The sequence below is a fragment of the Pithys albifrons genome, chromosome 1, assembly GCF_047495875.1.
Source record: "Pithys albifrons albifrons isolate INPA30051 chromosome 1, PitAlb_v1, whole genome shotgun sequence".
Lineage (NCBI taxonomy): Eukaryota > Metazoa > Chordata > Aves > Passeriformes > Thamnophilidae > Pithys > Pithys albifrons.
Genome location: NC_092458.1, coordinates 18,369,341 through 18,441,429, shown reverse-complemented (window position 1 = coordinate 18,441,429; position 72,089 = coordinate 18,369,341). Strand labels below are relative to the sequence as shown.

General features: G+C 40.7%; 1 protein-coding gene across 1 annotated transcript; it reads left to right on the top strand.

The window, feature by feature from the left end:
* Nucleotides 1–12,329: 12,329 nt before the first annotated feature.
* Nucleotides 12,330–67,490, top strand: TUBGCP3 (tubulin gamma complex component 3). The gene is made up of 22 exons (XM_071569646.1): nt 12,330–12,591; nt 23,226–23,333; nt 25,190–25,257; nt 28,469–28,546; nt 29,163–29,380; nt 35,037–35,209; nt 39,389–39,507; nt 42,668–42,793; nt 46,268–46,336; nt 49,968–50,100; nt 51,395–51,561; nt 53,068–53,178; nt 53,578–53,686; nt 59,109–59,298; nt 60,888–61,023; nt 61,809–61,877; nt 62,720–62,855; nt 64,084–64,172; nt 64,307–64,438; nt 64,822–64,962; nt 65,543–65,659; nt 66,362–67,490. Exons 1-22 carry the CDS (start codon nt 12,516–12,518, stop codon nt 66,518–66,520), a joined length of 2,724 nt encoding a protein of 907 aa, XP_071425747.1. The 5' UTR covers nt 12,330–12,515; the 3' UTR covers nt 66,521–67,490.
* The last annotated feature ends 4,599 nt before the right edge of the window (nt 67,491–72,089 follow it).

Here is a 72,089-nt window from a genome sequence, read left to right as displayed (position 1 = left end):
ACTTGCTGGGAAAAAAGAAAGGGATTTAGCTTGTGGGCCAGTCATGAGAGGATGACATGTATTCCTCCCTTAGATTACCACTAGTAGAAAGGAAAGAAAGTCCTAATGTCTGCTGCAGCACACATTTTTTTTACCAGCTGAGATGATTCAGTGTGAGCCTGCAGAGCTGAACTGCTGCTGCAGCGTCTGCCTGAGCAGAAGCCGAAAAGCTCTGAGAAGATCCCATGCCCTGGTGTGTGGAGTTGGTTTGGTCTCTGGACAGGTCAGAACTGCCTCTAGAGTGTGTACAAATAGCAGCAGTCTCAGACAGCAGGCAGAAACCACGAATATGCGGCGATCCTGGACAGCACGGCAGAACCGAGCAGCCCTCTTCCTCCAAGGGGGAGCAGCAGTATGCACTCAAAAAAGAGTATCATACAGGCCCTTTAGGAAGTACGTGCTCTTGTCTTCGTCGCTGCTGATCTGCAATTATCACTTCAGGCAGCGATGATGTAGCCGCTGACGGCGGCGGGCAAAGCCACCGAGCCGTGTCCCTGCTGTCGGACGGGAGCGCGGCGGGTCCCGCTCGGGGCGCCCGAGGGAGCGCGGCTCGGAACGCGCTGCCTGTTCTCTGCCTTCTGCAGTGACACCTGCCGTCGGCTCCGGGCATGGGGGAGGACTTCAAACGCTGGTTTTCACAATTAGCTCTGATCTTTTTCATGTAGGTCTTTTGAGGACCCAAAAGATCGGCCTGCTGGCCAGGTAACTTCAACCAGGTATTCCAAATAAACCTGCTTTTCATGTTCTTCTGCCATCCTCCCTATAACAACACTAATATTAAGATTATCAATTTACTGTTTCATGCAGACTAGCAGCAGCAGGAGGTTTGTAACACAGCTTACTGATAAGCAGGCAGAGAAAAGGTCTCCATGCACTCACTCAAGCTGGAGCTCTGACTTGTTTTAGTGTTGTTCTGCTTTCCACAGTAACAATATTATATTGAGATAGTGGTGCTTGTTTTACCAAATGTCGTGTCTCAGCATTTGTGTTTTACTTGTCCCATTTCTGCTCTGGTACTCTGGTGTTCTCAGGTTGCAGTTGTTCAGCTGCATCTTCTGAAGATAGCAGACAGAAATATAATCCAGAGAGCTCACCAGAGCCATCCTCCCAACAGTCTATAACTTGTTCTTATCATGCAGCCAAATGATCTCATTTTTTAATTAAATTACATTATAGAAGGCCAACTTGGGTTTAGATATCAGAAATCCAGAGTTTGCTGATTATTTGCTCTTTCCATCATTGCCACCTGGGAGCTGTAGTTTTAAAAATGTTAACTTTCTCCGAACAACTTTGCCCATTTCCAAATAATGATGAATTTATCCTTAAAATGGAATAGGGGATTAAAATGAGAGAAAATTTATGATTACCAGATGCACAAGATATATTAGCTGAGGAAGTACTTATTAACATAGATAGTTCCCTTCTTACATTAATTTTACATGAAAATATGTGGAGTCTGTCATCTGGAATTATAACTACATTGACGTGCAACCACCAGAGTCACTTCTGACAAGTATAAGCCTCCAAGTTTCTGCAACTCCATAATGCAACAAGCCCTGGGCACCCAGTAGCCTCCTCCCTATGCCCTGCTTTCCATGTAGAAGTAGGCAACATGTGGGGCCCACATGGGAGCAAAGCTGCAACCCCAAGTAAACCTGGTCTCCCTGCACCTGTCTACAGTGGTGCTGCACCAAATGCCAGTGGATAAGCATAGGTAAGGCTTTAATACTGTGGTACATCTCAGGAAACATATTTTCTCCTACTTATCAAGTCTTTTAAAGGGTGAACACCAGTGTAACACAGATAATGAGTATGAGCTAGATAAATGCACTGGTGGTGTTGTATTGTCTTTGTTAAGGACTGGCTATAGCTCCCTATAACATGGCCTTACATAGTAACAGCAGATGGAAATTGAGAACCCTGGGCTAGGGTTGGATGCATGACAATACCCCTGCCTCTCATTATGCAGGATAGCCTATAACTACACAGCCATAGACTTTCTTTTTTTTCCCAACAGATTCAGATATTGTGAAGCTCTCCCATAATAAACAGGCAAATACTATTAGGCACCTGGAATCTTAAGTGCCTAAAACTGAATATAGATGTCTCACATTATAATAGACAATTCAGAAAAACTTATGATTTTCAGTTAACACTAATTTTTAAAGTATTAGCTCATGTAACATCTGCTGTTGAAATTCTTTCTCTATTCAATAAAGTAGACTGTGATGTTTCCCATCTTAACTGCTTGATAAACAGTTCTGGTTTCTGTTGCGTTTCTGTTCAACACAGGAAGCAACTGGGAAATGAAATGAACCTGCACAATTTCCTGGACTGGACTCTGCTTATTTGCTTATTTGATCACATATTTAGTTTCTCATAGTGTCCATATAAGGCAGGATGATAATCCTTGCCATGCAGTTCTATAAGAAATCAGAAACAACCAAAGAAAAATATTCATTTCTTCAGATTACCAGCAACTCATTTTGGAGAAAGATACTGTTAAACAAGATTATTAGAGACTTTTACACAAAGATTATGCCACTGTCATTACACTCTCTCCCTCATAAAGCAGAAGTGGTAACTGTAATCATAATCCAGTGAATTCCAATCTTCATGAGAAAAGCTATTATTTCTAAATTATCTGGAATATAGATATCTGAAAGTAGTTCACTATTTTCTCTTATACTGAGGATAAGAGTGTTTTCTGATTTTTAAATTGCATATTGGCTTTAGAAAGATAATGATGACTTCTTTCTTCAGGAGGTTTAAGAAACCTGAAGAATCTGTTTACAACAAATATATGCTGCTGGTGTGCCTTCTAGAGAAGTGCTGAGTATATATCCCTGTCTTTAAATAGAAAACAGTCAAAGGATAATTGCAGCATTTAAAAACACTGAGAACATTCTAAGCAGCAAGGAATGATAGTTCCATGGTTAAAGTATAAGAAAAAGAGAATATCTGGTTTATATTCCTGGACTGGGCAGATTATTTCCTTCAGAACCTTGGGTAAAATGCTTCATCTGTGCCTGTCTACATTTCCATATTTCATTCTGAATAAAATGGGGATTCTAACCTTTTTCTGCCTCAGAGAATACTAAAAATATTTGTGCAGGGACAGACATCCTGAGATGGAAGGTGTTATCTGAGTTATTCTAAATGGAAACACAGGATATGGCTACATAGGCTCTCAGTTAGAAGCTGATCTAATCACCCAGAGGAAACCCAAGAAATAGAGTCAACAAACCTCATTCTCAAAGGCTCCAGTTACTACCTGATTGTATCTCTCATATGTATTTATGTCTGCCTCTGGGAGCCTGGTTCTGCCAGAATATGCTTTTAACTGCCACAGATTTTCAGGAGGGAGGAAGTGTTGAGATTCGTTTCTAATCCACCAGGTATTATATTTAAGAAATCTTTGAACATTATGACACAAAAGAAGCTATGTATGGAAACACTACCATGCCTCCGGACAATGAAACACTCTTGCAGGCAGGAACCAAACGTGAGACCTAAGAACTGGCAGTTCTTTGCCGCTCCAGTACTGCTCCTTTTGTATAGACTCCCTCTATTGCCAGCAGTTCAACAGTGGTAATAATAAACTACTTGGAAATTCTAGAGCTTCCTCAAATCTGAGCATCTGGGAGCATATAATGTAGGTTTAGATTCACAGACATTTACAAGCCAAAAACCCATCAATTTTTTTAACAACTATAGGGGCACATATTCCTACCTCCCTTCATAAATTCAGGCCCTAAAAGTCACTTCATTAGACCAATTTATTGCACCTTTTAACTTAATACAGTAGTATTTTAACCAGGCATAGAAAAATGATTTAATAGTTTAATGGAGGAAACAGATAAAAATGCCATATTCACTAATGTAGGTACAAAGGATATTAATCATCAAGCTACAATGTGGCAGGCAGGAACACTAGAAATTGTCCTTATTTTCTTACAAAGGCTGTGGATTGAAGTTTGTTTATATCTTTCCTTACAAATACATAGTAATATACACAGACTTCTAATACTGTGAATGAAGTCAGTAGTCTTCAAGAATTGTAATGGAAAAAATCTCAGGCTGATATGAAGTGGACTTTAGGAGATGGATGACAAGTTTCATGCATATGAAGAGTTCACTAAAGTGATTTACAATTTTTCTCCCAATACTTGTAGAAAGATGAAACTCAAGATGTATTCTGCAGGTGATATTGTTACCTTGACAATCACTTTTGTCTGTATGTATGGTACACATTGTTACAAAGTGACTAATTGCTATTATCAAAATAAACCTGCAGGAATGAAAATCAAAATGTTTCCTTCTATTTTTAAAACTGTTTATCCTATACATTTAACACAGCTAGAGACAGAGCTAGTATATAATTTTCTTGACTAGTTCATTGGAAAGGAAATATGAGCATCAGGATAAACTTCCCAAATACTGAGAGAAGACCAGAAAAATCAATAAACACTTTAAAAAGCATTACAGAGTGAAATCTTCAGACTGACTCCTTAAAGAGTACAGTGGCATGGAACTGCCTAAATATAGTTAGTTCAAATACAATCACAAGATGACATTTGCTTATCAGTTTATGAATATTTTTGACATTTAAAACAAAAGCATAAGGAGAATTGGTTCCTCCTTTGCCAACTGGTTGCTGTCTCCTCTCCCCTGTGATATAAATAAAACCCCAAACTATGACCTTGAGGCTTTGAGCTCACACAGATGTAAGAGTTGCTCTTGGAATGAGAAATATGCACCTGGGGAAATGAGTAAACAAAGTAAGGTTATTAAAATAAAGTAGTACTTGTAAATCCCCAGTTGTGACCTTGTAGTGAAATTAGATAAAATAGTGACATAAAAAAATTTTAAAAATATTCAAAAACTCCAATTATTCTGTCATTCCTGCTTGCACAGTATTGTGATGCTCTGTAGAGCTTTATTATTGACTTATGCTGTATTGAATGAGTTATGTGATTCTGTGAATGAGTCATGTTTGCCTAGTGATACTACCACATTTATAGAAATAATTTCCTTATAAGTACATTAGTACATCTTTTTTGATTGGTTTGTCACATGCCATTTTTAATTCAGTGTCTTATTTTTCTATTTTCCCCATACACACTTTTATCTAGGGCTGAGAAAGATCAAAAGCCTTTGCTCTAAAATACTGAAGCCAGATATGGTCAAAACTGCTATTGAAAAACTGATGAAACAATTATTTGTAAATATTAACTCTATAGAGCTGCTTCCAAAATTACTGCTTTGCTTTTTAAAACTAAATAGTTGTCACTCAGTGTCTTTAAGTTTCAAAAATATTTTGACAGTATTTTAGGAAGTTTTGATAAAATAGACATGTTCTTGCAAAACATTTTCCTGGAGTCACTTTCTGGCAGATGATTTGATGTGATTTATTTACTGAAGCTCTATATATGTAACATTCTGATAGTTTTGATCCAGGCCTTTCCCTAGTAACCAGGTGTAACTAGGGAAAGGCCCATCTCCAAGGTATTCCCCACCTGTTTCTTCCCTCCCACGTGACAAGGGAGGATATCAGTGAGGGAGTTAGGAAGCGGCCGGTCTTTTTCCTTCTGGTGAGGGTTGGGAGCAGGGAGTTTGCTGCTTTAGGTCCCTTGTCGGAGCCATGCAGGAGATCAGAGAGAGAACGTAAGAAAGAGAGAGTGTGAGAAAGAGCTGACCTTCTTTTGAGAGTCGTTGGGAGGACTGTATTGTACTGGTTTGCTTGGGGGGTGGGTGGGGGTGTCTAATTATCCCTATTTCTTCTGTTTTGCCTCTTTGTTGTCCCCTTTCCTTTTCCCCTGGAAGTTTTCCTATGTTGGGTGCAGACTGTGTATATATAATTGTAAGCATTTAGAAATATACATATATATACGCCGATTTAAATCAGCTTCTTTCAAGTTTTTTTTCCCCCCTTTTCTTTCCCCCTGCTTTGAGGAGCAGAGGGATAAGGAAGAGCAGCTCAGGGGCTAGGAAGCCAAAACAAAACAAGACAAACATGACTGTGAAGCAAAGGACAGCATCGGGAGCTAAGAAAATGACAGGCAGTTTTACTGAGCTTGTTGGAATGCCTCTTTGCTGGCTGCAGCTTTACTGTTCTTTAGAAATAGCTGACTGATTCCCTGGCCTTGAACACACACCACACACAGCAGTGGCGAGGGTACAAAAGGCAAGTTATTGGTGAACACAGACTTTATATAGAGTGTAAAAGGGAAGGTTCTGGAACTGGGATGGGATTGGATGAAAGCAGGGGCGGAGTGTGTAACCAGGGAAACCAAGCAGCCAATGGGGGAACAGCAGCCAGAGAACCAATGGGGGAACAGAGTTCTGGGCAAAGGTGGGAAAAGGGTCTGAGGGGAAAAAGACAATATGGAGGACAAATCCAGGGAAAAGACTATAAGGATACCATTTTGGAAATAACATGGTGGGGTAACATCAAAACCTTTTAACAAAAACTCGTACAGTAAAACTGCAATAAACACAACTAAACTTGAATAACAACAGTCCGTGGTTGGTGCTGAGAGTCCAGTTTGGGCTGATCCACTGTGTCGTCATCCTCATAAATTCACCTTTTGTAATGGCCTTTCCAGTCTGCATATGTGGACTGTTCTCCCACAGAAATATGTATAATGCTGTCCACTCCTGCGTGATCAAGAGCATGTAATACTGAGTGGGCTTCCCTGTGTGTGTGTCTGTGTATCTTCATGTTGGAAAGGAATCCTGTTCATGACTAAGAAGGACTGGACAGATAAAAATGAAGTTTACCATACAGCCAAGGCACCACCAGAAGACAACTGTTCCAAGACACAAAACATCAATACTTCTTACAGTTTATAAAATTCATTTAGATAGCTAGTACTATTTATCTAGACTGCTCCTCTACTCAGCCCTAGTGAGGCCACATTTGGAGTGCTGTGTCCAGTTCTGCACTCCTTAGGACAAAAGGGACATAGAGCTCCTGGTGCTCGTCCAGTGGAGGATGACAAAGGTTATTAGGGGATTGGAGCATCTCTCTTTTGAGGAAAGGCTGAGGGAGCTGGTCCTGTTCAGCCTTGAGAAGAGATGACTGAGAGGAGACCTCATAAATGTTTATAAGTATCTGGAGGGAGGATGCCAAGAGGATGGATCCAGGCTCTTGGTGGTGCCAACCAATAGGACAAGAGGCAATGGACAGAACTTGGAATACAGGAAGTTTCACTGGAAAATGGGGAAGAACTTCTTTACTGTGCAGGTGGAGTGAGGAGATTGCCCAGATTGGTTGTAGAGTCTCCCTCACTGCAGATATCCAAGAACCATCTGTACACAGTTCTGTGCAATGTGCTCTATGATGACCCTGCTGGAGCATGGCCCACTGTGGTCCCTTCCAACCTTACTCATTCTGTGATTCTGTGTTCTAAAATTGTTATCTTGTTGTAAATATTGAAAAAATCCCAAATAAAAAATTAAAATGTCCTTATTTTTGCCCTTATATAGTTTAAATCATAGTTTCTGGCATTCCTTAAGTCTTGGGAAACACGGATTCCTTTTTTGATATACATACCAATTCAGTAGACTTTCTGTAGGTGTATGGCATTGTGGAGTGCACTTCAAGCTCCTTAGTCAATAGAAGAACAGCTGAAGTGAAGAGTTCTGAAAATGGAGAGGTGTTAGTAATATTGAAAGTTACAAGTAGGCTGAAATGCAGAGCTAACACTCTTCATCGGAGCCCCACTTGTGCACAGGGACAACATCTATCTGAAACCAAGTCACAGAACATCATCATGAAACATATGGCCTTTCAAAAATTCTATCTGTGGTCACCTTTAACAACCTTTGAGTGCCACAAACTCAGCATAGCAGGGCTCTAGACATTATGGAGTTGCCTATGTGGAAAATACATGCTTAGGTACAGAAGCCAAATGGCGCTGAAGCCAGAAGAGATCCAGCTGCTGTAGCTCCAGGGCTGCCGTATGCTAAGTAAGGCACAAACAGTATCCTTCACTGTCTCCAGCCACTATAATTCTTGACATTGTTATATGACACCTAAAAGAAGACTGTCCAGCACAGTGAAATGCTAGAGGTGTTAGCATGATTCTCTACTGATTTTCATATGCTTCACAAACAGCTAGAGCTATCTATTGTCTGTGCCCTGTGGACATATCAACAAAAGGAGTTCAGAAAACCAGAGCAATTAACCCTCAGGTTTTTTTGTAAGGGTAAGAATATTTTCTTAGTATTACTGCTAAGATTTAAGCAGCTTAAGACCAAAAGGGACTATGATGCCCTCCAGACTGACCTTGTGCAGAACATAAACACAACTCAGTAGCTCCTGTGTCAGTTCATATCTGGTCACTAGGCCTGTAACAGAAGCCTGATTTAAAATGTTTCAGATAGGGAGAAAGTGCCATGCTTTTAAACATCTCTCTCTGAAGATTGAATATCCTTATCAAATTAAAACTGTAATTTTTTTCTAGCCTTTTTTTGGCAAGCTTCAGCTTCCATCTCCTGATGGATCTCATTGCATATTCTTCTGTTACAATGCTATTTACTATCAGAAATATGATCTTTATGTAGCAGCTCTGAACACAAGTCTCTTTAACCTCCTATGGATGAACCAATTTCTTTGTAAGACGTCATACTTTTAAAAGCACACATTTAACTAAGCTAACTGATGAGCTTCCTGTACTATGCAAAATCTGAGCAGCAACTAATGTTTTTTATTGTCCCATGCTGAGAGACAAAGCAGCAAGGTGAACTAAGCTTAGAGCTACACAGTAGAGAAAATAGTTTATATTTTTTCTTTCTCATTTTTCAATGAGATTTTTTTAAGCTGATTTAAGTGGTCATAGCTGTACTGGGATTGGTAAAACCACAGTAAGCTGCATGTGCTAGCAACCTGCCTTACCAGAATTAGCATTTCTAAACAGGATTGCAGGAGTAAGTCTTTCCATTAAGAAAAAAGTAAAGAGATCTGTGAGCAGTAAAATTAATGACACCTAGTTTCCTCTATTTCCCAGTTATTTGCACACCTCTTTTCTGACTGCTTTCCAGGTGCTTTCTGCATTATTTCCAGAGTTCTCTGCCCCTTACACCCTCAGTTTTTGCATCATCCATCAATCAGGTGGGGCAAGTAGTAGCTGGTACTGTAGGCAGCTCAGAGCCAATGTATACACCTACCTGTCCAGGGTGTGCATACTGATGACTGGCTAATATTAAACACAATGGGGAGAACTAAGTTCTCTCTATACTTTTTTTTCAAGAGGGCACTGACTTGGGCCTTAGTACTTACAGACACTGAATTTTGGAAAATATTTATTAATATCCTTAAGAACTCTATCCTTGTGCTAAATTTGTTTAAAATGGGTGAACAGATCCAACAGTTACAAGGAGACACTGACAGAGTAACTGCATTAGGAATGAAGTTACTTAGGAAAAAGATACTATAAATGAAAGACTACATTGCCAGTACTGTACCAGAATGGTTGGCTATTGCAGTGCTTCAGAAGTATAACAGGATGTGGCTGTGCTGAAGTTGGCAAGCTTAGATTTGTACTTGTACTTCTGCTTGCAGGAGGCACAAATGAGCACATTTCAATGGCATGTTCTCATTGTGCTGCTCCATCACATGTTCCAATTTCAGAATGGTGACACAATTGCCATAGTTAAAATTACTAGTGTGATCAAAAAGGCTCTGTAATAACACTTAAAAGCAGTAATAGGATATTTGCGAGGGACTGGATTCCCTTGGAATGTAAAGGTTCTGTAAAGGAACACCACTTCCAGATATCACTGCCAATGTTTTTGTTTTTTTTTTTTCATGTGAGCAACCATATTTGCTACTTGATAGATTGACATCTTCCATTATGAAATCTAAATCTGAAGTGACTGTCAGCAGTGGTGAGTCACCAGCTCTTCGCAGAGCAACTGTGTTTGATTTGGGTGGAAAATGGAACAGACATCCTAGTGCTCAGTAAAAAAAAAATAGTCACACACCATCTTTTAAGTCTTTCTTTCAGAATTATTGGAGCTGCAGTTTACAATCCCCCTTATTGACATGGGATGAAGTTCTGGTATCTTTGCAAGTTTTGGGTCCTCTCTTACTTTTCAAAAGAATCTAAAGAATGTATGACTAAGATTTGAAGAGTTATAATGTGAATAACGAGACTATGATGGTTCTACTACAGTACTCCAAGTAATAAACCCCCATATGTCCTCAATGTATTTCAGTTCTTGGCTTGCCACTGTGATTTGTTGCTAGCAATGAGCTGTTGTTTACATCTCTAACGTTCCCATCATGAAAGGCCACGTGTATGTGCCCACAGAAGGCATACACACAAACTCGTGGCTGCATAGAGATGATGAAGCCAACGGGGGCTGCCAGAAAGCCACGTGTTGCACAGCAGGAATTAACTGTTCACAGTCAGTGATGGATCAAACCCACCTGGCTGCTGCTACTGCAGCATTTCAAATCACGTCTTATGGGACAGAGCAGAGATGAGTTATAAAGGGCTCCAGCAGCGCAGAAGAATAATTATTCACTAATTATGTATTTTGGGCCAGACCCAGCAAGAATTTAGTGGAGAGGGAAGACAGACATCTTGGAACCTTAGTGTCTGTGTTAGGGAGTGACACGCCTGAGGAGCAGGTCAGAGGGAGCAGGGATGTGTGGCTCAAGGATCTCCACACCTTTTTCCAGATCTGCACTGATCCGTACCTGCTTTTGTGTGGAAAAGCCACTAACGTGCCTCAAGTCCCTGAGGCAGCAAATCATAGAATCAGTTGGGTTGGATTGACCTCTGAGATCAAGTCCAACCCTTAATCCAACCCCACTTTGATTACCAGATCATGGCACCAAGCGCCATGTCCAGTCTCACCTTAAAAACCTCCAGGGTCGGAGAATCCACCACCTCCCTGGGCAGCCCACTCTAATGCCTGACCACTCTCTCTGTAAAGAACTTCTTCCTGATATCCAACCTAAACCTCCCCTGGCAGAGCTTAAGCCCGTGCCCTCGTCCTACTGTTGGTTGTCTGAGAATCACAGGAAGTGCAGCCACTTCAGGGCTGGTTCTGCTCTGAGCGGGAATCAGTGAGCCTGATCTCCTCCCAAGTAATTTATGATGTTCAGTTAGTTCTGCAGAGTTTAGGGGAAACAACCTTAGATACTTAAGGAACCTTTAAATTTAGTAGGGAAATTCATAGCAATGCTGCATAAGAAGAAGCTGAAAACAAACATCTATCTTTAACCTTTTCTATAGTTAGCCTGCTGTGAATGTGAACTACAAGGTACTGACATAACTGGGTGCAATTTAATGGGAAATAATAGAAAGGCGTTGAGGTTTGACCATCTGATGGTTGTTCTGCCTGTAGGCTCTCTGAGTTTGTACTTCCGAATTTCCGTTGTAGCTCTCTGTGTTCCTTCTCAGCACTTGTGTGTTCTGTTTGTGAGGAAGAGCTGGCTTCAGGAGGAGATGAAGGGTTCTGTTTATATTATCTAATGTCTGCATGATGGAAGTGCACTTAGCGCTAATGTGGGATTGCTCTGCATCCGTGTCTGCACTGTGCAATGCCAGGCCTGAAGCCCTCTGTAAATCCTCCATCAGGGATCATTTCCTCTTCTGCCCGTGATGGCCTTAGAAGGCCTCAAGCTCTCCACTTGTTAAAGATTTATGCTGAAGTGACTTTATGCTTTGATGGAATGTGACATCAGAGTTGGAGGGACAGGTGAGCGGGCGTTTGCCAGGGCCAGGGAGGTGCCGCAGCCCGGGAAGGTCCCGTTTCCCACGGAGGTGCCACAGCCCGGGAGGGTCCCGTTTCCCACGGAGGTGCCACAGCCCGGGAAAGTCCCGCTTCCCACGGAGGTGCCACAGCCCGGGAAGGTCCCGTTTCCCACGGAGGTGCCACAGCCCGGGAAAGTCCCGCTTCCCACGGAGGTGCCACAGCCCGGGAAGGTCCCGTTTCCCAGGGCCGTGGAGGCACCACAGCCCGAGAAGCTCCCGTTTCCAGGGCCGAGGAGGTGCCCCATCCTGGGAAGGTCCCGTTTCCCAGGGCCGGGAGATGCCGCAGCCCGGGCCGTTCCCGTTCCCGCGCTCCCGGGCCGGGCCGTTCCCGTTCCCGTGCACCCGGGTCGTTCCCGTTCCCGCGCTCCCGGGCCGTTCCCGTTCCCGCGCTCCCGGGCCGTTCCCGCGCTCCCGTTCCCGCGCTCCCGTTCCCGCGCTCTCGGGCCGTTCCCGCCGGGGCCGCGCGGGGCGGCGCCTGTGCCGTTGCGGCGGCGCGGGGCGCGCGGGGCATTGTGGGCGCTGCGGCGGCCGCTGCGGGTCTCGGCGGCCCCGTTAAAATGGCGCCGTAGGCGGCGGCGGGAGCGGGAGGTGCCGCCGGGTCCCTGTGCTGCCGAGCGGCCGGCGCGTCCTCCCTGCCCTCCCTCTGCCCGCCCGCCGGCCCTGCCGCCCGCTCCCCCGCCACCTCCTGCCTCCCGCGCGGCCATGGCGACTCCGGACCAAAAGTCCCCCAACGTTCTGCTGCAGAACCTCTGCTGCCGCATCCTGGGCAAGAGCGAAGGTAACGGCGCCCCCGCCATCGCCGCCGGCAGCGCTGGGAGCCCGCGGGGCTGCCCCGGGGCTGCCGGGCCCTGTCCCGGCCCGGGGCCGGCAGTCCGGGCCGAGCGGGGCCGTCGGGCGCGGCCGCGGCCCCCGACCCGGAGCCCTGGGGCGGGAGACGGGTTGTGGCGGCCTCGTGTCCTCCTTCCCCCGGGCGCCTGTCCGGCTGTCGGGGAACGGGGCGGGTGCGGGCAGCGGTGCGGGGCCGGGGCCGGGGCGGGGTGCGGGGAGCGGGGCCAAACAGGGCTCGTGGGCGCCTTGGGGAGCATCCCCTGTGGGAGTGCAGGCACTGGCGCGCCGCGTCCTCCACAGGTCCTCTCTGTGTTGATGCCGCTGTGGTCCTCCAGCGAGGGAATGAATCTCTTGCCTGTTTGCATAAGTTTCTCCCTTGCAGTCAAGGCAAAGACTGTTTTTAGTAAGCAGTCCGAGGGTGGAAAGAGGTGCATCTGCTAAGTCTCCTTTTTTAAGCTGATGTGTTTATAAGCATTGCTCACTAGACATTTAAAAGCTTTTATTATGTGTTTTCTTGTCTGAGAGATGACTGTCTCCCTCATTAGCAGTAGTTGTCAAGTCTTTCTTTTCTCTGTCCATGCCACTCTCTTCTGACAAGACCTTTAGCTATTTCCTTGAAAGTAACTCTTAATTTTGAGCATTGATCTCTTATAAAGAATTGGGTTACAAAATGTGGCCTATATGTGAACTACTGATATTGTAGAAATCTAGAGAGTGAGGAGCAAGGTGCAAATATACTTGTCTGTCTCAAACTTTGTTTCTGTCTGTTGGAGACAACCCATGGTGATCTCACACCCCATCCCTGTCTTTGAGCTGGAAAGATACAGGTTTAATGGATGAACTATTTGATGGATAAGGGACCAGTCGGATGGCCACATCCAAAGGGTTGTAGTCAATGTCCTGATGTCAAAACAAAGATCGGTAGAAAGTGGTGTCCCTCAGAGCTATTGGGACTGATGCTCATCAACATCTTTATCAATACTACAGACAGGGGGATCGAGATTTGCAGGGAGCAGCGCAGCTGATGTGCCAAAGGGAAGGGATGCCATGCGGAGGGACCTTGACAGGCTTGAGGAGTGGGCCCATGTGAACCTTCCTGCCATCCCATCCCATCACATCTCGGATGCTCAGCAGGGTCAGCCCTGGTTAGTACCGGGTGCTGTGACAGTCCCGAGGACTTCACTGTCACTGTCCAAGCTCACTCGGCTGTGGCAAATGGACCTCAGGACTGAAACAGTGGGGCCAGTTCTGTGCACGCTGTGCCTCACCTAAAAAATCCACTGTGCAGGCTGGAAGGGCACACCCACATGGGGAGAGCCCTGCCCAAATCTGCGTTCAGGAAGTCTGGCCATACAGGAGGATCTCTAGTACTGAAACCTCACCCTTTTAACAATGGAGTTCTCGTGCAGCAGTTACCTGTAGTACATGTGTTAGCTCAGCTACTGATTTCAAGTGCATAGAGGCTGATAAAAGGTCTGTGAAAGTCTGTCATGAAAGATGTTTATGGTGCTTGTACCCTCCTCAGTTCCTATGTCCAAGGATTAAAGAAAGACAAGAAAGAAATTTTGTTAGTACCTCCCATCCTCTGTGTTGAGGAAGGTGCATAGATCGTGGTAAGGAACCCACCAGACAAGTTGCTTGACATCTTGCTGTTTTTCAGGCTTGTAACTCTTAACTTGCTTTCAGAATAGGGTAAGTTTGAAACAAGGGATTTGTGTTTGTTGGTGGTTTATGTGCAGCTTCTCCTCTCCATGTGTACTGATAAAGTGAGGGTGCTTGTGTATAGATGTTCTCTTTTTTGAAGCACAATCTGCAAGTATTACCTGTTTAGTCGTTGGTAAATAATTTATGGCACTCAATTACTTCTACAGAATTCAGAGAAAGAAACCTTAGATACTAAAGGACCTTTAAATTTAGTAGGGAAATTTATAGCAAAACTGTGTAACAAGAAGTCAAAAACGTCTGTCTTTAACCTTTTCTGTAGTTAGCCTGCTGTGAATGTGAACTACAGAATACTGATGTAACTGGGTGCAATTTAATAGGTAATAATAGAAAGGAGTTGAGGTTTGACCTTCTGATGGTTGTTCTGCCTGTAGGTACCCTGAGTTTGTACTTCCGAATTTTTGTTGTACCCGTGTGTGTGTTGTTACTTTTGTGAGGAAGAGCTGGCTTCAGGAGGAGCTGGAGGGTTCTGTCTATGTTACCCAGTGTCTGCATGATGAAAGTGCACTTTGTGCTAATGTGGGATTGCTCTGCATCCGTGTCTGCACTGTGCAATGCCAGGCCTGAAACCCTCTGTAAATCCTCCATCAGAGATTTTTCCTCTTCTGCCCATGATGACCTTAGAAGGCCTCCACCTTCTCCACTTGTTAAAGTGAATTTGTGCTGTGATGGAATGTGTCTTCAGAGACTCTGTGGTGGAGCTTTCCTTTCTCTGTCCCTTTTGAAGCCACCCACCCAGTAGTTGCCTTGCTTTGCTTCCAGGACCTGTCAGCTGCACAGGCCTAGTTGCTGAAGTGTTTTTTGGTTTTGTTTTGAACAAACACCTCCACCTCTGAGAAATTCATTACAAGGTCTGCTGAGTTACCTGGGAGAACTCTATACTGGTTTTAAAAAAAATCTACCTCAAGTTTTGATGTTTTTTGTTTTTGTTTGTTTGTTTTCAAAGAACTTCGCTCCTGTGCTTTAGCCAGTTCTCAAGGAAGGGCTGAAAGCTTTCCGTGGCACCATGTGTGCCTGCAGGCACCCACTGCACTTAGTTGAGGGTCTCTGCCCCTGGATCTCGAGCTGTTCCTGACCTCTCTTTTCATGTCCTCTCAGTATCAAGAATTAGTGTACTGGGTTTGTATTATGAATCTCCTGTATTAGTCCAGGCCATCCACCTCAGTTTTACAATTAAATCTGATCTTGCAGAGAGCTTGAGAGCTCTGCAGTAATTTCTATGATTTTTTCCCTGCTCTGTTTGTAGACTCCAGCAGTTTTACAGGGTTGCATGCCTCTCTTTGGACAGTGATTTTAATCCTTCTGACAAGAACTTCTTGTTCTTTGCTGTCTTTCACAAACCTCCTGGTAATCTTGGAGACTGTAGGCAAAGTTGTTGCTGTAAGAACCCTTAGTGCCTCCATGGCAACAAACGGTAATACTGTAAATATTCAAGCGAGATCTGATTGGTCCTGAATCCTGAAAAGATTTTTGTGTGTATAAATCCTATTTGAGATGTGCATATTCTACAATGTAGTGTTTTAGTCTTCAGAGAGCAGTTTGATACCTGAAGTCCCTACTCTGGCCTTAATTTCTTCTCTATGATGGCAATTGTAGTTTCGTTATTGCTGTTTGGAGTTTTTTAAACTCTGAACTGTTGGAATGGATGTTAATATTTTATGGCTGGGGCAAAGCATCGAGTTAATTCACAAGGTGATGTGGAGTGCATTTTATCTGTGCTAATAACAGAGCAAATGCAGGCTGATAAAATAGGCAAAAAATCACAGTGAGGGAAAGTTCTAAGAAGATTGTGCTACCAAGTTGCTGTTAGTCCAGTGGAACATTCCTCACGTAAATCTGTTTACTGATAATGCAACCAGAGCCAGCAATATTAACATAATTAAAGAATAGTTATTTTTTCTGTGCTGTGCTTCAAAATTTATGGACAACTTTTAAGTAAGGAAAGACATGGCAGTGTGTGTAGCTGGGACTTAACTTTGTACCTTTGTTGTTTGGTTGGGGTTTTTTCCTTTCTGGGAAAGGAGTCTGGAGAGTATAAAAAATTAATTAACAATTGTGCTGGTTTAAAGGTGAACCAGCAGGGGAAATGAACTCACCACGAGAGAGATTATAAGTCAGAGCTAAAATTTATTGATAATATTACAATAAATACACTGACACAAAGGGAAATTGCTTTCAACTCACAAAAACCCAGCAGTATAACCCAGTGTCCTGGGGCACAAACCCAAGGGGGTTTGTTTGCCCTTGTGCTGAGGCCCCTGTGGTTCCCCCAAGTCCAGAGCAAAAGGAAATGAAAAACCTGTTGGTTCAGGCGAGGGCTGTGGTCTGGGCGAGAGCGGTGATCTCCTCCTGTTGAGATCCTGCTGCTTCTCTGGATCCAACGAGAAGTTCTTGAGGTCTTCTTACCCACCACTTATGTACCCTCAGGGAGCACCCAGTCCCTCCCCCTGGGCGGGGACTCACACAATGGGTGATTAACTCTGGGAGCCAGGGGGTGTTGAACCGTTGATGGCCCATTAGCAGCTCCGCCCCCCTCAGGCTGGGTATGAAGGTGGTAATGACTCCCTGGGCAGCTGCTGCTAATGGTCCATTGTCCTTGGGGAATGAATAGAGGGGGTAGAATACACAGCTTTGATCACCCCACACAGTGTTAACTGGTCCCTCCTGCTAAACTAGGACAATAAACTTTAAATGCTTCAACTAAAAATGTGCATAAAAGAGAGTTTTAAGATAGCTGACTAAATCTGAAGACATGCCAGATTGAGATTTTTTTTTCAGAAATACATCATAGAATCATAGAAAGGCTTTGCTTGGAAGCTTCCTTAAAGGTCATCTGGTCCAGCTCCCCTGCTATGGGCTGGGACCTTCCACTAGTCCAGGTTGCTCAAAACCCCATCCCATTCTGGCCTTAAAAATATCCAGGGATGGGACATCCACCACTTCTCAGTTTAAGGTGTTGCACTGTCTCACCACCCTCACAGAAAAGAATTTCTTCCTAGCATCTCATCTAAATGTCTCCTTTTATAGTTTAGAATCATTCCCCCTTGTCCTATTACTGTTTGCCCATGTAAAAAGTTTCTCCATCTCTTTTTCTATAAACTCCCTTTAAATACTAAAAAGTCTCTATGTGATGCCTTCTCCAGCTGAACAGCCTCAGCTCTCTGTTTGTCTTCCTAGGAGAGGTCCTCCCTTCCTCTGATCATCCTCATGGCTCTCCCCTCTGTGGCTCTAGCAGGTCAGTGTCATTCTTGTGCTGGGCACCTCAGAGCTGGATGAGTATTCCCGGTGGGGTCTCACAAGAGTGGGGTAGAGAGGCAGAATCACTTCCCTCAACCTGCTGCCCACGCTGCTTTGGAACCACCCCAGGATGCATATGGGCCTTCTGGGCTGCAAGTACACATTGCCGGTTCATGTCTAGTATTTTGCCACCAGAACTTCCAGGTCCTTCTCTGCAGGGCTGCTCTCAATGAGTTCTGCCAATCTGTGCTCATGTCTGGGATTGCCTCAACCCACAACAAACCCCTGCAGCACTACAGGCTGGGCACAGAGTGGCTGGAGAGCAGCCAGGCAGAAAGGGACCTTGGGGTACTAATTGACAGGAAGCTCAGCATGAGCCAACAGTGTGCCCAGGTGGCCAACAAGGCCAATGGGATCCTGGCCTGTATCAAAAATAGCATGGCCAGCAGGACCAGGGAAGTGATCCTTCCCCTGTACTCTGCATTGGTGAGGCCACACCTTGAGTACTGTGTTCAGTTCTGGGCCTCTCAGTTCAGAAAGGATATTGAGGTGCTGGAGCGAGTCCAGAGAAGAGCAACAAGGCTGGTGAAGGGACTGGAGCATAAGCCCTGTGGGGAGAGGCTGAGGGAGCTGGGGTTGTTTAGCCTGGAGAAGAGGAGGCTCAGAGGTGACCTCATCACTGTCTATAACTACCTGAAGGGAAGTTCTAGCCAGGTGGGGGCTGGTCTCTTCTCCCAGGCACTCAGCAATAGGACAAGGGGGCACGGGCTCAAGCTCTGCCAGGGGAAATTTAAGTTGGAGATCAGAAAGAAATTATTTTCAGAGAGAGTAATCAGACGCTGGAATGGCCTGCCCAGAGAGGTGGTGGATTCACCATCCCTGGAGGGTTTTAACCTGAGATTGGCCGTGGCACTGAGTGCCATGATCTGGTAAAGGGACTGGAGGTCTTTTCCAACCCAGTTGATTCTATGTTTCTAACTGAGCTGGTCTTCAAGTTGCACTTTTCAATCCCAGTGTTTTCTAAGGAACAATCAGTTCTGCTTACATTGTGTGTAGATTCTTGTCAAGAACAAAATAGTAACACTAATGGCATTTGAGATAAGTATTTTAGTTTATCAGTATAGGACATGGTAAGTGCAATTGCTTTTTTTCTCAGGTGATACTTCATAGTGATGTAGAACTTCTGATGTAGCTAAAACAGAGAAGATACAGCTACATTGCTGTCTTGACAAACACTGCGTGTGCTCATGATGTATGTGAAGAGGTGAAGAGTTTTACAGCTTTTCTTCCAAGCTTAGTTTTGCAACAATAACACTTTAGGCATTTAGTAAGCACTTTGTTACAGAAAAGGAATTTGTTGTTTTGTTTTTGTTTTTTTCTTCAGCCTTTGTTTATAGCAACACCTGCATCCAAGTAGTTTACAGTAATAGTTTTTAGCTCGTCAGTGCCACCCCTGCAGCACTGAATGTGGTTTAGAGTGTAATTGTTTTACAATAATTTTGCATCTGCATTTAAGCAAAACCATTGCATGAGAGACAGCTAATTGGAAAAAGAGACAGTGGAGAGAGTTGGCTAGTCTTTGAAAGAAAGTAAGTGATTGTTGTTTGGCTTAGAAATTATGTTTACAGACACATTAAAATAACCAAATGTCATCTTTTCAGGAAGCAGGGTTTCTCACAAACATGTTATGTTAATGTTTGGAAAACAGTTTCACTTATTACTTAAGTTTTTCAGGACTTCAGCCTCACCCCCTTCAGGAAACCTCAACTGATCTATGGGAGACCTTCTTTAAAGAAATATGAGTGTGAAGTGAATTTCAGTTCACTTCCTAAAATTATAGGTAATGTTAGAAGCTTCTTTATAGCAAAAGTCTTGCTGAGTTTCATAATTTCCTCTGAAATACTGGCTTCTTGTAACTATATCAGCTGATTTTTCTGTTCATGTCTTGAACTTTTCTTTTAGGTTTTATCTTTTGTCCCATTTCTCCTTGATTTCTTTAAAACCAAATTCTTTCTGTGTCTTTCTTCTGTATCTTTTTTCAGGTGCTACACTTGTACTGCAACTTTAACATGCTGTTATGTGCCTTTTGAAATAGTTCAGTTCTGATACTGCATTGTGCTTAGGGAAGTTGGAATGGCTGTGTGCAGTATAGGCCCTTGAAGGATTGATAGGTTCCTTGGCTCAAAGGAGAGTGTTTTCTAAAAAAAACTATCTTGTGATTCACAAGTGCTAGTTCTCTCTTCAGCTGTGTGGCTGCTGCTCAGTATTTTTAATTGCATGGGATACAGTCTGAGGAGAAGTGGCTGTCTCTGCATTCACTGCTCTGATCTGACCTCAGGAAAACAAGTCAGATCAATGTTGTCTTCCCTCCTTGACCCCACAAACATTTGCATCAGTTTCATGCATCGGATAAACTGAGCTCCCTGTTACGTGACAGAGTCATACCATAGTAATTTTTTGATGAAGGATGTTCAAGTCAAGAGATGGCTGTGTATTTTAAGTCCATCTGATGTTAAAATGATTATTCTTTGAGAAGCAACTAAATGTGCCCATAAGCTACAAGCTGTGTGGATTTTTATTGTCCTGACGCATATTTGTATTGAGTTATGTTTCATCGCTTTAGGTACTGAAGTTAGTTTTTAGATTCACAAGAAATAATCTACTGAGGAAATGCCACAGCAGGGAATTTAGTTTGTAAAAGAGAAGCTGGACTTGATATGAATAAATCAAGAAAATCTGAATTAAATATAATAGGAAACCAGTCTTGCTGTGAAACTGTTGAATGGCCAGTGCAAATCTGTGTGTGTAAAGAGCAGATAACTTTGTTCTATGTTATTAGTAGTATAACAAGTTTAAAATCAGAATTTGCTGGAATTATTGTCTTTTAACTAGAGATGTTTCTCAGATGCCTTTTTAGGGCAGTATGGAAAAGACTATACTAAGTTTCAGTGCTTTAACTAGTCTTCCTATGGCTGGTATTGAAATAGAACATTGGTATAGAAGATTATGAATCTTTCTTAAAACTTCTCCCTTAAAGGAAAAACTTCCCCCTTGCCTATCTGCTGCTAGGTTGAGGGATTAATGGAATTTATATTGCTTGGGATAACTTAAGTGCCAGGATATGACTTTAACTGACCATGCAGAATACTTTTTGAAATCCTGACTTCTGTAATGACACACATTAAACTTAAGAATTACACAGAAATACTTCCTCGTACTTAACTCTTCACACCTGGTTTATCAGTAGCTGGAGTATTAAATTTTTATATTTGTATTTTCAAGTCCTTATTGCAGTTGGGAGGTTGCTTAGTCTAACAGTAGATCTGTTTCTGGGAGGCATTTAAGTCATGGAGATTTGTGACCCTGTGGTAGTCTGGATGTTGGCATTTTCTTCTCTGACAGCAGAACAATTCTCTTGCTCCTTCTGTGGACTAAAATTGTCAAATACTGCTAAATATTAATTTTTTTTTCTGAACAGACTGTTTTCCTGGTTGTGTGAGGTACTGCTTTGTGTGAGCTGGGTGATGTTTGCTGTTCTACAGTTGTATTCTAGTAGAGTAGGACCAGTGGGTGACGTGCTACAAGACAATAAAAAACAGACATTCAAAATGAATGTAGGGCATTCAAAAACAATCAAGCACATTGTGATTTCAGATTTCTTCTTTCCATAAGTTTCTGGAGATTTTCATGTGTTTAATCAATGATTGATTCCTTGTATCTCCCAAGTGACTTTTTATTTCCAATTGTAAATATTAGTTAATTTAAGAGATGGTAAATGCTTAAAATGTTTCTACTTCTAGTGGTCCATTACCTTATTTCATTTTTCTGTGCCTTTTGTGCATACTTGTCTTGGCCAGCATCCTTGCTTTTTCCTTGGCTGAACCATTGCTGCCTTACTCTGTGATTTTTGTCTGAAAGCCGCCTGCTTAGCTGACTGTGTAACACATGAAGATCTGATGCATCTGCACACAGAATTGTTATTTACAGAACAGACAATATGCAGAATTGCTTACATCTTTTTTTCTGAAATAAAAGGATTCAAGTAGCTGACAAACTCACTTGTACATTTTCTTATGTACCTTTCCCCCTCATGTTATTACAGTTGCTTCTGTATAAGGAGCAGACACGTATCTGGCATCTTGTGAGGGTACTGGGCATGTCTGTAGGGTTATTGTTTGTTTGCTTTTGCAGGTCAGTAAGTGGGAACATGACTATGCTGTAAAGGCAGTAATATAACACTGCTGGCCCTATCTTTGCATTACCAGGCTCTTAATATTCCTGGAAAGAAACATACTTGCACTTAAACTGTACTGTTAAGCAACAGTATTAAAAATAGAATAGTTGCGTGAGGAAGGAGCAGTGGAGGGTGGTCACTACCTTGTGATCTCTGCATTAGCGTCCACATCATGCACTGGGATGTGATGCTCATATCTCTGAGCTGGCTTTGAACCTGAGGGTAAAACAGTGCAAACTGTTTTATAACCAAAACCAAACCTAAAAACAAGATGCAAACTTGTAGAAGTGTTGTTATGGGTATCTCAGTGAAGGTCACAGGTAGGATAATCCAGATTGCCGTTTGGGGGGAGACTGTGTGTGGTGAACCTGGGTGTATTGCTCCTGTCTGTGAGCTGAATTGTGGGACTCTGTGCCAAGTCCCACAGCATTTCTGTCTGTGGGGATGGGCAGAGCCAGCTCAAATGTGCAAATTAATAACTCTAAGTGTCTCTTCCATCAGTACAGAATGGGTGTCTTGGTTTCGTCCTGGCTCCCCAGCCCGAGCCACCCTTCCTTCTCCCCCACTCCTCAAAGCAGGGAAAAGGAAAGGGGGGCAAAAAAAGCCAACTTGAAAGGAACTGGGCCAAGTCAGGACAGAGAGGGGAAGAGAGGGAGATGGATGGATAGAGATATATTCTCTAAATGTTTACAATTAAATTTATACAATTTGCACCCACAATAGGGAAAGGGAAAACAGGGGCGACAAAGAGGCAAAACAAAAAGCAATGGGTACAAAAAAACCACCCCCACCCACCTGCCAAGTAAACCAGTACAACACAATGCCACGAACTACTCTAAGAAGAAAGCCACCCCCTTCTCTCACGTGGGGGTCTCACTCACATCCTTTCCCCAATCTTCTGCACAGCTCTGATAAGGGACTGAGCAGCAGAGAACTCCTTGCACTCCACCCTCACTGGAAACCGAAGAGAGTCTAAGCTTCCTATCTCCTGTCTTATATCCCTCTTTGTCCCGTGGGAGAGGAAAGAATGGGTGAGGAATACCTAGGAGACAAGCCCCTCCTTAGTTACATCTGGTTACTAGGAAAAAGCCTGGATCAAACTATCACAACAGGAAAGGCTTATTCACAATTTCAATGCAGTTATTTTTTGGGCTGTGTGCTTAAAGTACAGCATTGATACTATACCAAGCTGTGTAAACTGGGTTTCACTGCCCTCTGCTTAGAAGTGTGTCTAAGAATTGCAGCATAACATTATTATCAGATCTAAGCCAGGTACATTTGTGCTGGATTCAGAAAACAGCAATGTAATTTCATGTCTGAACTTTTTATTAATTTGTTTTAATAGAGCCTTAGCATTCTGCTTAACTGAGAGTTCTCATTTTTCCTTCCAGCCGATGCAGCCCAACAGTTTCAGTATGCAGTGAGAGTTATTGGCAGCAACTTTGCTCCCACTGTTGAGCGTGATGAGTTTCTTGTAGCGGAGAAAATCAAGAAAGAACGTAAGTGCATATTTGTTTCTTTCTTACAAATAGCAAGTTCTTCATCAAGTTATTTGATGGGTTTATTTCTCTGAAAATGGAAAAGCCCTGCTTCACAGATAGTCACCTAATCTGTTATTAATGCTTACCTCCTGAAAACATTGTTTAGCACATTTCATTAATTCCCTAGTGAATATTCCTGAGTGGTTATTTGTATTTACAGCTTAGATTTTTCTGAATGTTTAGGTTAGACTGTCCTTACTGCAACTTTGTATCTTGCCCACTATGAAAGTAAAGCACATTAATATTGCACTACTTTCACTTTGTTAGTGCTCAGAATTTATACATTAATAGTTCTTTTTAGAAAACTGATATTATTGAGATGTAGACTTCAGAAATATGACACATTGGCACAATTAAGTTCATGAACCCCTGTGTGAAGTTTGCTGAATGAGCATCCTGAGAATGGAGAGAATTGTTTGTGACTTACCTGATACTTCTTGCCTTCAGTTTCTCTACCAATTTTCTGCAACCACCTTCTCAAAAGCAAAATAGTAGACTGTGACTTCCTAAGTTATATTGCAGTTCCATTCTGTTGTGCTCTGTGCTGCTCCGAGTGAAGTGTCACACTGTGTGAATCCAAAGGGGCTGTGATGCCACCTTCTTGAAAAGACAAATGCTGCTTCCAGCAGATTGTCTGCTGTACAGTAGCATGTCCAGAAACAATTACTTGAAGTGTGCTAATTAAATTAAAGCTTCATATTTGAGCTTTGAAGATTGAATTAGGGTAACTGACGTCAGTGATTATAATTTTTTTAAGGTCCATGTGATTTTTGCTAATGCAGAGCCTCTGTGGCTTGCTGGTTGGCAAGTAAGGCCATCAGAATTCCTCTAGCTACAACTCCAAAAGACTGGAATCTACAGTATACACTTGTCTGCATGATAAGTTTCTACATGAATTGGTTGATTCTAGACACCATAGCACATATTCTTTGGACTTATTGTCAGGAATTTTGAAAAGGGCTGTATCTCCCATTTTCCTTCTCCCCAATTTCGCCTTGTAGGCCTGATGTCAGTGATCATGTAAGGAGCAACTGGATGTGTCCTTCTAACTTGACATTTATTTTGGAGATACCATACATAAAATGGCTTAGTTGGCAAAGTGTACATAGCAGTGACTTTTGATGCTAATTAACATTTATAACATTTAACAACTATTTTTCTTATCACTACACTTTCTTCACATGTTTGTGTTTTATCTCCTTGTTTTTCTTAACATGGCTCTTTCTGATGTAACAGCTTTTTGGAAGAAATCTTAGTTTGAAGATGTTCTTCCTCTGAGAAATTAACTGTTGTGTAACCGGCATTGATTGAGACCTGTTATTTTTTTATACTATAAAGGTTGTGTGATCTTGGAATTCTGCTTGACTTGAAGCGAGTAGCATTACTACTTTTGTTTCTTGCTTTTATTACCTAAAATAGACATAATTACACTAAGTTTTGTGAGCCATTACATGTAGTTTTTACAGCATTCTTTAACACTTATTTGCCTTTGGTTATGTCCCTCAAGTCCCTAAACCTACTGTATGTCAGACTAGACTTTAAAAGGGCACTGATTTAGATGGTGTGTATGTTGATTGCCCTAAGAAAAAGAGGTACTTATATGGAACCACTTCTGATGCAAGAGTTTTCAGGGGTGGAATGCAGATAACATGAAAACAGGCAAAATGTTTGAGTAAATAGGATGAAAGTTCAACATCACTAAGCTTTCTTGGGTACACTTGCTAATTTACCACAAATGTATAATGTTAGACATAACTATAATTAATTCTTCCAAATTTTTAATCTGTATTTCTTTTTTTTTATTATTTTAATAGTTGTGCGACAAAGAAGAGAAGCAGATGCTGCTTTATTTTCAGAACTCTACAGAAAACTTGGTTCACAGGTAGTGTAAGAAATGTGTAAAGAGTAGAAAAACTGAAGGCACACATACACATCCTTCTGATATTGTTTTGGAGAGTGCTAAGGTTATGAACAATATTTTTTCTGAGAGGATGGTTAAATGCTGGAACAGCTTACCCAGGAAAGGTGCAGCACTGCCATCCTTGGGAGAGAGTGAAAACCTGAGTGGACGCAGTTGCAGGCGGAGCTGCTGGAGACAATCCTGCTTGGAGCAGAGGGATTGGACTAGGCAATACCCACTAATGCCTTTCAACCCTAATTATTCTGCAGTTTTTATGAAAAAGTTTACAAGTTCCTTCTTTTTGGAATTTGACTGTAAATCAGAAGAGAATAAGGAATACATTTTTAATATTTGAATCCAGTTATATGAAGGGGCACTTCATATGAAGAAAGAAACTCTCTAAAAATAGAAGTGTCCATTTTATATGTAAAACTGCTGAATTTTCTCAAAGTTAGTTTTACAGAAATCCCTCTCAGTATACAGATTTTAATACTCTAGGATACTCATGCCTCTGAATTTTTAAGTGCTCCAAGTCTGTAATGTTGAAGGTTAAGGGGTTGTTGACTTTGATGTCTGTAGCATTGATGTTAATCAAAGAATACTTAGTTGATATTCTGACAAAAGATGCTGGTGTACAGAAAACCTGAGTTTTAACAGGGTAACACTAAGATTTTAAGATTGCAATAAAGTTATTCTGCGGAGAATATGCCTAGTTAGAACTTGTTTCTGCCCCTCTCCTTTTCCATGGTTAACTTATCCAATAGTTTGTTAGTACTTGGAGCTAGTACTGAGTGACTCTTCATTTTCTTTGTGTCCTGAGTGAATTTGTGTATTATTAGCATTACTTTTTACAGCAAATCAAGTGTCACTGCCTCAGCCATTGGTTTCAGCCTCTCCTTGCATGCTACACTGTATGGTCTTGCTCTTTAAATACAGATTTTCTGTGACATGTTTCTGTGGCTTCCATACTGGGTTGCCAGTTGGCAAGCGAAAGTGCTGCAGAGCATGACTGTAATCTTTGATACGAAATGCCTGCCTATGTTATGTGTTTGGGTTATTCTTTCAAATGTGTAATGCAAGGGGGGCAGTCCCGTGGTGTAAAGGAGAGCACTCTGGGCTCTGAATCCCAAGGACCTGACTTCGAGTCTCAGTGGGGACCGTCCCCTGGCAGTTCAATGCCTCCCTGCCATCCCATCCCATCAGATCTCGGATGCTCAGCAGGGTCAGCCCCGGTTAGTACCGAGTGCTGTGACAGTCCTGAGGACTTCACTGTCACTGTCCAAGCTCGCTCGGCCATGGCAAATGGACCTGAGGACTTAAATGGTGGGGCCAGTTCTGCACATGCTGTGCCTCACCTAAAAAATCCACTGTGCAGGCTGGAAGGGCACACCCACGTGGGGAGAGCCCTTCCCAAATCTTCCTTCTCAAAGTCTGGCCATACATACGTAATGCAAGGTATCTTTATGTTTTACTGCCTCCTCAAACACTGGAGGTTCTTTTAACCTTCTTTTTTTTCCTGTTGTAGCACCTTGTGTACATGAAACACTATCATAGCTTCTTTAAAATTCACTATACCAATTATTATTAAACCTGCTGTTTATTACTGATGGTGAACAATCATTTCTTTTCCCCATGAGCTTAGGGAAAGAGGTAAAAAAGATACATATTTTCTGAATCAATGAGGCTTTTTCTTCCTCCAGCAAATCTCTTGAAAACAGCTAGGAGGAAAAAAAGGCATGTGTGCATCTGTTTTAACTTTGTTTCCTCCCTTACTCTTAAGAGAAAAGGAGGTCAGTGCTTATTTTTGTGGCAGCTTGGCAGCTGAGAATACCATGCTTCTTGAAGCACTTGGACTTACTCTGCCCTGGCCAGTACAAGAAGCAGTAATGTTGCTGCACCTTCTTGGTCAGTTGTTAATTAGTTACTTTATTAGTTTTGTACAACAGATGCAATCCCTCTACTTTTTGCTTGTTGTTCAACTCAAACCAGAATATAATAGACTTCTGCTTTACATAGTAGTATAGAAGGTCTCCTTTTGCTCTTCTATAACAATATAGAGCTTTGATTTGGTTAGTGGACTCTGTCCTGAAGAATGGAATGCTCTTTGTCCAAAATTCTTATAACATGTAACATATGCACACTAAATGTGTAATTTGCAAGAGGTAGAAAAAATAGAAAATGGTGAAAATGAAAGCATGTTTAAAAAAGAAAATTTCAAACTGACCTTGAAAGTGCTTTTTGCAAGAGTAATAGCACTGAATTACATTGCTTCATAGAGAATGGAGTCTTTGTTGAATCTTGATATGACTAAAGTTTCCTTTATATTCAACATTGCTGAATACTCAGATTGTAGCCTGATCAGTGTTGTAAGCAAACTTTAAATTTCTTTGATTTACTCCACTGTTTAATGTCCACCATAAGGTTCTATGTCCCTGGTAAATTCAGGTGCACGCGTCAGTGTCACAGAACTATGCAGTAACATATCTAGAAACATGGATATTTTGAATAAAACTCTTTAGTATTTTCCTTCCCTCTAAAGTGGTAGCTTGGGCTTCAGTCTAAGCTTTCTGCTGAGATCTAAAGCTGATGACAGTGTTAGTCTAACAGTCTCTTTGTGTCTGTTTGCTAAAGACTGTATTATATATTTGTCAAGTGTCATGTTCACAGTGTCTGTATCTAAGGCTGTAAAAATTTTAGTAGCTCTCTTAAATGGCATTTAAAGTAATAGAAATGGAAAATCTTGCTTTTGAAGCCTCCTTGTAAAGGAGAGTGAAGGGGGAAAGTGGAGAAAAGACATTTCTCTGCTTAAAATTTTACCAAGAGTTTTGCTTCTTCACATTTAGGTAAAATTAACATCCAAACCTGAAATATTTTAAATGGCAAGATTATGTGGGAATGCTGGTAAAAGTTCATCTCTGTATAAACCTCATTCTTAGTGACTATGAATTGTAAATTGAGCTTATTTGCTGATCTCTGAGCAGGTCAAAGTTCATGATTTGAACACAGTGGAGAAAATTAATAAAATTGGCAATACAGAGGCTGCACTGCACATTTCCAGTTTATTCTAGAAAGTGTTAGTCTGATTTGTCTGGAAGATGTATTTGTATGCATATATATTAGGCTGCATAACTAAAAGGAAATCTATAGTTGTTGAGAGTTGAACTAATTTTTGTTTGCCTTCATTTTTTTAAAGGGCATTTTGAAAAACAAATGGTCAATACTCTACCTCCTGCTTAGCCTTAGTGAAGATCCACGTAAACAGTCTAACAAGGTAAGTGAGGAGACCTCTGTTACTTCTGAGAAACAGTAAATGTGTGTCACTTATTTTAGATGCCATTAAGAATCATTATCCAGACTTAATCAACACCTCAGGCTGTGTTTGTGGCAATTGTGAGGCTGAAAGAAAGAACACACTTTACTTAAGTATCTGAATATTTAGTGTCATTTTCTTACACTATGTACATGTAAAAATCTGAACTGTCCAACATTTGTAGCTGAAGTTGTGATTGTATTAGATGGGTGGTTTTTATGTTTGCTTTCTGCTTGGTGCTGTAATATCTGCTCATGTGCTAATGAGTTTTAAATGGAGCAGAGAAAGCAAAATTCCTCCTTCAGCTGCAGCTCTGCTTGCACCGAAGTGCTTTTTGCAGCTATTGCTCATGACAGTTTGCAGTCAAAAAGAAGCTATATTGCTAAAAGTACCTTTGCTCACCATAAAGGATGTTTTTGTTGTTATAATTGCAACAGCAATTTTTGCTTTACATAAACATAGTCTTCAGGTTTTTCTTGTTTTGATATTACACACCTGTTAACTAAAGACATGACTTAAAGCAACTCCCACATTTTATTTTTTTTAATTCCTCCCTTTGAAATCCTTTCCTTTTCAGGTATCAAGTTATGCCACGCTTTTTGCTCAAGCATTGCCACGGGATGCTCACTCAACCCCTTATTACTATGCCAGGCCTCAGACCCTTCCACTGAATTACCAAGACCGCAGTGCTCAGTCTGCGCAGAGTTCCTGCAGCATGGGGAGCAGTGGGATCAGCAGCATCAGCCTGTATGCCCTAAATGGGCCAACACCAACTCCACAATCACTCGTTCCAGGGTAAATTTTACCTTACTGATAGGTTTGGAGAAGACTTGAGATGATCTGCTGCTTTTTTTGCCTTGTTTCTTTTTTTTTTCCTTTTTGCCACTCTCCCTGTTCATATGCCTTTGGAAATTCCACTGTAGGTGCAGAGAAACTGAGTTCCTTAACTGAACAGTTCTGAATATCAGGTGCTGGCATATGACATATGAAGCCATGATTGGCTGCCCCAGTGTATCCATTGTTTATCACCATCTTCTTGTCTCTGTTTTCCTTCCCATCCCCAAGAAACACAAAATCACAATTGATGCCTTTTCAGAAAGGACCACAGCTGCTTTTTAGTAGAGTATATTTGACATGAGTTACTGAATTCATAGTATGGAAATAATAACTAGTGCTGACAGAACTGGATTTTACTGCTATTAATAGGCTTTACAATACAAATACTTCTTGGACTGTGTCAGTACTAGGTTTATATTGTGTATCTCGAATACATGGGTATGTGATGCCTTTAAAACTAGGAGCAACAGGAAGGGCTGTGCCTCACAATCAAGTGAGGAATTGGCAGACCAAGTTGGTAAGCAAAGGATGCAGGGTGATGTGGGCAAGAGAGACCTTGAAACCAACAGAGCAGGAAAGAAGGGACTCCATCCAACTGTGCAGAGAAATGAGGAATGTGAAGAGGAAGCCTTCTATGGGAAGGCTGTAACATCAGCTAACATATGCAGTGGAGGGAACAGACAGGAGGACTTGAATTCACTGGGGCTGTGATCTCATTGGAATCACAAAACCATGGTGGGATAGTTCATAACACTGGAGTGTTACAGGGCCCTTTACAGGCTCATTGGAAAGGACAGGCCAAGGGGGCAAGAAAAACAAATTGCAGTTTACATGAGGGAGCAGCAAGAATGTAGGGAGCTTTGCCTACAGACACATGAGCTGCTGACTGAGACTTCATGAGAAGTAAAAGGCAGAGCAACATGGGTGATGCTGTGGTGGACATCGGCTGTAGACTGCCATCAGGAAGCAGATGAGATATTTGGATGACTGGAAGAAGTGTTACATTTGCAGGCCCTGGTATTCATGGAGAGCTTTAATCACAGCCATAACTGAGGCAATAGAATAGTTCTGTTTGAAGGGATCTACAACGATCATTTAACTGCCTGACTTGAGAGCTGGTTGATATTCAAGGATTACCTCCTTCAAGTTCAAGAATGAAATGGACAAGTGGAATTCAAGCAAAAGTGGCAGGAGACCTGCATGGTTGATCAAGTTGCATCTGACAAAACTCAGACATGAAAAAAGTGTACAAAAGATGGAATCAGGGCCAGGTGCAAAGGACCATCCATGGGCAGAGAGACTAAGTGTGCAGTGAAAGCGTAAACTGACTTGAATTTAATCTATCAAGGGATATGAAGGGCAACAGAAAATATTTCTACAACTACAGAAACAGTAAAGGAAGGCTAGAGAAAACATGGCCCTCCTGTTCGAGGGGCATGGACTGTGGTGACAGAAGATGTGAAAAAGACTGAAGTATTCAGTGCTTCCTTTGCCTTGGTTTCTGCTGGTAAGACCAGTGCAGGACCTTGAGACCCTTGGGAAAGTCATTGTGACTCTGCAATGCATGTCCAGACCCATGAAGGACTAAAAAGGGGGCCTAGGAGCACAGACTTAAGAAAAGGAAGACATACTCGACCAATCTTACAGCTTTCTATGATGAGATGATTTACTTGGTGGACAAAGGGAGAGCAATGATTGTTCTTTATTTCAACTTTTACTAAGACTTTTGATACTGTCTACCTATAATATCCTTGTTGACAGACTTAATAAAATGTGGACTAGATAGAGTGACAGTGGACTGAAAACTGTCTGACCTGCTTGACTCAAAAGGATTACCATCAGTGGCACAAAGTCCAGGTGGGGCCTGGTCACTAATGGTGTAGCCCAGATGCTGCATCCTTCATCCCACGTGATAGCACAGAGTGAATCCTCACAACTTGGTGGATGATACAAAGCTGGGAGGAGTAGTTGATAAAGGATGTCATTAAACATATTCAGAGGATGCTCAGTAGGCTCCTGAAACAGGCTGACAGGAGCCCACTGAAGTTTGTCAAAGTCCTGCACCTGGGGAGGAATAATTCCATGCACCAGTATGTACTGGGGGCTGACAAGTTGAAAAGCAGCTTTACAGAAAAGATCCTGGGGTTCCTGGTAGACACCAAGTTGAACATGAGTGTGCAATGTGTGGTGAAGAAGGCCAAGAGCCTCCTGGTCTGTGTTGGGAAGGGCAGTCAGCAAGAAGGGTGAGGGAAGTAAAACATCCTCACTGCTTGGTACTAGTGAGACACATCTGCAAATGCAGTCATGGTACAAAAAAAGACACAGGCAGTCTGGAAAGAGTGTGAAGGAAGCCCAAAAGCAGTTAAGGGATTGGAGTGTCTCACATGTTAGGGGAGGCTGTGAGAGCTGGGACTGTTCAGCCTGGAGAAGAAAAGGCTCAAAGGATCTTACCTATGTGACTATGACTGGGGGAGTAGAGCCAGACTCTTTCAGGTAGTGTCCAGGAAAAGAACAAGAGGTAACTGGCAAAATTTACAAGTCTGTGAATCACAGTTAAACATAAGGAAAAAAAACTTTTGCATAAGGTGAGGTATGTGTTTGAGGGCAGGGAGGATACTGTGAAACACTGAAATGGGTTGCCCAGTGAGGTTGTGCCATCTCCATGCTTAAAAATACTGAAAACATGACTTGGACAATGCAGCAGGTAACCCTCTCTAGCTGATCCTGCTTTGATCAGGGGAGTTGGAAGAGGTGATCTCCAGAGGTCCCTTTCAACCTCAACCATTATATAATCCTGATATAACACAGAAAGTTATGTCAGTGAGTTTCTTTCATATATTTGCTTGCTTAAAAATACCAGAAGAACCCTACCCTGTTTCTTGCATATTCTTCGCCTGACCTATTCAGACTATTGTTTTCACAGGAATTTCACTGTACTCTTTAGTCTTGTCATCTGTGAGCTTCATTCCTCCGAACTTCTCTTTATACCTGTTTTACTTTTTTCTAGAGTACATTCTTCTGAACAGCCTAAATTCAGTGTTCTACTCTATTTGGCGCGTTATAAATGCTAAGCAAAATAGAGCTCAGTCTTCGACAGTAAGACCAGTTATCCTCAGGGCAACTGGCCCCCTGAGCTGGTAGACAAGGACAGGGAGCAGAATGGAGCCCCTGTAATCCAGGAGGAAGCAGTTAGTGACCTGCTGAGCCACTTAGATACTCACAAGTCTGTGGGACCAGATGGGATCCACCCTAGGGTGTTGAGGGAGCTGTCAGAAGAGCTTGCTAAGCCACTCTCCATCATTTATCATCAGTCCTGGATAACCAGAGAGGTCCCAGATGACTGGAGGTTGGCCAATGTAATGCCCATCCACAAGAAGGACTGGAAGGAGGATCTGGGGAACTACAGGCCTGTCAGCCTGACCTCAGTGCCCAGCAAGGTTTTAGAGCAGATCATCTTGAGTGTGATCCCATGGTACATACAGACAACCAAGGGATCAGACTCAGCTAGCACAGGTCTAGGAAGGGCAGGTCCTGCCTGACCAACCTGATCTCTTTTTATGACCACGTGACCTGCCTGGTGGATGAGGGAGAAGCTGTGAATGTAGTATACCTGGACTTCAGCAAAGTCTCCCATGGCATAGTCCTGGAAAAGCTGGCAGCCCATGGCTTCGACAGGAGCACTCCCTGCTGGGTTAAGAACTGGCTGATGGCCAGGGCCAGAGAGTGCTGGTGGATGGTGCTGCATCCAGTTGGTGTCCAGTCACTAGCAGTGTCCCCCAGGAATCACTGTTAGTCCCCGTCTTGTTTAATATCTATTATCTGGATGAGGGGACTGATTCTACCATTAGCAAATTTGCAGACAACATCAAGTTGGGTGGGAGTGTCGATCTGCTGGCTGGTAGGAAGGCTCTGCAGAGATACCTGGACAGGATGGATCAATGGGCTGAGATCAAGAGTGTGAAGTTCAACAAGGGCAAGTGCTGGGTCCTGCACTTTAGTGATGCCAACCCCCTGCAGCGCTACAGGCTCGGGGCAGAGTGGCTGGAAAGCTGCTCAGTGGAAAAGGACCTGGGGATGCTGGTTAACAGTGGTGGAACATGAGCCAGCAGTGTGTCCAGGTGACCAAGAAGGCCACTGGCATTCTGGCTTGTATCAGGAATGGTGTGGCCAGCAGAACTAGGGAAGTGATTCTTTCCCTGTGCTTGGCACTGGTGAGGACACACCCCAAGTACTGTGTCCCGTTCTGGGCCCCTCATTTCAGGAACAACATTGAGATGCTGGAGCATGTCCAGAGAAGGGCAGCGAAGCTGGTAAAGGGTCTGGAGTACAAGTCCTATGAGAAGCAGCTGAAGGAGCTGACGTTGTTTAGCTTGGAGTAAAGGAAACTCAGGTGGGACCTTGTTGCTCTCTACAAGTACCTGAAAGGAGACTGCGATGAGATGGGGATCAGTCTCTTTTTCCCTGGCAGCTAGTGACAAGATGAGAGGTCATAGTCTTAAGCTGCACCATGGGAGGTTTAGGTTGGACATTAGGAAGAACTACTTCACAGGAAGAGTGATTATTGAAATAAGCTGCCTGGGGATGTGGTGGAATCACTCTTCCTGGAGGTGTTGAAGGAAAGACTGGGCATGGCACTGAGTGCCATGGTCTCGTTGACATTGGTAGTGTTAAATCATAGGTTGGACTCGATCTCAGAAGTCTTTTCCAGCCTCATTGATTCTGAGATTCTGAGTTGCTCTGTCTGGCAGGCTGTGTTCTTGTTGACCATCTCATTGAGTTAACGATGCGGTGATTGAAAGAGAAAAGGCATTTCCTGACTTCTTGCACATGGACATTTGTATTGCAATCCTTTTCCATCTCTCCATGTGACTGCTTTCACAGCTTTGTGGAATTAATGTTTTGGATTTTTTAAAAGTATATGTATATTTCAAAATGTTTACATTCCGTTGGAGGAGGAGGAGGAGGAACGGTCAGCAAAAATTCCATGCAGATATTTGCAACTTTATTTTTCATCATGATGCAGAAATATTCAGAAAGCTAACTTCTAGTCTTAACGTTTTTTATGTTTAAGACTTTGTGAGAAATTACAAGTTTGGTAGGAAGGAAAATCAGAGCTTGTCTGGATACTCCCTCCTTGATCACATCTTCAGACACTTGATAGAAACTATCTGAAAGGAGAGTGAACTTTATCCTCTTTTCTATTTTCCTTTAGTTCTTTGACATGTAATTACAGTTTCAGGTAATAACAAAACTTAAATATTTAAGGGTTTTAGTATGACTGTTGTTTTTTATACTTAGAGTAACTTTTAATCTATTTCAGCATAATTACACTTTTCAAAAAAGTCAGTTTTTAATATGAAATCATATTTGTCAGATTTGTAGCCCCCTTTTCTAGAGGGCTTTTTTTTTAAGTATAGGCTTATAGGAAGCTATAAATTGTCTCTATGTTCTGTACCCTTTCTTGAGGTCCATTTATTAAAAAAACCCCAACTGACATATCCATGGAAAACAAACTCAAACTTGGGGACATTTTTCAAAATTTGCGTCACTCCATGCCATGTAATGGGTATGGAATAAAAGTTTTTAAAGATATTTCTTCCTTTTATCCTTTTAGACAATCCTATCAAGCCCCAGGTGTTGGAGATTGTCTCCGTCAGCAACTGGGATCACGTCTCGCATGGACTTTAACTGCAAATCAGCCTTCTTTACAAAGCACTACCTCAAAAGGCTTTTCAAATGCTGTGTCTCGTGGTGTGCCAAGATCTAGACGGGAAGGGGATACAAGTGGTGAGCAAAGATGTATTTGTTAAAGATCATTGTTTTACAGTTGTTATTTATATCCTCCATTATTTTTTTTAAATGCTTTTGGAATAGTTTTTATAGCATGTTGATTTTTGGAGGAGTGTTTTTCTAGAATGCATTTGATAGAAGGGTAGAAGGAAATGTGAGAGATAATATTTTAATTTACTAACAGCTAAAGCTAACATTGAAAACTTCGTGTTTTTTACATTGCTTTAGTGTAACCTAGGGCGGTCCCAGGGTGTAAAGGAGAGCACTCTGGACTCTGAATCCCAAGGACCTGAGTTCGAGTCTCAGTGGGACCATCCCCTGGCAGTTCAATGCCTCCCTGCCATCCCATCCCGCCACATCTCGGATGCTCAGCAGGGTCAGCCCCAGTTAGTACCGGGTGCTGTGACAGTCCCAAGGACTTCACTGTCACTGTCCAAGCTCGCTCGGTCGTGGCAAATGGACCTCAGGACTTAAACGGTGGGGCCAGTTCTGTGCACGCTGTGCCTCACCTAAAAAATCCACTGTGCAGGCTGGAAGGGCACACCCACGTGGGGAGAGCCCTGCCCAAATCTTCATTTGCAAAGTCTGGCCATACATGCATACATACATAGAAGGAAATGTGCAACACTAGTATAGTTGGCCACAGTCTCTCTGGCTGATTCTTAATTTCTTTTTGCAGTGGTTGGCTTTATAATGTATTCTGCCCTCTTAAAATTAAGACTGACTTTGTTCCAGTGTTTGTCAGCCATGTGATGGTGACTTGTGAGCAATGATCATTCTGTTGATGATCAGAAGATGATACTGCTTTTAGCATCAGAAAGAGAGCTCAATGAATAGAATTTGTTGAAATAGACTCATCCATTTCTACTTTAAATTAGCACACTGTTTACAGTGGTTGTATTTGGAGCAAGTGACATAAAATAACCAATAGATAAATGTAGAATCACAGAATGGTTTGAGTTGGACCGGACCTTAAAGATCATCTTGTTCCAACCCTCCTGCTGCAGGCAAGGATATCTTCCACTAGACCAGGTTGCTCAGAGTCCTGTCCAACCTGGCCTTGAACACTTCTTGAGATGGGACATCCACATCTTTTTTGGACAACCTGTTCCAGGGCTTCAACAACCTCAGAGTAAAAATATTCTTCCTAAATTCCTAATATTGCTAATTTGTTTCCTTGAGTAAGTGGCTGTAAACTTGAAGCTAGTGCCTAGAGGATCTATTCTGAATTTACACAAGTGTAACTAAAGAGGAATTGGTTAAGAAGTGAAAGTTTCAACCCACATCTACTGTAAAAGTGGCAAATTTTTCTGAATGAGAGAGCTAATGGCAGATGTCATCATGCAGTGCTGTTGCTCTCTGGCAAAGAAGGATAAGAAATGCAGTTTTTTGTTTGCAGTTTGGTTTTTTGTTTTGATTGTTTGGTTTGTTGTTTTGTTTAATAACTCCTAAACAAATAATTGGGGATATTTAGAAGCTAAAATATAGCCTGTCTGCCAGGCTATGCATCTTTGAGTAGCAGTGTACAAAGCAGGAGCTTATAGACCAAATGAGTTGTACTGGTAGTATCTGAGGGCAGCATTTCATGGTTAGAATCTAATTAACAAGTCTGTTGATGTTCAAGAGGACATGTGTATATATATATATAATGTAAGTATGTTATTTGTAGTTGATATAATACAGACAAAATTATATAAAATCTAGCACTGCCTCTTAATTTGTTATACTGATTGGTATAAAAGGCAATACTTCTTCCGTTGAGTCAGCCAGCAGCTGTGATGCTTTGGTTCTTGTGTGGGAGGGGTGTAAGGGCTGTCAGTTGTCTTAAATGAAGTCACTTGCTGATGTTGAAATAGAAGTAAGACTGTGTTCTGAATATGCAAGGCTAATGCCAAGAAGATACATTTGTATGAATACAAAATTCTTCTATAATCAAATTTTTTTCTGTCTTCTAAAGTTGCTTGTTTTTATTTGGATTTTTCTTATTGTTACACCTACACAGAGTGTAGTCTGACACATTGTATAGCTAATATTAATACATCTTATTTTGTTTACCAATTAAAGGAACATGCACTTCGATCTTTCACCATTTCACTGACAGTTTCTAAAAGGGGCAAGCTACTCTTATGCACATCTTAAGGTTATGAAGGGAGCTTTAAACAGTGTCTTGAGATGAAGGCTAATTTTGCCAAAATAAGAATATAATTTATTTGTTATTATTCTGGGAAAGAGGATTGTTGGGGAGGCAAGCTGATGGGAGTAAGAGTGCTGTCAAAATTGGGAGAAACATGTTCTAGCATCTCAATTTCTGGATAATGTTAAAATTGGTTTAGTCTTGATATCTTAAATGAAGTTACAGAAGCAAATGGTGCTGTTTTTCCCAGAAAAAGTGGGGATAGTTTCAGTGGCCTGCACAGCACTTTTTTGGATTTTCTGTTTCCTTTAAATAAATAAATATCGTAAATCTCAAACATAGTCTAACCTCTAAGTAGAGATAAGAACCAGGAGCAAGCTGTATGCTACAATAACAGACACTTTACCAAATCAAATGTGTATCTATCTTCAGAAACAGTATTTACACATTACTGTTTGGCAGCTCCTTAGCTGCTATGCAGGTGACAGTCTGGTTTTGCTCACTGAGCAGTGGCATGTATGATTGAAAGCCAATATTAAACAAGCAGCTCTTTCTTGTGGGTTAACTGTTGTTTTCCTAGGTGAATATAAAGAGATTATTCTGTCAGTCCCTACTTAACAACTTTAGCTGTTTGTTCGAAGAAAGATAAAGTTGTTACGATGCCTCAGAACTTGCACCGGTGGTTGGATCAGAAAAAAGGTTTCACAGCTGACTCTGTTGGTTAAAATATACCATGCCCTGTGTCATATAAGCTGATTGCTGAGAGAATCACAGGTAGCATTAGAGGCAGGTGTCATGTGAAAGGGAGGAGGGACAGAAATGCAAAGATTTCTAATCTTAACTGTATTAATATAAAGTTAATAGCTATATGCACCCTTGGGGATAATCAAAACTTTATGAGCCCAGCACTGCCTGCCGAACTAGGACAGAACACAGGCTGGAAAGATTTTTGACTCCCTATGAGGACCTCACTTAAGCCAGGGAGAAATTTTTAGCAATAAGCACCTCCACAAAAATTAGATCCTTATGAAACCAACACTGCCTAACCACACAGCTAGCACACAGGTTGGAAGGACTTCTCACCTCTGCTATTAAGGCAACACATATTAGCAAAAAAAAGAAAAGAACTTTCCTCACGATAGCTCCCGAAATAACATTTATTAATACAGGTACATGACAATGACTATATGGGTTACTTAGTCGGTGATAACATTTAGCTGCAGGATTGTACAAAATACCCCCAAAGACACTGGCACAACACACATTTTACAGACCACCCCAGCAATATGCCACTCCATGACAAACTTAACTAACAGAGGATTACTAAACAGGAACACAACAGTTCAACACCACCTGTAAACACACTCAATAACCCAAAAGAAAAGCAGCAGGAAAAATACAGCCGCTTTCCATTAACACGTATACACCCAGTGAGCTATAACAAATTATAACTAGTAAGGCATAAGAAAATAAAGTAAGAATTTAGTTGCTTACCCCTGCACTGTTGATGAAATGGGGAAGACAGGGTAGCTTGTAGATTGCCCTCACAGAGGTGGAAGTTTTTCTCCCCAAGTTGCAGTTAAACTGCAACTTCTTTTTATATTTTTTTTTCTTCAGATGGTTGTGTGACTTAATCTTTTTGGGGGTGATGCAGATGCCTGAGGGGGGTGGGCTCTTTGATTCTGCAGAGGCAGGGTGGGGCAAAGAAAGGCCATGTTAACTTAATAACATTCCATTCTTTGGTAAGACCCACCACTTGCCAGTTTGCCTCGCTTTTGTCTTCTGTGGGGAGCACCCCTCCAGGGGGCTGAGGTGTTTCCCTCATCCCATCAGGGCTTATCAACCCATCACCCCACAGCAGGTACAGGGAATTTTTGGCTTTCCCCTCAGATTGTTAAGAGGACCTAAAACATTTCTTTACAGGTTGTAAACATAGGCTTTATAATTTCTTTTTATTTTGGTAATGCTTTTTGAAGTTGTAATCAAAACTTACTTGTCTCAACAAATCTAAATACTGTTTTGTTTTTGTTTTTTCTTTCTAGGCTCTGTTGAAATAACTGAAGCAAATCTTGTAAGAGATGTTTTATATGTCTTCCAGGGAATAGATGGCAAAAACATCAAAATGTGCAATTCTGAAAATTGCTATAAAGTGGAGGGGAAGGTATTGTATTGTATGTTGGCTTGTATTTCATGTATGAGCAGAGAGGTATATAGAGGAAAAATAGCTATGAAAACATATAAAAAAGTTAAAATATAATTACAGGTCTTTATTCCCTCCCCCAGCTTTTATTTTATTTATTTTTTTAATACAACAAAGTGGTTTCAGTAGAAGTAGATTGAGTATTAGGTTCCAAAAAGAAACTGTAGCATTTCATAAGATGTGAATGGGTTCCCAACTCTTAATCCAGTAGAAAGACTCCTATGTTATGGCTTAATTTGAGGAGTTTTGTAATCATTTCCCCTCTCGAGTATATCAAATATAAAGCAGATACAAGTGTTGCCTACATTATTATTGGATTAAATTTTAACAGCCTGAGATGTGGAATTGATGCAAGTCACTTGATATTATGGTCTTGAATAGAATTTGTAAGTGATCATCTAGATGAGTTTGTGTGGATTATCCGGTGATAGAACAGAAAATGCTGATGTGAATTTGAATGTAAGTGTCAAATAGGGAACAAAAGAACAGGAATGGTACCTGAGAGAGAGATCTTGCTTTGAGGTGGTGAGATGTTCAGCATATCTGCAAAAAAACCCCAAGGTTGAGATTGGATCAGCCAGAGCAAAGAACAGAAGTATGGCACTAATTTCCTTAGCATGTTCTCATTCAGTGTTCAGCCAGTACTGCTTCAGAGCTCAGTTTCTGCTTGCTAATTGGCTTTCATGTTCACATGGAAAGACAATGCTTCTGATTTTTACTTTATTAAGAGCATACTACTATGACAATATTACATATCCTAAAATGGTGGGGAAATTATTTTTGGGCCATTTCATGTCCCAAGAGCACAGTGGACAGGTCTTAATGTTGGTTGTGACAGCACTGATTTCCTTTGTTCCTCCATAATAGCAAAAACTGAAATGTACAACTGTTCTCTGTTACTTTACAGTGTCTTTTAGGGCTGCTTAGTGGAGGGTAAATGAAAAACTTAACTCTTGTTAAATCAGTTAAATCTTATCTCTAAACAGATTCTTAATAAACAGATTTTTTGTACCTGCAGATGCTGAAAGTTTGTAATTCCCCAACACCTGCTCTCAGTTACTTATAGTCCATATATAATTTAGATTATATATGGCAAAGAAAAGGCAGCATAAGAGATTTTTCTAGAGGAATGTAGAAGAAAATGAGTGGTTGCAGAATCAGCACTATAGGTTTCTTTGGCTTTCTGTGTAGCTTTCATATCAAATAGACGAGTTTGAGGTAGGAAGCTCTTTTAGTTTGAATTTGTAATTCTGTTAATACAGGGAGTTAAATTACTTACCACGAGCCACCTGAATAGTGCTTTTGCCTGAGAACCTTGCCTTAAGTTATTTTTGAGAAGTCAGTTGTCTTCCATGCCTCCTTATTGGCATTTTTACTGAGCTACTGAATGCAGTGAAGATGAAATTATTTGACTCACTAGAGCTACAGCTGCAACTTTTTTTGTCAAACAAGGGGGACCAAGATGATACCTCCTCCAGCTGTATTTATTGACTGCATGTGAGGCAAAATAGTAGTCAAAGCACGTAGTCCTCCCTCAGCTGCACAAAGAAAATCTCATTGTACACAGTCTGATTTTCCAGAAAGAAACACACTTTCCAAGCTGCTACTCTTGCGTGAATGTTTTCTGATGTCAGTGTTAATATTAGATCTGATGATGACATTCATCAGTGGATAAGCTATCAGCCTCTGATTTGATCTAGGAGATACAAATAACAACACTGAGTCAATTTTGCTTGTTCCTCATTTAATTTCAGCGGATGTGTGTCGTACTCAGTGCTTGTCAAGTCCTCTGTAGTTGAAGAATTCTAAATAGTTCTTATGTCATCTCTTTGGTTTTAGCTGTGGGCAGTTTCTAACTGTGTCCAATTATGCTTGTTTGGGCTGGAATTAACCCTGCAGAAGTTGTTCAAAAAGTTAAAACTGTGCCTCTGTAGCTAAACAAGACGGCCAGGAACTAAACTCTGGTCTTACAACCAAATGCTGATGCCTTGTGCAAGCCCACACTGGTGTGGCTAACACACTCTGACACTGATTGTTGTCATGGAGAATGCCTGTACTGCGAACTAAAACATTTAATGGATGAGATCGATTTCTAGTTCTTTGGCAATCTGTTTAGCTTGTTAGAGCACTTCCTTGCTTTGGTTTGAACTGTTCCAGCTGGCTCTCCAAATTATTAAAATGTCTGTAGAGGTGGGGTGGGCCCAGCTGCTGTGGGCAAAAAAATCTCTGCCTCTTGGCCCATTTTATCAGTCTGATTGTTTGGGCTTTTTTATTTGAAGAGATTTTGAAAACTTGATGATCGTGTTGTTGGGTAATGTGATAAGTAAGTTATGGTAGAAAAAAAATCTTAAGTAAAAACAGTGTTATTATCTTTTGGTAGTTTCAAAGGAAGAAATGTGCTGATGTAGATGAAAATAGTAGTAGTTAAATAGGGTGTTGGGACTAAGGTAGCCTTGCAGGGTGAGTGAGATACCAGAAGAAATACAGGCACAGACTGGAAGAGCTCAGAGGGATGTATGATTAAATAGCTTATAAAAGCTGTTACTGGTGGATCTAACTGAAACCTTGGAATTTGGATTCTGCAAGCTTGTGTTCCTCATAGCTAGCCTGGCCTAGTAGTACCTGATATTTTATTTTCTATTAAAGGTTTTTTTCATGTGTAGGAGTAACTAATTATTTTCTCAGTGTTTCTTCATTAGTTTATGATTGGCTCTTCTAGCACTCTAGTATTTTCAGTCTTGCTGATTACCAGGATAAGATGAAGTCTGATTCTGTGACATCAAATTGCAGATTTCTTCCTTTCTTCTGCAGACTTTGTTGTTACTGCCATAATTGGCTAATGTTAAAAAAGAGTTGATGAATACTGTTACATTAAGATTTCCAAAAGGAAATATCTTGGAAGTAGCCAGTAGTTGCTGTTGTTTTTTCAGTGCATGTGTGAAAAATTTAATGCTAATTTTGCGATTGTCTGGGGTTTTTTGGCACTTTCTGTTATAGAATGTAGAAGTTTTGTTTCTTGAACTGGCTTGTTTTATGAGGCAGAGGGACTTTTGTGATGAAACCAGTATTGACATGGTAAATTTGACTTAATTGCAAGTTACTGTTTCTCTTGACTTTATAGGTGAGCTTGTCCAAGTCTCTCAGAGATACTACAAGCAGACTTGCAGAGCTGGGATGGCTACATAATAAAATAAGAAAATATACAGACCAGAGGAGTTTGGATCGTGCGTTTGGACTTGTGGGACAGGTAGGTGAGCTAAAACCCAAATTTAGCTACAACATACTGGTTTTGTTTCCCTAAGAAACTACTGAGTAAATGCAGTACTAGGATAATGCATAAACTTTGGAGCTTGGATCATTCATCATTTGATTTACTCCTTTCAAGGACTGCTGCTTTTGATATAGGTCTTAGTCTGAAGGCAAGCAAAAGGCACTTGCTCTTGCTGGTCTTAAGGATTTTCCCCTGTCATTTGTAGCTGGGAAGTCTCATGCGTAGATTCTTTTTCTTAATCTCCTTTGTTTAAAAGAAAATCATGGGGTTTTTTTAATTATTCCTGCATGTTGATAAACAATAACATTGCTTAAATGGGGTGGTGGCATCCCCTGAGTACATTAATCACCAATTCAGTTGGTAGTGACCTATGCAGGAGACATTCTTGTCAGCTATTGTTGATGTTCATATGTTTGGACTGCACTAACTTACATAAAATGCAAGTACCCCATTATCTTCTGCCCTTGCTTTTGAATACAGCGCCAAGAGAATATTAATTTTTGTTTTTATAGGTTTCATCATCATGATTTCTAGTCTACAGTAACTTCACTGCTGCTGTAATAGCCAAAACCACATTTACTGCTAAGGCATTCCCGTTTCCTCTCACTTGCTCCCTCTATAAAACTGGATATTATCCCTTCTGAGTCGACAGAATTGTTATCCTTGCCTCTAGCCATAACATCCTACCTAATCTGCCAAGAAATTGATGTGCTTCTCCCTTCAATCTAATTTTTCTTAAGAGGTCAGTAGAGACACTGTAGTACTTCCTACTTTTCTGATGTTTTATTCTGTTGCATTCTGTCTCTTATTCTAAGTAAGCCTTTTAGTCACATATAAATAATTATTTTTCTAGTGATCCAGTTCTGATTTCCATGTCTTACATTGTAGTGTTACTGTATATGCATTTTCTTCAGACTCTCCCCGTTATATCTAAGTGAAGTTTCTTATTCTTTATTTAGTAGTTTCTGGCTTTTACTGTCTCTGGCTTTAATCTTCAAGTTTACAGCAAGGGGAGAACTTTAATTCTTCAATGAATTCCAGTGTGCAGTATCTCTGTTTCCATGTGCAGGTTTCAGATCTGCAGAAGGCTGTGCAGTTGGTTACCTGACTCTGCATAGCTCTAATGCTGTTAATTTTGCTTGAGACAAGCACTTACATCACTTACATTTATTTCTAGGGCATAAGCATATAAATAAAAAGATGTGTTCTGCTCCTGCTGTCAGTATCTGGGCACAATTCTTCATGGCTGTTACAGCTGAGAACTTCAGATGCTGCACACTGTGCATTAAGGAATTTAGCACAAGAATTTATACTGTATTATAAAGCATCTTTTGCCAACATTTTAAAAGAATGCTTTTGTAAACCACGTCTAGGATAAGATGTCTGTCACCTCTTATGATGATTCTGGTGGCTGTTCTATCTCTACTCCTAATACTTGTCAATACCTGACATTTTGTGTAATAATAACAATGTATTACACTTTATATTTTCTACCTTTGCTGCTTAATATGTAAATTATACTTCGTCCTCAGAAAGCAAAAAGAATAATCAACAATAACTTGTCTTGTATTTTGACATTTTGCCCACCTAGGTCCAATTGAAGTAGCGGGCGTTTAAATTTTTTTCTTACAAACAATCGTTGTTTCCTTCCTGAATTCTCTTTTGCTGCAGACCAAATTAGAATTCTAGGATAATGTCCAGTTTTTCTGTAACAGTTTGGAAAACAAAAATCTGTAGTCTGTGATGCAGGAATTGGCACTGGATGTCAATTTTAACTTCTAAAGCTACTTTCAAAAAATTGGTGGCCAGTAGATCCTAAATCCTTTTGGCTACTGAGTCACTAAAGTCAGTGATTATGTTCTTCCTTTTTGATCAGGTGTGTAGTGCCTTTTGAGTGTTTCCTTGCAGACTCTGTTCTACCCTCTATCTTGGCAAGTGCTACTTTAATAGGTTCAAAAATGTACTGAAGAAGCAAGTGAGAAGAAATGAATGTAAGGGGTTTTCTTTCTGCCCTTCAGTATCCTCTGGAATAGAATTAATGTCAAATTTCTTTGTAATTTGTAACATTGAGTTGCAGAAAAGAACCTCCTTTTCTTATAAAGGATACAATGGCAAGATTAATGACTTTTTTTTTCCTAGGCTTCTTAGCTGCTTAGCAGGAAAGAAGATTTATTTTCTCCTTGTGCTTGTAGAAATGATTTCTCCCTTTTACATACTCTAGTGAATAAATATTTCACTTCAAGCTCTTGGGTTCTTTCTGTGAAGTTTTCCTTATTTTTTCCAAATTATTTTGACTGCGATTTTAAAAGATGTTTAAGGGAAAGTCCTGGGAAATTTCCCAGTTAAAAAAAAAAAAAACAAACCACATTAAAATAGATTATCAAAGTTGTCAGCTGAGAATTGGGTAGAAATCAGTTCTGAAGAATTTTTGTGTCAACACAAGAAAGCAAACATATAAAAAAATTAAGCACACTTGTGGGGATTTTTAAATCCAAAGTTTTCAACTTAGTCCAAAATTAACAAGCCATATTTTAAATTCTGTTGTGGAAAATGCATTGCAGGAATTTTTTTAGTCTGCATGTGAGGTTAAGGCCATTGCAAAAACAAAGCAAAACCCCACAACTCCAAATGTGGGAAATTCTTTATTACTAAGCAAGTATTTTTTCCACAGATTTTTAAAAATCTACTGTTACTTATTTTTAAACAAACTGAAGTAGCTGTGCCTAGAATTGTTTTACGAAGAAGAAGCTTTGCTTAGTTCAGGTCTGAATTAGCTTCTACACATTTTACAGATTTCTTAGGATGCTTTGAGTTCCATTTCAAGTGATAACATACACAACTGTGAGTTGATATAAAGGCCAAAAATTTACCTGATCCAGCAGCACTTCCTGGAAGTATTCTTTTTGAGCATTGTGTTTTCTTGTTCATGTCTATAGTCTATACTGTAAACAGAATGATGGTTGCCCAACTTCTGTGTTCTGTTATTAGAGGCCTTCCTGAAATTGAAACTCTGTTACTTTTCTACATGTTGTGTTTTAGATGGTTATTAAAAAAGAGCTTCAGCTGTGTCATGTTATAATTTGCACATCCCTGTGCTGAGTATTAATGCTGTTTTTGAGATGCTGTATCTCTTTTAAGACTATACTTGTCATAGTTTAATGTACTGATAGAGTTAAACCAGGAAGAAACAAGGGCACTTGACAATGTGTGTCTGTTTCTGGAAAAGGACCGTGCCTCTCTTAGGGCAGGACTTACACCTTGGCCTGTTCCCCTAAGAGTTGGCTTTGATGTTGAAACTTATAGCTGAGTCCCTTCAGGAAATTTCTGACAACTTGGAAGTGCGGTGACAGAATTGAAACTATTCTGGATGGAACCAGAAAGACTTTTTTTAAATTCTGATTATTTTTCAGGTTTTTTCTTTATTGTTTCCCCCTCCTCTTTCTTTTACAGAGTTTTTGTGCAGCCTTACATCAGGAACTTAAAGAATACTATCGACTTCTATCTGTTTTACATTCTCAGGTAGGTTAAGTGGTTCTTTTTAACTTTCCTGTTTTGCTTTACATTATCTAAATATCTCCTGAAGGGTATACCTACATATTCCATTAGAGCGTGAAGGATGTGGAGCAGTTTGTGTTTACAGCGGCCACCGTTCTCTAACTTGTACATTGCTTACTATTTGGATGTATGTACCCTTGAATATTTGTCTCTTAGAAGTTCACTGGTATTTGATGCATTACATAAGCAAGGAATATAATGTGAATTACTGTGCCTCTGTCCTGTTTTGTATCAATTTTGAGAGTTTCATCTTGCATAATATCTTAATCATTCACATCCCAAAAAGTGATGCATTTGGGGGGTGGAGGGGGGAGATAATTCAAGCAGTGCATGGTTCAGCAGCTGGTAATAACAATTACAACTTTTTCTTATGTCTGGGGAAGTTTGTGCACTTTGCTTGTCCCTTCGGTTAGTTTGCAAGAGTAAAAGCTTCTGTTTTACAGATGTTTGAGTGGTTTACTATTTTTCTGTAACATAGACCAAACCAGTATGGATGATCTTGCAGTTTTTCCACAAATGGTTATAGTATGTCCACCTTGATGATGGCTTTAAAATAAAATCCTCTTTTTTGGTTCTGCTTGCTTCTTTTTTTTTCTTTTTTTTTTTTTCTGTAGGGCCCTCAAGGAGTTCGTTACTTGTAATGGAAAAAAATTTATTCTAAGAACAGATCTAAAGTTAAATTGCCTTTAAAAATTCTAAAAATCTGTATGGTTTAAGTCATAGGCTTTTGTAAATGTTTTCAAGGCATCTCTGCTGCATAACTCACTTGCAATTCTTTAACTTTTAATTTTTGGAATGCCTGTTAGACATACATTTTGCTTATTTTTTCTGATTGTTATCCAGTTATTCTTTTTGTAATTATTTCTTGCTGTGTCCAAAATGAGTTTGGTCTTCGTGTTTACTGGAATTTTGATTTATTCTAACTTTAAAAACTTCTTGACCATGGATATATTTCTGAATTCTTTGAAATGCAGCTTCCTCTACCCTTCCTGCCCCCCTAAACCGTTTGAAAGCAGAGATGAGTATGGTGGGAGGGGAAGCCTGTGAGGAGAAAATGAAAGGAAGGTTCTGGGATTGCTTATTTTCAAACTGTGTTTGCCTTTGTGGTCGGTTGACCCTGGCCAGCAGCCAAGCACCCACCCAGCTTCTCACTCACCCCTGCCTGTTCAGGAATGGGGAGAAAATTAGGAGCAAGACAAAAGGACAAGTCAATCAAGTTAGTGACAGTTTAGAAAGGAAGCAAAAACTGTACGTGCAAGGAAAGCAAAGTAAGGAATTCATTCACTGCTTCCCATCAGCCGGCAGATGTCCAGCTGTTTCCTGGCAAGCAGAGCATCAGGATATTTAACACTTGCTTGGGAAGACAAACTCCATTACCATAAATGTTCCTACTTCCTCCTCCTTTCCCTGAGCTCTGCTCCCTGAGAAAGCTTGGAAATGGTTTCCAGGGTTAGTCACTCTGTCTGTCCCAGGGAACCGAGTGAGTCTCACTGCTGTGTAGTTCCATGGCTCCTCCTTCTTGAAGAATGAATTTGCTTTCTCCCACTTGTCAGAAACCTTCTCTAATTACTGTCTTTCAAAGCTAATTGAGAATGCCCTTGCAGAGACATTGTCCAGCTCCCTTACCAGCACTCACAAATGCATCCCATCAGGTCTTCTTAGACTTTCACAAATCCAGTTTTGTCAGTGTTCCCTAACCTGATCCTCCTCTACTCAGTTTCTCTCGTTCCAGACTTCCCTTCTGCTCTCAGGTAACATCTAGTCTTCCCAACAGCAAATATTACCAAAATAACAAGGCAAAACCAGCATTAAGTACCTCAGCATTTTCCATTTTTCCTGTCTCTGCTTTCCAGCACCATTCAGTAGCTGGACACAAACTTTTTTGCAGTCTTACTGCTATTCTTGTTTTTGGTCTTCATGTTCTTTGCTGGATTCAACTTCAGTGTTAGAGTCCATGCATGTATGGAGTGTGTTGATGAAGTGCGTTCTTGTAGGGAACAGTCACTACAGTGTCTCATGTACAGTTCTGGTGCTGGAGCACACTGGAGTTTCTGGGGAATCTGGGTCTCTCAGCACCCAACTTAAGGGATTCCCAGAGTCATGTTGTGTTTGAATTTTCAAGAAGCTCCTGGCAACATTCCTTCCCAAGGGCTGTGAAAGAAAGCAAAGAGATCCAGCAGTGGAGGAGAAATTGTTTTGTGACTTGAAGGCTGGAAAGGCTTGGAGGTCACACTGCAGGATGGGGAATAAAAACCCCTGTACATTTCAATTAGTTGAAAACATGTAGAAAATTGTGACTTGAAATTAAGTGTATGCTGCATTCTTTGATTCAGGAGATCATACAGGCTACCAGTTTAGGAGTCGTTAGCTGCAATTCCAGTTCAGACATAGAACAAGAGTCTTGTCAAAGGGTTTTGTACTGTCTTTCTCTCTGTAACTTTTTATTATGTCTTCAGAGCTTCCCCCAAACATGTTTCTGCTCCTGAAAGAGTAATCCTGAATGTATTGTGTACTTTTCCATAGGCTTTTGAAGTCTTTTTCCTTGCAGACTGTTATCACATTGTCAGCACATTTAAAAGTGTGATTCCATGATGAAGATGTACCGTCCCTTCCTTGAAGTGAAGGGATGGGTTTTGCTCATGTATGTCTCTTAGCATTGCCAGTTTCCAAAGAAAAAACCCAAATATGGGCCCAAGAGCATCCAGGATCTAATATATTTAACTGGCTTTAAGGCTGAGCTTGATACGGACGACACTGTCTTGAGTTTCACTGATATATTGTGTTGGAACAAACCAAAAAAAAGTGCAAGATCTGAAAATACAGAGTAGTTTGGTTATCGTATACAGGAAACAGCATCTTTTCTAAGAGTTTCTCTGCGTGGACTGCTCTAGGAACTTCCTTTTGTATTCTTAGTTTGTGTTCTTTTCTTGCTTGTCCCAGCTCTACAGGTAGGAGATCTGCATTTGCACCTCAGATGCAAATATTTGGCTTTTATTTTCCAGGGTGTTACAAGATTCATGGTAGTCATATTGTGACAGATTTTTCTTACTGTAGCTTTTAATTTTTTTTTTCCAGTGGCAGGAATTTCTTAATCTGACTATATGACTAACTTGAGTTCTGATGGCTTCTGGAGGGAGACATTGAACAGAATTTATCCCATGTTGAACTAAAATAAGCTGGGTGTGCAGTAATAAAATGTTCACCTCCCACACCCTGCCTTTCCTTTAAATGTTTTTCTTTACTCTTTTCTGAGCATCTCTGACCAGTATTTGCTGTCTTTCAGGATCTCTGCTCTCTTTTCCTTTCCACTTCTCTCTTTTTGTGCCTATCTATCACCTTACTTTCTTTAACTTTTTTACCTTTTTTGCTTTGTCTGCCTTACTACACTTCTGCTTGTTGCTGTTCTTTCACCTGCACTTGAGTCTCTGTAGATTGGCTCTTGGGTTTTGCCTCAGTGATCTAATGAGAGTACACGTAACACTGGGTATTTCAAGTGTATTAGTAAAAATCTGATGTCTAAACAAAAACTATGAAATATCAGTTCTGCTTCAGTTTTGCTAATTTTATTCCTTGACATGTCTGTTTCTAATTTCAGTTGCAATTGGAAGATGATCAGGGTGTGAATCTGGGACTTGAGAGCAGTTTAACACTTCGCCGCCTTCTAGTCTGGACATACGATCCTAAAATAAGGTTAAAGACCCTGGCAGCACTTGTTGATCACTGTCAAGGTCTGTTTAATATTAATATTTCTGGGGAAGTTATGTAACTCTGTGTAGCTGTGCATGCCAGAGGTGGATATCAATAATATTACTGCTTGTTTAGGCTTTTTTAGAAAATTTTGAGTAGCTAATCCAGAGATTCACTCTGTTGGTTTAAGCAAAACATGGCAAATTCTAGTGCTGTTTTGATACTTCTTGCTTTTTTCAAACTAGAATGTGCTCTAGAAGTTCTTCAGATTTTAAGCATGCACTTTTCATGCTGTTTTCAATTACTCAATTTAATCATCTTTCAGAGAATGTCACACTTAAAGAATCCTACTAATACATAATGAAATTGTTGGCTTAGTCTCTTTACTCTGTATGAGTATGATGCAATTCCTTTCCATATCATGGCATATAGAAGTCATTTGCAACTTGTCTGCAGATTCATGTGAAGCAACAAAACTTCACAAATCTGCAAATTTGTAAAGTGTGTGACTGTGTTGGCAATCCACAGGAAAATGCTGAGGAGTCATGTTGGAGTTGACCAAAACTGGCCAGTAACTGACCCATTGTCTGTGGTTCTCCCTGAGGGCACTTCTAGTTTGTCAGATTGTGGCCCCTTAGGAAGAGCATCTTATCCAAAAAAAGCCTACACCATCTGCTTTACCTTGATTATTGGAACTTGTAACAAATTTGACAAAAAGAGGACTTTACTTCTTAAGACATTCACAAAAACTTGGAATTCTGTAGTCACTGCTGCAAGGAACCTTGAAGCCATGCAGCATAACAGCAGAGCAAATACTTGTTCTGTTTTTTAACTTTTTTTTTGACAACCTTTCAATTGCAAGGAAACAGGAAATATTACCTAATGGAACTAGGGTGGGAACTATAACCAAGAAGCAGGAAAAATGTGTTTGTGTGCATGTGTGCACACAACATCTGAGAGCATCAAGTGCAGGAGAGGAGGAAAACATACGGAGGCTCCTTTAATGCTTTTCTGGTGGGGACAATGGAGTGAAAAGAAGTGTAGCATCAACCTTCATGTGTTATCTGATGCCTTGAAATTTGCATTCCCCCAAGCTACCTTAATGTAGACAGAGAACTCTGCTTAATGCTTTAGTAAGATTAATAATTCATGCCTTAAAACCTAGGAGAATTCCCTGTTAACATTAAAAAATATACTTTTGGTACATTTTAGAATTGCTGTTCAGCATGCTCTGAGTGACACATGACTAGCTAAAATCAACGGCTGCTGAATTTAAATGGGGTGCATATGGTTTTCCTTCATGCATTTCTGTGCCTCTTCCCTACGATCTTACAGGGAGAAAAGGTGGTGAACTGGCCTCAGCAGTTCATGCCTACACTAAAACAGGAGACCCCTACATGAGGTCTCTGGTTCAGCACATTCTTGGCCTCGTATCCCATCCTGTACTGAATTTCCTTTATCGCTGGATTTATGACGGAGAGCTGGAGGATACATACCACGAGGTAATGTATGTGCTGTGGTAAATATTTTATGTCTTTTTGCTTTGGAGGTATCTGCAGGAAGTTTAGATGAGAATTTGAAAAGTAGACCTGTGATGAAAATGTGTAACATATGAATAAACCATGCATACAATAACAAAATATCACTATCTTTGTGAATTCAGTCACTTTTGGTACCTGCAAGGATGCAGCATGTTGTCTTCAATGAGTCATTGCCTGGGTCTTGTCTAGTAAAGTTAGAATGGTGGACTGACAATAGGTGCTTGCTTCTGAAGAGAAACAAATCTTTTTTTGTAACTTTTCTCTTAGTGTAGCAGTAGCAATCTATGCAGAGTTCTTTTTAGAATGCAAGTCCTTATATTTGGAATGGAGTTCAGATATTTGACTATTTACTGTAATCCTTAGCTTGATAAATAACTTCAGTCTGTCAGAGTGGGTAGATGAGGTTTATGGTTCCAGAGTTGCTGTAGAAACTCTGCAGTTATTTGTTGTGACTTCTGTAACAGCAAGTTCCAGTAATTGTAATTTTTCTTCTTAAAAATGTTTTAATGCTTAAGGTTTCCCAACACTTTTCTGTCTCAAATCAGACAAATATCAGCCACAGCTAATTTTTGAGGTCAGCATTAGGAGACTTATATAAAATGTCTATGAATTTTTGACTAGTGGTGTAGTAGTTCCCAGCTGCTCCTCAGACATGTGAGGTGTTAAAATTTTTGGGGTTTTTGTTTAGCTTTCAACTTTCTATTAAAAAATTTACATGTACAGTGTAAGAGTGTTCTTAATACTGAAGATCCCCATTGGATGTGTTGTACTGAAAACTGCAATTTTCGTACCATAGGCACAGTTTTGGAACAAAGGCAATTGGCCACTTTTGGTAGAAATGGTATTTAGAGGCAGTGGAAAAAGTTCTTGTCAATAAAAAGGATATCTTGTTGGACAGGATGAGGACAGAATCCATTGAAAAGCCACTTTAACAAAACTAACAAAGCAGGTTTCATTTCTCACAAATCAGAGTATTCTCTTGTGTGGAGTTGAGAGACTAGCATTTGATCACCAGTTCAATTGGAAGATTTTTGGGGATTTTCCTTTCCCCTGCAGTTCTGCACCTGCTAAAATAGGAGGGATAAAAACAGAACCAGCAAAGTAAAAGCATATTATATTTTGAACTTCATCTCCTAACTATATAACTAATGGCTGGAAAAACTGCTATACACTTCTGTATTTCATAGTGGATGTTTTGCAGATTGACTACCTAAGGGTAAAGTGTACTAAGTTTCATATCATATAGAGAAGATTAAACTGTGTGAGCTGTGCTCTAACTTGTTCTTCAGAGTTGATATTGGTCAACATGCAGTTTGCATATTCATTGCCAGGACATCCCTGCATGTTACCAATGCAAGCAAAAAACCCAACCTTAAATATTTTTACAGTTTTCTGAATACAGAAGTTAAATTCAGGGGTAGAGAGTTTCCATTAATATTTTGGTTTTAATATTTTTTCAATCTTCAGTTTTTTGTAGCTTCAGATCCTACAGTTAAAACAGATCGATTGTGGCACGACAAATACACTTTGAGGAAATCAATGATCCCTTCCTTTATTACAATGGAGCAATCAAAAAAGGTTTGAATCCAAAAATTAATCTGATCTGTTTGCTCTGTGCTTCTGCTTAGATTTTCATTAAGGAAATAGAGGTCAAATGTAACAGTTAATAGTCATCTTAGAAATTTTACAATTGTTTGCTGAGGAACATGGTGCAACTGTTTCTGCTTTCCATTCGCTAATTGTTAAACTTTATTTAAGGAAAGCTCAAAGAGGGGGAAAAGGATTTTGTATTTAAAACCTTTTCATGTTAGCACTGAAGTTTTGAATTAGTGTGGTTGGGATTGTGAAGCTAAGAGCACAGAAAGATAAGAAAATATCTTGTTGTGCTGGTAGCTGTGAGTGGCTATTTTGTTTAGTATTTTATTCTTTTCTTTCCTTATATGCAAATCATTTTTTAAAATTTCTTTTTTTATTCAGGTCCTCCTAATAGGAAAATCCATTAACTTCTTGCATCAAGTTTGTCATGATCAAACTCCATCCACAAAGATGATTGCTGTGGGCAAATCTGCAGAGTCCTCAAAAGATGGTAGAGTATTAATGTTACTCAGTGTCTTCCCTTTCAGCTGAGCTCTGTACACAATATCGGGTTCTGTCTGTAAACTGACTGGATAGTGGGGTGAGAAGGAGTGCAGAAGTCCCATCTGCTCTAAAGTACAGACATTTTAGTGGTTACTTTTTATAAAAGGTGTATGATGATGCATGTCAGTAGTTTTCTTAATTTGATTTGTTTGCTGGATGATTGTTAATATACTGAATTTCTGAACTAAACCAGTCTGCCTTCAGCTGACTTTCGTTGAGGGATCTGGGGTGGGAGCAGGGATATTCTTGAGTGCTATGGTGATTGAAAAATAATAAATACTCAATTAGTTGTAAGTAAGAGAATGAGCAATAAAAACAGGACAGAAGCCTCTCTGTAAATGCACTGTACCAATATGTCCAAAGAAAATTGAGAGTGTGGAAGGTTAGTAAAATTCTTTTTGAAGAATACTTAAAATTGGGATTGCCAGCTCTTGAATGTTAAACCAGTATTTAACTATCAGAATTACTTCAGGTTATTTTGTATTATTTAGAACAGATTCCAGTTTTAATTACTGAGAACTTATACACTATTTGGGTTTATTTTTTGATGGCATATTCATTGCCATGAAATTAACATCATTATGATGAAAGATAGCAAATAGTAAACATAAGCCAAGGAGACTTCATGTATAAATAGTAAGCAACCAATGTGCAGGATGCTGCTCCATCTAGGAGAAAGGACAACTTGCTGCCTTCTGATGACAGTGATATTTTGCTACTCGAACTTCTTTTGATAATTTGTTCAATATACTGAAGATAGTCTAATTGTTAAGGTGTAGCTCACTGGGTGTAGCTAATCACCTAAATACAGATTTTCAGTCAAGTTCTTGTTTTCTGAAAACATCCTTCTTTGCACTTTGCCATATGTTTCATGCCATATATTTTCTGTTACTCCTGTTCTTAAATATGACTTTATTATATGACTTTGAAGCTTGATTTTTTGGGATTGTCTTTTTTTCCCCCCTCCAGATTAACCTTGGATTAATTTTTATACTAAGTCTTCACAGCATGGACTTCCAGTATGAGTACCTCAGTGAAAGATGTTCACATAATAAAATCCCATTCATGTCTGGAAAAATATGTCATCTAATAATGTGATTTTTGTACCATGTGTAGTGCTTGCCTAGTCAAAGATGTGTTTGAAGTGCAGAGAGAGGTCAGGGTTAAGTGAATAAGGGCCATAAATGCATTTGAACAGTCATCTTGCCAGCTACTCCTGAAAAAGGGAAAATCATTCTTTGGCTACACTCCTTTCACCACTTTATGCAGCGTTTATGGCCATGCTTTTCCAGTAGTTTTTAAAATTTGCACTTGTTTCTCTCTCCTTGATTGAATGGCAGATCTGCACAAATACAGGTTTCCTATTACGTGGGGAATGAGAGTTTCAAAGCAAGAACATTATCTTCAGTGCTGAGAATAACTTTGAGAGGGAAGCGTTGTTTTAGAAATAGATGTTACTGCATGCAGTGTGCTGAACACACGCTGAGCTTACAGGCTGCAGCCTAAATACCTCGTGGTATTGCATGCTTTACTTAAATCATAGAATCATAGAATCGATTGGGTTGGAAAAGATCTCTAAGATCATCAAGTCCAACCCTTGGTCCAGCTCCAGTCCGTTTACTAGATGATGGCACTTCCAATCTGTTTAAAAACTTCCAGGGACGGTGAATCCACCACCTCTCTGGGCAGCCCATTCCAATGCCTGATTACTCTCTCTGGAAACAATTTTTTTCTGATATGCAACTTAAATTTCCCCTGGCAGAGCTTGAGCCTGTGTCCCCTTGTCCTATTGCTGAGTGGCTGGGAGAAGAGACCAATCCCCACGTGGCTAGAACTTCCCTTCTGCATGAAACCGTGTTTGTGTTTAGGGCATTTTACCCATTTAAACCTGAAAGAACATTCTGTGTCAGTGGTGCTGGAAATGCTTCCTTTTGTGCTTGTTTGTGCCAGCTGACAATATCCTGAGAGTCTCTTCAGATCATTACTTATTGCAAGATCATGGAAAGCTAGGATGCCAGCCTGAGTTCTGGATGCTTTTTCTCATTTTAAATCTAAGTATTTCATGGACTTGACTGCATTTTTTAATTTCTTTCATTTACTTTGGAATCTTAACTCTTGTGATTCCCCAGTTTCCTTTTTTTATGCTGAAGTAATTATGATGTAGAAAACTGAACATGTATGTAGAAGTTGGTCACCTTGCCTGACAGGGAATTGTAGCACTTGAGAAAGAGTGGGATAGTAAAAAAGGCAGATAAAGTGACTTCAGCTCCAGTATCTAACTGTTCAGTTTGGGGACTTCTGCATGGACTGCACACTATGTTTATTAGCAACTCATGGACCTGTTGGTGGTTCTAGTCTGACACTTTCTTTACACATTTCTGGCTTTTCAGTGTCCTGACATAATTTTGCTCAGTTTTCAAAGTTTGCGCTTCTTGTTTGTTGAGGTAAACAACCTTTCTAGCAGTTTTGTGTGTCAAACTGGCATGTTGTTGCATTCCCTGTGCTGGTGTGTGTATATACAAAGATGGTGTATTACAGCTACCTATGTAAAATTGAATTTCTGAGTCTGAGATGAAGGGCTGTAGCTGGGTCATTTCCTTCAAGGGAAGGAGAGCATAACTAAGGAGAGGGGAAAGGTTGGTTGGTTTGTTGGTTTGTTTGTCTGCTTGGAACAGTAAGGTTGAGACTGGTCCATGTATCCTCAGCCATAGGTACTGCCTTACATATGCTCACCCCTACTTGAATGGAGGCAGGACCAGCATGTGTGACATGGTAGGCTTGCCATAGACAAGCTAGGAAATTGCCTGCTGCCTGTTGGCTTTGCCTGTGCCTTGAGCCAGTCCCAGGCCCAAGCTTTGTGCCCAGTAGCTTATAACTCCTTTTGAATTGGCTTGTTCCCTCTCTTGTTTCACCCACTAGGCATGTTTCTTGAGAAAGGACACTTGCAAAAAGATCATTGGGGTATTGCAGCTTACTGTGTTCTGTCTGTGAAACTCCAAGGGTTTTTTCCCCTTATGGAAGTTCTTCCACCTTCCTCCAAACCCCTCAGAGAAACCAGGTCAGATGGCAGGTCAGATGGCTGGTGCCACTGTGCACACAAGCTGCTATTGAACCTGCCTTTGGACGATACCAGCAAAGAGGACAGGATCTGCTGACAGGGAAAGACTGGATGAAGGTCAGAATTGATTGAAGATTCTCACTGCCCTGTTGTCCAGTACCAGTGACACAAATACATGTACATGAACTGATGTTTTTCCCTTTTTTCTGACAGTGGGAACACTGCTACATGCTTCCTTACCTGAGCAATGCAAGAATTGCTTTGTCAGATCACACAAAGATCTCTGTTTTCACTAGAGTAAGCAGAGATCTTGGTGGGCTGTCTTTCTTGTTTTGCTGTCACTGACTGGAAAGGGGACTTTGAGGGTTCCTTACTGGAGGCTGTATTAATTCTTACATCCCTAAGTTTGATGCGTGTTACTTGACTAAGTACTATTTCCCTAGTGTAGAGATTTTGAACATAGCAATGTATTATAAAAAGTGGCATCTCTGACATCTCTGCATATTCTTGCACTTCTTTTGTCTTACGGAGAGCTTCACTGGTTACGGAATGAGAATTTGTAAACCTCAGGGAATGTCGTTGAACCAGACATTGGGAGTTTTCCCTCACTGAAGAGTGTCTTTCTTACTAGAACCACTGTTTCTTCAGCTTATAAGCATTTTATTAATTGAGGCTGAATCTCATCAGAACAACACAAAACTTGAGTTTAATTTTTTCCTTTCTGCATTACAGTTTAAGACTAATCGTGGAGCAGGCAATGCACTGTCCTACACTAATCTACTGCATCTTTGTTTTTCCCCTTAGGGAAATAGTTGTGTAAGTAAAGTTGTTGAAAGTGGGAGTATATCCTTTAATACTGTGGAAGTTCTGAATTTTACAATAGTTGGATATCCAGTATTTGGAGTATTGCTCCATGTTGTCTGAAGAGACCACATTTCTTGTGTGCTGGTTTAAAGGTAAACTGGCAGGAGAAATGAACTCAGCTCAAAAGAGATCACAAGTCAGAGTTAAAATTTAATAAAAGCATTACAATAAATTCATTGATACAAAGAGAAACTGGTTTTAACCCACAAAACCCAGATGTATATCCCAGCAGTCTGGGGTACAAACAGAATGGTGCTCATTAGCCCTTGTGCTGAGCCCCACGTGGTGCCCCTGAGCCCAAAGTAAAACAAAAACCTCTTGCTGAGGGTGGTGGTCACAGTCTGGTCGAGTGGCAGTCACAGTCCTGTTGAGGTTCTGGTCCTCCTCTGGATCCAACAAATGATCCCAGAAGTCCCCAGACCCCAAGATCATATATGCTCAGGTTCAAATGGGAATGCCCAGTACCTCCCTCAGGGTGAGGAGTTTTACAATGGGTAATTTACTCTGTGAGTCATGGGATATCTTTGGACTTGTGGGTGGCCCATTAGCAGATGTGACCCCTGTGGCTGGGGGTGAAGGTGCTAATGCCTCCCTGGAGGGGTGTTATCACACAGGTGTCATTGGTGTGAAGACCCAGGGTCCTTTAACACCCAGCTTGTGGCCTGAGGGGTTAGGGGTGCCCTGGGCAGCTGCTGCAAATGAACCATTATTAACCGTTTGTTAGAAATGACACACAGGGTGTAGAATACACAGTTTTGGTTACACCCACACAGTAATAAGCTGGTCCTGGCTGCTCTAACTAGGACATCGTGCTATCTCATAACAGCTTTATTGCAGTCCCTTTCTTAATAAGCTTATAATTGTAGAGAATAGTGGCATAAGATTCCTACTAAGGGGCAGTGTCCTGCTTTCTGTCCCCAAATTGCCATGCATTAAAGGTGGAGAAGAAAATATCAGGTTGCTAGCTGTCCCCCAGGTAATGAAAGCATATTCCCTTTTCTCTCATTCTCTCTTATATCTGGGAACTCTTTTCTCTTGAATATTCTGATATTCTTACTGTTTGATTCATTCCCCCACCACACCCCCTGCTTAGAAGCAGGTTCTGATTTAGGTTCCCCCAACAAAACTTTTCCCTAACTCTGAGCTTTTAGATCTTCTTCTAATTATTTGATTTTGTACATTGTGGTATTTCAGCAACCTTAAAAAAACCCCAACCTTTTGTATAAAAGTGGTGATTCTTAGTGTAAAAGTATGAGCTCTTGTTGGAAAAAGTGGTAATGTTGAAGTATAGGCTGCTTAAGACTTGCTCTTAGTTTGGCTGTGGCAAATGTATAGTACAGTGAATCAGAAGACATAGTTTTTCTGTTTACATCTTTGAAGTCCAAAGCTTGTTTGACACAGTTTTCGAAAAATACAAATTTAATTTTAATCTTTTTTTTTTTTTTAGCTGCTGATTTGTTCACAGATCTGGAAAATGCCTTTCAAGAGAAAATTGATGCAGCTTATTTTGAGACCAGCAAATACCTGCTGGATGTTCTCAACAAGAAGTACAATCTACTGGAACACATGCAGGCCATGAGGCGGTACTTACTACTTGGTCAAGGAGACTTTATCAGGCATTTAATGGACTTGCTCAAGTAAGAGAATAGGAAGGGTAATTATGTTAAGTTTCTGATGCTTCCAAATGTGCATGATCAACACAGAAACTGTTTTGCTTTTGGAAGAGGACCCCTCGAGTATTTTGTTCAGTTAAACTTATGAGTAATAACCTTTAAATTCTAGTTTAATTTTTCTTACCCGAGGCTCAAACTTTGTTCTTCCTCTTTGATAAGAAGTATATGCAGTACCCTTTCACAATGCCTTGAGAAGTTGCACTAAAACAGTTATCTTTATCCTAGCCCTGTGACAGCCTCGAGGATGTTAGCATTTCTCTTGCTCCTGTCAGGAAATTTAAGCAGAAAATTTCTAGTGCTCTTAATGCCATCAGTTAGCATTGTTGGGAATATTAGGTCTCTGTGTTTTGGAGTTGTTTGGTCCAAAACATTGTGTCAAAACCCCTCAATGCAATTTGAAAAATTTAATTGATGCCTCACCACCCTGTGTTTTAAGCACTCAGGTACACCCACAACTGTTGGTTTCAGATCTTAAAGTGTATTTGCAAGCTCACAGCTTCTACGTGCTGATGCTACTCATGAAACTTAGCCTATCAAAAATGTTGTTTACCAAGCTTTTCCTTGGTATAGAAGGCAAGCTTTGTAACAAAGTCATTTAACTTCTTTGTAAATAAAAACCATCTGTTGAGATTTGTAGGTGACCATGCTTTTTAAAGTGAAAATTAAAGTTAAGCAGGATAGGATTGGTTTGTGGAGTCAGTATTATATTTGAGGCAAAATTAGTTAAAAGCCACCCTGACACCCCATCCCATTAGGTCTCGGAAGCTCAGCAGGGTCAGCCCCGGTTAGTACTTGGATGGGAGACCTCCTGGCAATACGGGGGGCTGTAGGTTCTAGTCCTGAGGACTTCACTGTCACTGTCCAAGCTCGCTCAGCTGTGGCAGATGAACCTGAGGAGTGAAAGGGTGGGGCCAGTTCTGCACACGCTGTGCCTCACCTAAAAAATCCACTCTGCAGGTTTGAAGGGCACACCCATGTGGGGAGAGCCCTTCCCAAAGCTTCGCTCACAAAGCTGAGCCATGATGATGATCATTATATTTGAGGCACAGATAGTGAAAGGGGTTTGGGCGCTGATCCTCAGGGAGAGAGTGCAAGAGTTGCATTTTCCAACTCTTTGGATAGTTTAAGTTACATAGAGGGGGCAGGTTTGTGTGCTGCCAGCATTTCTAAGCCCATGAGATGGCTGTCAGTCAGTTACTCAAAACTGAAATGGAATTACTGATTTTGTGTGTTAATGATGTAACCCGCCTCATTTTAGATATGGGTGCAACTCAAATTACAGTCCTGGTGACTTCAAGTTACTGGCATTGATTGAGGATGAAGTTACTCTTCACGCTGATGTTCAAGAGTGTAGTTGCATATGAATAGACATACTCTGCTTATGCTCTGCTCAAATATTTTACTTACTGATTTTCTTCATGGATAAGACTGAAAGAGTAATAAGAAGTTTTGAATGTCTGTCAGAAAAGTGTTTTTGCCATGTGCTGCAGTTACTACTGAATTGTTGCTGCAGAGTACTTCAGTAATATGCTATGACTGTTCCATACCACCAGGCCGGAGCTTGCTCGACCAGCTACAACCTTGTATCAGCACAATCTGACTGGAATCCTTGAAACAGCAGTGAGGGCAACCAACGCCCAGTTTGATAATCCTGAGATTCTCAAGAGATTGGATGTTCGACTTCTGGAGGTCTGTTGCATCATCGTGACTGAAACTCTGTGTGTGTGTGTGTGTGTGTGTACCCATCCAGACATACATGAAACAAAAGCTTTCTTATGTGTATATAAATATATTTCCCCTATCCCTTTCCATTGAAGCTTATTTTGAATGATATAAACCTCATTTAATAAGCTTTCTTTTCCCATTTTCTGTCTATTTGTATTTCAAGCTGTGGGTTTACAACCATTGACAATATGAAGTTGAGTATTTCGGGCCTGACAGGAATTGATGCTGGTGGCCCTGATATGAGGTTCTGCCAACAGCTCTTACTGCTGATGCTCTTACAAGAACTGGGGTGGGGAGGGATGGGTTGGAGTGTGTGTCTCTGTTGCCTGTAGTTACAAAGAGGGAAAGCAGTGAAAGCACAGCTGGGGAAAGAGACCTCTGGTAAGAAGCTTAAGTTAATGAGAGCGCTCCAGTCCCAGAGGTGGAGTTGAGTGAAGAGCTGTAGCATCTGAAATAAGTTGGTAGTCCTGCCCAAGAGGTTTTTCCTTCCCTTAATTTTCCATGACTAGCTTCAAGGGAGAAACACTGACATTACAAACATCAACATTTCGGGGAGATGAATCTCACCCTTCTATCAAACTCTGAGAAATTTTGTTTAATCTGCTACTTTCAACAAGGAACTCCTGTATCTCTTATTGAGCAGATCCTTGTTTTCCCAAAGGCCTTTGATGAAAGGATAAGCAAAAGTTGGTCTTCAGCAATAGTACATTCTGACTATGTGTTGAAAGGAGTGTATCTTTTTAATACAGGTATCGCCTGGGGACACTGGGTGGGATGTCTTCAGCTTGGACTATCATGTTGATGGACCAATAGCAACGGTAATGTCATATACTGCTGGCTGTGAGGGTGACTTGGGTACTGAATTGAATTGCTAAATACGTGTTTATTGAAATAACCCTTTTTTGTTCTGGAGTGGGAGATCATATTTTTTTTGCATCAAGGATTCACCCACTGTATAAATAATTAAGCCAATTCTGAGAAGTTAACTGTGAGTGCTGAAAAACTACACTTCAAATAATCATTACTGAAAATGAATTTTTAGCAAGTATTTAATAAATGGAATCGTCTTCATTACTAGTAGTTTATAGATTCTAACTTGGGATAATTTGCAAGCATATATTTGAGGAGGGAATATATTTGAGAAAGAATATACTTGAGGAGAACGTATTGATGTTGTCTAAATGGTATTTGGTAGTTAGTGCTCACTAGAACTGTGACCTAAAATTGAAAAAATAATTTTCTGGACAGTTTTGAGTATAAAAAAGTATGAGAAGGCAGCTGCACTGTTGATCAGAATGCATTTAGCCTCTGTAAAAAACTTGTAAAGAGCTTTTTTAAATATGAAAAAATGTGAGTCTGACCAGCAGAGGGAATCTTCATATTAGTAGTTTTAAAAGAGCCAAGTGTTTAGGCTTTGTCATCTTCACCCCTTCTTAGACTTCCAGCAGTGCTCTGTGCCTCCTTCAATATTAGGGAACTGTTCAGCCCTCAAGGGAGGATCTCTCCAAAAGGTCTGGGGTTTCCAGGAAATTCTTTTTTTTTTTAAACAATATTTGTCAATAAACTGCATGGATCAAATAAGATGGACTGTGCAGAGGTTCTTGATACTTCAGAACATATGGTACATCTATTAAATTTGTATGGATACTTTGTTTTGTAGGTGTTTACACGTGAGTGCATGAGCCACTATCTAAGAGTATTTAATTTCCTCTGGAGAGCGAAGCGAATGGAGTATATTCTTACTGATATATGGAAAGGGCACATGTGCAATGCAAAGCTTCTGAAAAGTATGCCAGGTGAGAGGTGTCCAAATGGATGACATGGATTTAGATGGCTGCATCTTGTTTTAAACTGTATGTTAAGAGGGGGAAAAAATGTCTGTTGGGGCAGACAAATTGTGTATTGCTCCTCTTAACTGACTGTTTAATCAATGAAGGTAAAATACCATTATTGTAAATATAAGTTTCCTATTTGTTGTTAATCCTTGGTCACTGTCTTGAAAAGTTGCACTGATATAGATATCTTTATGCTGGCCCAACTGAGAGGCTGTAACTCTTCTATGCCTTTTTATTCATCCTCCTTAATACCTTCCTGTTTGTACCCTGTCTCCCTCTCTATTGTGTTGTCTGTTAACTAGTAAGTCTCATACATGTACCCTTCTGAATGTACTTGTTTTACTTTCACTCATTCCATTTCCTTTTGTATATCTAAGAACAGAAGAGGCTAAGAAGAGACAGATGTTTGAGAAGAAACAGGAAAACTTGTAGTGGTTCTGGTGTATGTTTAATGAACTGTGACTTTTTGATCCTATTTCTCAGTGGAGAATGTAGTCATATTTGTGAGCATCTGTACTGGCTCACTCTTGAAATTTTTTTCTAATCTATCTACATTTTTCAGTAAAAAATAGCTGTTGAGAATTATGCTGCTTTGTGGCATAGTAATATTTACAAAGTTATATTTATTTTTTTATAAGTAAGAACTCTTTGGTGGGTAGGAGAGGACACCCTTGCCTGTAAAGTGCTCTGTGCACAAGGCTGATACCTGGAACTGTACAGGATGACTAGGTTTCCTTTCTGTTTCTATGAGATAGGATTTAGTTTACTGTCATTTCTGGGTCCCAAATAAGTGTTTGCTTGACTAGAAGCCAGTGGTCTGTCACATTCTTGCTTTCTCTTCCCTTTGAGACTATGGGGCAGTTAGCAGATTTTATTCTCTTCAGCTGAGGGTCTTCAGGCTGGAGCTGTCTACCATTGCTAGGGTTTTATTTGTTCTTACATTTCAAGAGGAAGTTTGTTTCCAGCTCTGACTGAGCACACAGTTGGTGTCATTGGCTCATGTTTTCCAGGAGGTAATTGTGCAATGTTATTTGCTCATCTATTGCCAGATGGTATTACTGCTACTGTCCGAGATTAGTGGCTGTTTTATGAAGTACTCAATTTAGGAGAAAAAAAATTTACCAAGTTGATTCGTGGCTGTGCTTGTGCTTGCAGTCTTTAACATGCCATCTCTTTGGATTTTTTACAGAGCTTTCTGGGGTGCTGCATCAATGTCACGTTCTGGCATCAGAAATGGTCCATTTCATTCATCAAATGCAGTATTACATTACATTTGAGGTATAGTCTATCGGCCCAATTAGTTACTTAAAAATGAAGTACTTTTAACATTTTGAATATATTGTGTGTCTTAAATTTCGATGAGCTTGTGCTCTGGCAAATCAAAACAACCCAATCCTGAATCATTGCTCCAGGTGCTTGAATGTTCATGGGATGAACTCTGGAACAAGGTGCAACAAGCACAGGACTTGGATCACATCATTGCAGCTCATGAAGTTTTTCTGGACACAATCATAGCTCGGTGCTTGCTGGATAGCGATTCCAGGGTAAGTCTTCTACTTGGCATTAAATTGTAACTCTATGATCTTGACTTATGTGTTAGAAACCACCTTCTCTAACGTTGTAAGAGCAAAGGGAAAAGTCATTTTACTTCCTCTGATACAAGGTTTGATAATGGTAGGTTCTGTACCTACTGCCCAGAGACAGTGACATGTGTTGATAATAAAACTTGCATAGTGTGGGCCAGTTGTTTTTGATCCTAACAAGCTGTGTGATTATCCATCCATTGACTTAGGACTTTGCAAAACAATCTTTCCAGCTGTGTGTAAAAAAGATTTTTTTATTTACTCATGCTCTGGAGAATGGTAGTAACTTAGGACTCTTTTGCTGCTCAATTATTTAATTACTTTGTTTTCTGATTATCTCACAGGTACTTCTCAACCAGCTTCGAGCAGTTTTTGATCAGATCATTGAGCTCCAGAATGCCCAAGATGCAATGTACAGGGCTGCTCTGGAGGAGCTGCAGCTGAGGTTGCAATTTGAAGAGAGGAAAAAACAGCGTGAACTTGAGGTGCAATAAAAATGTTACTAAAACATGAAAATGAATTGAGGCAGATATACTTGTTTTTTGATAAGTGGAGGGGTTTAGATACCGTGTAGAAATACAGCAAAAATGGGAAATGTGTTTGGGACAGATGTGAAAGTCATCAGCAGTAGCTAGTGACTTCAGACAAGACTGCTGAATGGTGTTTTTGATTTCTGTTGTGCCCCAAATCTCTTGAGTTAGATTTCTCTAGTGGACTTTGGAGGATGAGAAATTTGGGACTCTTTTAGGTAAAGTAAATGGAAGAGGCTTTAATATTCTGAACCCTCTGACTTAAAATGCCAGAGCTCCATGTCTGCCTCCATGCAGTTGGTCTGTGGGACACACAATGCTGGTGTGAGGCTTACGTGCTTTGCTGACCTCAGCTTTCTTTTAATGTCTTGTACAACCACTAAGGGGCTGATAGTTTCAATATTGGGGGCTCTGTCTTTGTCTTTCTATGGCAATGGTTGGTTTTTTATAAACATGGTGGTTTGGTTGGGCAGAAGGTGGCCCAGTTAGCAACTTGCATCATTTAACACTTCTTAACTTATTTGATCTTCTGTAGGGCAAATGGGGTGTAACTGCATCAGAGGAGGAAGAGGAGAGCAAAAGGATGAAAGAATTTCAAGACTCAATACCTAAAATGTGCTCACAGCTGCGAATACTCACTCACTTTTACCAGGTGCCTTTTAGATTACATTTTTTTAAAAACATGCTAAGCTTTGATGTGTAGAAATTAATTTAAAATATTGAGTAGATGTAACTTCTGTGTTCATGCGTGCAGTTTGTGGATTTAGGGCTTCATTTTTTGCTTATCTACTTAGAAATCTGTACTCACTGTTTCTTAGTTGTCAAAGGTTCTGTCATCATTTATGTTCCCCTCACAAAGGAGGAGTCTTTTTATGTAAGTCAATATCCATCAGACAGACATGTTTGAAGCAAGCAGTGCTCTGGCACTGGCGTGGACAGCATGTGCACATGTCACAGAAACAGGGTGAGGTCTCCTGTTGGCACAGGTTGGATCCTGAATGGTGGTTCAGGCCAGTGGTGCAGGGGCAGCTCCTCTGCAGCCTGGAAGTATTCAGGCAGATGAAGGGTGCCAGCAGGGCATGAGGATGGGGGAGCTTCAAAAGACCAAGCTGTTAGAACTGGAGACTCTGACGTGCATGACAGTATTGGAAGATGAAATAAAGCTCTGGGGTTTTGCAGAAAGAACAAATCCAGCATAACTGATTTGTTAACAATTGCATATGAACCATTGTACTTACCTTTTCCCAGATTCCCTCTGTGTCTTTACTAGGTCCAGGCTCCACCTGGCATTACTGTGCAAAACACACCAGTGATGTTTTCTTAGTTGTTTCTTGGGTTTTATTTTCTCCTTCAGGGAATTGTCCAGCAGTTCTTGGTCCTGCTGACAACCAGTTCTGACGAAAGCCTTCGGTTCCTGAGCTTTAGACTGGACTTCAATGAGCACTACAAAGCAAGAGAGCCCAGGCTACGTGTGTCGCTGGGCACAAGAGGCAGGCGAAGCTCACACATGTGAAACAGCTGCTAAGGACTGCACCTCGGTATCCGAAGGATGTTGCACCTCTTGTTGGACACAGCAATCAGTGTTGACATAATGCATCCAAGTCGTTTGTGGTCAGTGTCTACCATTGCTGCAGACAACACATTTTCAGTCGTGATTGTGTGACACTGCATCGCAGGAAGCAAAAAAAAAAAGTTAGGTTTTTTTACACTGATGTTTCTAGAATTACCAGACTAAATGGGCTGGTTGAACCTCATCCAATCATTTTGTTAAATCATCCTTTTAAAAAATGCCAACTTTATTTGAAGCTTTCTGAGCTCTTTCCACTGTAACTTATATGTCAATGAAATCGCATCTTTTGTTTATAGAAAGCACCATTTCCTTTTTTAACAAGAAAATAAGAAGGTTATTTTTTCTATATGTACTTGTTGTATTTGAAGAGAGCTTTTGTTAAAGCCAACAGATCAGGACCCAGACTTACTGTCCTTGTTAAGAAGCTATACAGCATTTCATTATGCTGATTTTCAGTGTTGTGCTGTGTTTGACTGTGTGAGAAACTTTGTATCAGGAGACAAACTTATATTTAATTTTTTTGTTGTTTTCAAAGTTAAAAACCTGAAATAAAAATTTAATGGGGAAATTCTATGGTTACTGTACAGGAGCAAACTGTAGAAAGCAGAGTCAGGAGTGTATCTGTTGCACATGAGATCTAAAAATGAAGTTAAAGCCTCAGGACTGGGAAAGGAAGTGTTCATTAAGATTGAATAATTAATGTTCAAAATCAGATATATAGAAACAAACCGACTTGGCTAATGTTGACTTCATTCTTTTCTCTTTCCTATTTTTTCATTGTAAATATTTATATATTGCTGTCCAGAAGTTGGGGAGAGCAGGATTCTTCTTTTGCAAAGTTGTCATTATATCAGGTCATTTATTATGTTCCACAAGTGCAAGCTTAGAAAAATAAAAACACAATTATCTTTCAAACAAATGTGTTGCTTTTTGCAATTGACAGTTTCTGGTTTTTCCAGGGTAAGAAGTTTCCATTTAGGAGTGTATTGATTTACAGATCCCTACCTCTTACAGGATTTTGGTACTAGTCGTATCTGCACCAAGAGTTGTGTGCAGTCCATTAATCAACAATTACCCTCACAGATCATGCAGGTCTGTGGCCTTTTTTTTCTTTTGTCTGCTTGAACCCTTGGGAAGCAGAGGTGGCACATACCAGGCCATGCAGGTAAGGCTGCTGTGATGATAGAAGTGAACTCTCAGAGACAATGGACTGACTTACAGCTCTGGAATAACTTTTATCCTCTGGACACCAGGATTCCTGTTGTTGTGCAGGCCTTGGAATCTCTGCTTTTAAAACATGTAAGGCTTTAAATCCTGTGCCCTTAAAGGACATGCTGGTGCAGCTCCTCTTGTGGGGTGTACTTGCAGGCAGCAGTTCAGCTGTAAGCAAGTGTGGACTCTGAAGCCAGTGATGTTTGATGTCAAAGGAAAGTGAAGCATGCTGAGCTGGGGATCACAAGATCACAAAGCATTTGACAGGCAGGAGTACTCCATTTTTGTGGGTGTGGTTGGAATGGATTGTTCTTGTAATGTCTGGAAGAACAGCAAAGCTTGTGTCATTGTGTTTTGGCCAAAACTGTTGTGGGGAAAAAAATCAGCTGCATGGGCACTCTTGGTCACTGCATTGAGAGGCATGTTGCATGATCCCATATATCATTAGACAATCCTCAAGCCAGAGAGGCAGCACCAGTGTTGGAACTAGAGGACAAGTTCCAGAGGAAGGTTAAGTTCCCTTTGCTGTGAAAATGAGTCCAGCAGTACCTAGGTGTGTGGTGGGTTGACCTTGGCTGGGCATCAGGTACCCATTAAACTGTTCTCTCACTCCTCTCTGCCACTGGGGAGAGGAGAGAGAACAAAGTGGGGTTCATGAGTTAAGGACCTGGAGACATCACTCACTGATCACAGTCATGGCACAACAGACTCAAAGTGGGGCTATTAAATTTATTACTAACAGAGCAGGAGAATGAAAAGTAAATCTTAAAAACAGCTTCCTCCTGCCCCTCCCTCCTTCCCCCCAGCAGCTCAGAGAGGGGGAATGGGTGTTGCAGTAAGTTGTTTCTGCCGCTCCTGAGTGAGAGGAGTCCTTTCCCTGCTCCAGCATGGGGTCTCTCCCACAGGAGACAGTTCTTCATGAACATCTCTGATAGGAGTCCATCCCATGGGCAACAGTTCATCACAAACTGCCGTCCTGTTGGTCACTTCTCCATGTTGTGCAGTCCATCGGGCACCCACTGCTCACAGGGCCACAAGTCCTCCAGGAAAACCTGCTCTTCTCTCCACAGGTCAGCAGGTCCCTGCCAGGGTCTTGCTCTGGAATAGGCCTGCCCCACAGGGTCACAGCCTCCTTCGGGCATCCACCTGCTCCAGCTTGGGCTCCTCCACAGGCTGCAGGTGGATCTCTGCACCCCTCATGGTCCTCCATGGGCTGCAGGGGCACAGGTGCTCCATCACGGTCTGCACTGTGGGCTGGTGCAGAACAACATTGAAATTATTTTTATAAATAATATATGTATATACACATTCATTATATATTATTATATATAGATACATAGGTTTCCCACTAATTTATCTGTATGTCCCACTTAATGATCCTTCATCCAGCTCAGCAGGATGAGGCTGTTGGTGCTGCCTGCATTTATGTGAGTACTCTATGTGCTGGTCTGGGTTGACCTGCGTTGCCAGCAGTGTATAAATGCATAAGTGGTGTGTACACATGCTCTGTGCACGTTCCTGTCTGTGTGGGATGCATCCTGAGCCTTGCTACTGGCTGGGCCTGAGGTCAGGGAGCTGTGACAGCTGCACCTCTGCAGGCTGCTGGATTCAGTGGTTCTGGAGAGAAATGATTTTACATTTAATTCGTGCCCGAAAACCAATATTGAATTCTACATAAATGTGTGTACTTAGAGTAGAAGTTGACAAGTCTCCTTCTCCTCCAACTGTCTTTCCTTGCAGTGGGTGGCAGCACCACCATTCAAGTACATTTCTGAATAGAAGCATAAGACATTTTTATCTTTTCACTCTATTTTTTTTAACACTGAAATGCTTATATATTACAATCAATGTTAAAGAATAATTCCTAGCAACACATTTACTCTATGGGGCTGTTTTTATTTTGTTACTTATATAATGCATACTTCTGGATGAATTTCAACACTTTGCTATTAGAGCTACAGTGTCTGAAAATACATATAGAGCTGGAGATCCATGTCTCCAGCCATGTTTCCAAGCTGAAAAAAGCCCAGCTTCTTCTTTTTGCCTGCATCCTGTCCCAGAGCCATTGCTAACTGACCCTGCATGCTCAGTCCCCTCTTTTTCACAGTGACAAAGGCCTAGGACATTTTGGAGAAACTGCAGTAAAAGTAGAAATGCAGAAACTGAGAATAAAATTCCCACCCATCTTAGGATGTTATACAATGAGTGACACTCTTCTGGGTGAAGGGCTGCCCATGCGGTGCTACCAATATCATAAACACTTTAAAAGGAAAAGAACTGCAAAGTATTTCTGTTTTGTTGTTTTAAACTACAAGAGATATTTTTTCTGCTGAGTGACAGATAAATTATATCTTAACCAATATGCACTCTGAAGAAGAAAACCTTAAAAACCAGGAAGCTTTATCTCCCGCTGGAAGTTACAGCAGCTCGATTGCCTCCGGGTGCAGTACGATGCAATTTAGTACCTTAGAAGCACCCACTAAGAAATGCAGAAGCTCATGATATAATGTATTTTTCAGTGAATTAGTTACAGGCTTAGGGTAGGAGATCAAGGGCAGAATATAATCATAATCCAGTATTATTTTAGTGATTCTGTTTTTCAGTCAAGGCCCTGTGGATTTTCTCCTCTTATACCAGATACAGTAAATAAATGCCAAGGTCTCTTAACTCTTCCCAGGAACATATTATTTATTTTAAAAGCGTAAATCTATGTGATTTATTTTGTTAAAATTAATTGTGGAAGGATTCTGTCTTCCTCCTTTCACATATACAAGATGCCTATGTTTCAGACAAGAATTTTTTCGACCTTTTAAAGTAGTATTCCTATCAAGAATGGCAAATTATCTTTAGTCAGTGTGAAACTGTAACTTCTAGTAACTTCATCTAACAATGATTTTCACTATTAAGGATGCTCTTTAAATACACAAGTAAAATTTTAAACACACAGAGGTAAAGGGTAATGAATGTTTAAAAAAACAGGGAGGTATTTGGACAGAAAATTGAAGCTTTATTTAAAACATCTAGACTTAAAGATTGGAGTTCTCTTTGACCTTGCAAAATATTTCCCAATGCTGACCTTAGAAATGAGCTGTGAGTATGCACATTTGTACTCATTTCAATTTTCAACTGAATGAACAGCCTCAGAGATGACAAGGTATTTCACGCTCACATAAAAGTGCTCAGGGACTTCTCCAAAGTGCCTAATTTTGAAAATCATCTTTTGTCTACTTGAAACCTAAAATACCACTTTAACCTCTAATACGATTCTGCCTACTGAAGAGAGGTAGAAGAGTTGGGAGAGCTGCAAGAGAGATGCAAATATTGGCAAGTAGAGCTGGGACAGGTATGAGAACCTGCTGTTTCAGAAGTCAGGGGAAATAATTCTATCTGTTTTCTGCAGGAGCATTGTAACCATCACCTGCTCTACCCTATTTAACAAAACAAAATTACAGTATGAAGGATAACAATTAAGAGTCAAAATGTAAAATACTCTCTTTCTTAGTCTGCAATTATTCAGAGTGAAAATTTTCTACAGCCATTGATTTAACAAGTCATATTTCATTCTGAGGGCTTGCTGAACCACAGTTTTAAAATGAAATGAAGCAATACTATCAATTTAACATATGAACCATTCAGACTCTTTGAAGTAACAGGCTCCTTGATGTAGTATATTTACCATTTTCTGTTACCTTTGGTCCAATGCAGTCTTTAAGGCACTGGAATCACTCATAAGGATTAACTCGATGTTTACTCTCTTTCCCTGGAAGAGCAGCAACAGTGTCTCAGTCAATATTTCTTTTCTTTCCTGTTGTTCCAAAGCTAACTTTTTGCTAATACTCTTTGACTACACAATATTGTACATTCTCTCATAACATCATTGGACTAAAACCTGAGTGCCACATGAGTGGAAGTAGAGACTCAAGTGCAGGTGAACAGACAAAGCTGACCAGAGGTGTATGGGATCAGAGAGAACAGAGAGGTCAGGAAAGTTAAAGAAACAAAAGTGATGGATATTTGCTCACAAAAGGAGAGAAGGGCAGAGGAGAAGAGAACAGGGACCCTGAAAGGCAGCAAATGGTGACCAAAGAGATGATCAGGAAAGAGTAAAGAAATAAACCCCAAGAAAAATGTGAGGAGGGTAGGCGGTGAAACTTCTATCATTGCACAGTTAATTTACTTTAGCTCTTTGTAGAGCAAATTATGTCAAATATTTTCCTCCAGAAGTTATCAGAACAGCAATTAAGTTAGCTAAACATTAGGGTATAGAAAAATACAATTGGAGTTATTATTACCATCAGTC

Bases quoted from the DNA above. Each gene is read 5' to 3' on its own strand.
- TUBGCP3 (XM_071569646.1), top strand. From the start codon at position 12,516: ATGGCGACTCCGGACCAAAAGTCCCCCAACGTTCTGCTGCAGAACCTC. The intron at 28,547-29,162 runs GTAAGTGAGGAG...TTTCCTTTTCAG, and splicing joins CACGTAAACAGTCTAACAAG to GTATCAAGTTATGCCACGCT. The intron at 46,337-49,967 runs GTAGGTTAAGTG...TTCTAATTTCAG, and splicing joins TATCTGTTTTACATTCTCAG to TTGCAATTGGAAGATGATCA.